The 72,089-nt window shown below is 40.2% G+C and overlaps 1 protein-coding gene across 1 annotated transcript; it reads left to right on the top strand.

Moving 5' to 3' along the window:
• Positions 1 to 15,249: 15,249 nt before the first annotated feature.
• Positions 15,250 to 64,897, top strand: myo3a (myosin IIIA; the record flags this gene model as incomplete). Its single annotated transcript, XM_080050084.1, has 36 exons — positions 15,250 to 15,429; positions 17,460 to 17,594; positions 26,950 to 27,054; positions 27,313 to 27,412; positions 32,037 to 32,113; positions 34,347 to 34,492; positions 37,833 to 37,898; positions 38,179 to 38,334; positions 38,959 to 39,000; positions 40,083 to 40,179; positions 40,991 to 41,107; positions 41,552 to 41,656; positions 41,861 to 41,944; positions 42,637 to 42,839; positions 44,446 to 44,544; positions 44,665 to 44,779; positions 46,058 to 46,184; positions 46,673 to 46,883; positions 47,237 to 47,384; positions 49,477 to 49,630; positions 49,740 to 49,828; positions 49,946 to 50,075; positions 50,813 to 50,895; positions 51,158 to 51,199; positions 52,593 to 52,673; positions 52,791 to 52,996; positions 53,434 to 53,545; positions 53,759 to 53,921; positions 54,030 to 54,116; positions 54,219 to 54,342; positions 54,438 to 55,719; positions 56,271 to 56,415; positions 60,447 to 60,538; positions 61,255 to 61,295; positions 63,623 to 63,868; positions 64,783 to 64,897. The coding sequence occupies exons 1-36, from the start codon at positions 15,262 to 15,264 to the stop codon at positions 64,895 to 64,897; spliced, it is 5,493 nt and encodes a 1,830-aa protein (XP_079906210.1). The 5' UTR covers positions 15,250 to 15,261.
• Between the last annotated feature and the right edge of the window lie 7,192 nt (positions 64,898 to 72,089).

Here is a 72,089-nt window from a genome sequence, read left to right as displayed (position 1 = left end):
TTGCAGGTGTAACTATATGCTCATCGACTGTTAACAAATAATTATGTTGACATAATTCCTGTGATTCATATGCTGTAAGAAGCGAACTGAGTGATTTGAAAACTGCATCTGTTGCAAAGTCTAAATATTTCTTGACTGCCAAAAAAAATGAAAATGAAAAGACTGTTTGTTCATAACGAGAAACGTTGCCTTTGTATTCATCATAAGTGTCCGGTATCAGCGCACCATTCCACAAAGGATATGTAAACCAAGGGGGCCTACCCTAGCTATATAGCAACATGCCATTTTTTCTTTAACAGCGCACACAGTACGAACAAGGATATATTCACTTATTTTGACAACAAGCTTTCTCCAGAATCACTTACTCCACCTTTAATCTGTAACCTTCCAGACAGGACTTTAAAATCACTTGATCAAAGGCATATTCTACCCTGTGTCTTGACCAGAGGAATTGGAGGCAGCAGTTGTGTTGACAGATTGGAAAGCTTGCTAAGGCATCCTTTGGGCGATGGTAAGTGTCAGAGCAAAGTGTTGCCATTGCCTTTCCTGCTGTTTGCTTTTCACATGGAGTGACAAATTACTCGTGCAAAGCCATTACAGAGGGCTGCACCGGGGCTGTTTATCTCTGCATGGGACTCTGTCACTGTCACTCCCATTCACACACACAGACTATCTGCTCTGGTCTGTCCCCCTTCCCCCTAACGCCCCCCCCCCCCCTTCTGTTATGAACTCATTCAGTCATTTCTTGTTACCTATCACTCCTCAAGCTCTTCTTCATCCTTTCTTTTTTTCTTTCTTGTAGTCCATCTCATCTTTTTACCCCCCAAAAAAACCCTGTAAAAGATGGCTGACGTTTCAAATAGCAAAGGAACATTTCGTGACACGAGTGACCTACAGTTCTTCTCGGCCTGTGCACAGCCAGAGGGGACAGGTGCATGCTGGGATGCTCAGACTGCATGAAGATCAGTCTATCTGCCAGGCCTCATCTCTTCCCACCTCCTGAGGCATGCAAATGTCACTTCTGCTCTCCTGGTCACCAGCACAAGACTTGAAGGCAGGTTTTTATTTTTTGCTTATCCTAGAATAAAAAGGGCACAAAAGATGTTCTTGATGTATATGACTATTTAAAGCTATAGTGTATAAGTTCTGTTGATCCCATATGGAATTCTTCTTCAGCCCCCTGTGCCAGTGTCAGGGGGTGACTCTAGTTTGTAAACACTGCCCGACTGAAAAATACAGAGAGAGTTTTGTGGAGCTGATAAACTTTGTGTGAACTCATTTGGCAATGGCTTGAATGTAACCGACATTCATTTCTTTGAAAAAGTTACGCACTGTGGCTTTAATTTTTTCTCAACCCCCTTGTCCCGATCCAATTTCAAAAATAGGCAGGGTCTAACTATGCAGAGTGGCAGCTGTGAGTTTGGTGTTAATGACTCGGGGTGATGGTGCTCAGAGCTGGAGACGGAGATGGGACGCAGGCCTAATGGAGCCTGAAGTAGCCTCTCCTCCTCCTCCCCCGGCCCTTTGACTCACTCTGGTCTGGGGCCAGCTGGGACTCCATCTTGTGCCTTTTTCTGGATGCAGGTGCCGTGTCATTACAGAGGCTCCAAGTGCCTGATGGGTACAAAAATCACCCCCTTTTCTCCACACACAGACACGCACGCACGCACACATGCACACACACACACACACACACACACACACACTCCTCCATGTCCAGCTTTGATCCTGACCTTGACAAAAAGAGCACCTGGATGGAGAGTGGCTTGTAATAACCACCAATCACCCTCTTAATGGTGCAAGTAAAATGGGTTTGAATTGGCGAGTATGAATGGGCTGTGGTTACGTGTTGTTGTTATACTGGCGGTGTGTCCCAGACGTATTATATAAAGGATTACAATGATTGTAACAGCGCAAGAGAGCTTGAGGCTTGAGCAATTGATTTTATGCTCTAAGGGGAAAACAGTTCTTGGCTTCGAAAAACACTGAGTGTGATTTCACTTATTCACAATTACTGAGTTTATTGCAACCTATTGGCTAGTTGTGTTGGCATCTCATTGGGATGACTATATGTCCATGAGATTTATATTGGTGTGCAACGACGATTGGAGTTCAATGGTAGTCTTAGCCTACATGGAAATAGCAGTTTGCTGTGTTTGCCTGTTGTGCTTAGCACAAAGAGTAAAAAAAAGTTATTACAGTAGAAAGATAAACATTTATTTAAGTGTTGAACCATTTATTTCAACCTTATTTTCCATTTTAGACAATTTTCTTCTAATTTCCTGATTTTAGAACACATTGTGTAGTCTGATTAATTCAGCAGAGATAAGAGTCAGCCTTTTGTTATTTAAAGTGCTTCATACTGTGTATTGGTGTGTCTGCAGTGTGTGTCTGGTGTGTTTGAGCAGTCGTAGTGACAAGATCATGCTTTCAACTCTATAATATACCTCCCCCCCACCCCCCCTCCTCCCCCAGGGGCAAAATGATAGTCATCAGAGTTGCTCATATTTTGCTCCGGATTTGGAAACATACCCTTTTTTTGAATTCCATTTATTTTTGAACGGACAGCTGGTTTGGAGTGACTCTGAGCAGCTTCCCCTTTCCTTTGCCCTTGGTCCTTTCCCGCTAATGGAAATCTTAAAAATAACCTGCTCGCTCGCATGCTGAAAAAAGTGGGTCACAGCAACAGCACCCACCAATGTGAAGCCAATTCAATACAAAAGCATCAAGTACTAGTGCATCATGGGTATTTTCCCCCTGTGGTAGAATTGAGGCGGGGGCCAGGAGTCTGCGTAGTGGAAGATGCCTATTCTGGTCCTCTTTCCCTGCAGTGGCATCAGATGAGCAGTCAACAGCAATTGTCTCTTCCTCTGCCATTTACTGGAAGTCAAAACAAAAATGGGCGTTGTTTTCTCTCCAAAATAGTGCCTAATCCCTGTGGTTATTTACTGCATAAGTTTAGCACCACACTAAACTGCTAGCTGTGGTCGTCACTAGAGGACAGTGTTGTATCCCAATTCACTGTGTCATATGCTTTTGTTTGTGGCCAGACATGTCATTCAGACACCCCTCCATGCAAAGTGTTCCCTAGATAGATTAGATTCAGTCTGATGGGTTAACAGTAATAAGCTTTCACTACAGTCTAGGGTGATTCCTGTTGTATTTTATAAATATGCATATAAAGCCAAAGACATAGCCCTAACACACATGCTTAAACAAACCTTGTCAGACACAAAGCCATGTTTGCCATGTCAGTATTTCTTCCTTGCCATCTCTTTAAACCCTTCAAGCTGTCCACACACACACACACAGACAAATACATCCAGCCAATGATGTAACAGTCATTAATGAGACTTCTCTTGGCAATTATAAAATCAAGAAGGAAAAAAAAATCAAAGATGCTTATCTGAAACCACAGCACCCTCTCTACAATGACAGCTTTTCTGCCAACGCTGCTCCATCAACAAGTCCTGAGGTATCGCCGGTGTGCTCTCCATCTGGTTGCCACTGATAAGAACTCGCAAGCTTAAAAAGAAGGAGAGGGTGTGGGGGGGGGGGGGGGGGGGGAGTGGGGTGTAATGTATTCCAGTGGGGAGTCCAGCAAACGGGACCCTATAAACCAAACCTCATCTCCCCCCTCTGAGCACGTTCAGGCCAAAGACAGCCCCCTTGGATACAGCCAGTGTGTGTGTGCGCGTGCGTGTGACATCATGTTGTCAGTCATGATATGTCATGAGTGTGATTTTATTCCTTGAGAAACAAAATGGCTGCACTCAGACACAAAAAATTAGGTACCATTTAAATATGTTTACAGGACAACAATCTACCAAAGAGATGTGGCGGAGCTCTTACACTAAAGTGGATCTATTTATGTGCAGAAAGCTCTAGGCCTTGCCTCTCTGCACTGAGCTAATATATGTAAAGATGGTATGACCTCTATTTTCCGGGTCAGAGGAACTGACTGTTTTTTGAATGTGTACCCCCCAGGTGTCCTCCTCTCACGGGAGATGAAAAGAGCAAAACATGATAAATGGTTGTTTGCTGCATACCTCGAAAAAGGTTATTTTTGTAATATCATAACAACTCTACTGTGAATATATTTTGTGGAGGTATGATTTAGAAATCACATTATGAAACTGCAAAGACATCCAACTTTTTTATCTCCTCCCCAGAAACTAGCAAACAAAGGCGGGCTCATGTGACAGCTGTACGTCCTCGAAAGCATCACTCGGACACGGAGGAGATGATGGCATGTGACGAAAAAGGATACGCAAGATGACAAGCATGGAATGAACCTCAACTCCACCCTCAAATCCAGTTGGTTAGTCGTTACGATGACGCACGACAAAACCAGACATCTTTGGCACACAAAAAAGGAAAAATCATTTGTAGGGGGACTGGTCGCAGGCAGACTCACACGTCCCCTTAGGACTTAAAAGCCTCACAAAATGTTCCAGAATATTTGCTGATAACTTGAGATGACTTTGATTTTTTTTTATGAGTGGCCAAACACCCAAGTATTTATGTGGTGGATATATTTCCTAATGTGTTTCAGCCATGATAAGGTTGTTTGACTCGGACGATTCTGTCACAGTTCTGTGGGTCCTCTCTAGCAGGGTTAATGACAGGAGAAAAGGAGAAAGTAAAAGTAGAGGAGGGAAATGACTATAACGCCCCTGGCCATTAACGGCCGATCAGCGCTGTCATATTATCTAGAAACACAGATAGATGGGAGGATTGGCCTTAGGGAGGGGAAATGCTTTGACAGTCTGGCGTGATAATAGCCTTGTATTTCCCACTGGACGTCGGAGCTTGGTGAGAAATATCTGCATTGGAATATGATGGTGATTGCAAGCCACACACTGTCTCTGCCAATTATTCGAATGCCCAGGTCTAGTCTGGTTGTGGTATTTTCTTTCTCAATTTTTGGGAAATGAATTGTGTCGGATTAGGGGAAGCTGGGCTTTTTTCTGTGTATTCTCTCCTACTTGACCTCTATTATGATAACAGATGTTAATTACACAGTGCTGGGTTTCCCAATTAATTTGTCAATGGTTTTCCCACAATGCAGTAGACCCCCCCCCCCCCCATCTTACAGCATGAGACACTGACCTTTTTTTAAATTTTTACATCAAAACATTAATAATGTCTAACTGTGTTCTGTGGGATGCTGCATGAGAGGTGTGTGTATTGGCTTGTGACTGTGAATTTTAGTTAGACGTCACAGTCATGACGTCATGTTTTTAACCATATGGAGTGAAAGCTAGTTCAGTTGAATAATTGTGTTCAATATGTTTGCTCAGGGAATTCCAGCACATAGGAAGGGAACCATTTAAATTCAGATTTAAGAAGATACAATACACTTTGAACTGGAATTATATGTTTGCTGTTATCTGTCACTAGCAGCAACAAAAACAGTGGAAAACTGTGACAGCCACTATAGTTGGAAACAAAAACAAGAAAAAGTATAAACTAAAAATTCAGTGAAAACATAATCTGTTGGACACATGGAGCCAAAACACCACAACAACATTGACATAATCTGTTGGATGAGATTTGCTAGTTCACAAAACAGAGTTAAATAAAATAAGTCGAACTCTGTGGACCTTAACATTGCAATATGTGGTCTGTCTTCAATCATGACAAGTGAAAAATTACAATGTAGTTCATGGTGTTGGACGTGGCTCTACAAATAGTTTGACACATGTTATTGATCCAGATGCACAAACTGACATTGGGATTCTTTCTGGCTGTAAACCTGACTATTGTAAACCAACCCACCAATGAGTCTCCTATAGTTAGTCAAGTAAACGTTTACCAGGACTTCCGTGGATGCAAAGATGGAAATACAAGAAAGACACATATGTTAAACCTGGGGACAGAAATGAATCCTGAGTGTTTGAATCAGCGAGTTATACAACTCTGGACACACTCGATTTGTTTGACGATGAGTCACTGTTGGGGCTACTCAGCATCGTGTCATGAACCCTGCTGATTGTACTCATGTGGGAGTGGGAAGGAAATGTCAAAAGCAGTGTTTGATGTCGCACTTAGCTAGTCACATACTGAATTACATGTGAAATGGGATTTTATTTAACACAATAGCGGCGTGGCACCATGGATGGCAATATTGGTCATTCTGTCTGTCATTTGGTCCAACACTTTGGTCCAGACGGAAATACTTTGCAAATGCTAGCATGCTAACACACTAAACAAAGAGGTTGAGGATGGTTAAGATACAATACAAATGATAGACAGACACACATCAATTAGAATAAAAGTAAGACATTAGTTACTAATCTTAGACATTTATTGAACACAATAGTTAGCCACCATTTTCAATGTCTCTTCAATGTCACACCAGGTCAAAAAATCAGCAGAGCGGCTATGAACAAATGTCTCTAAGAAGTTTGTTTGTATATTAATGGCTGCTATAAATACACCTCCATTCACCCGACTCACTCCCATCACACAGCCCGTAAAATATTAATTAACCTCGCATGTAAGCCAAGGCTCATAAGCTATTGTAATGTTTTCAACGTACCTACGTGTCAAGCGTGTGTTCTTCGCTATTGCATTCAATTCAAATATTCAAATATTTTTTACATTTTCACTGTAAGGCATTTTTTCCTTCACACAGCTTAAATACTCAGCAAACAAGGTGGAATGCTTCAGACTGCATTGTCCTCAGCACAAATGAAAGAAAATAGTAAAACATTTACTAGAATGAAAATAATGGGCTTTCATCTCATTTGTCGATGAAAGCAGCAGTAAGGTGTCCTTAAACATAAAGTAGCCTATTGCAAATGCTCATACAAACATTCTAATGAACTAAGTTGTCCGGTCACCGTTAAAGGTAGTTGGCCAAACAAAAATGTAGGCCTTATGCATGTATATGGTTGTACCAATGACATAAAAACACTGCTTTATTAACTGCGGAATCCCAATACTCTTTTAAGTGGCTCATGATATGCTATGCACCACAGCTGGGGTGGTCACGGCCCACTGGTTTGCCACAATGGCTGCCAGTCATTGACGACAGCCACAGGGCCTGTCAGGCATTCACACCACGTAGCTACGGCCACAATAGCCTCATCAGTAGCCTTATTCAATCAGTCTTCACACACGCAGTCGACTCAGCCAACCGTCCAATGAGGAATCAACAATCAGAGCACCCCTCCTTAAATCTCCTTGAAGTGATCTCTGATTTCCCCCGATTGGGTGCGACACTGTGCCAATATTCCACTCTGCGCGTTACTGTATAACCATGTGATTAGTGAAGGGGAGGTATAGTAGGGACAATGCTATTATACTGTTTGTATGAGTTGTTTTAGCAGCAATGTCATAGAATAGGTGGTCAAGGAAAGGCGTTAAAGTCAAGGGGTTCTGAGTTACACAACATTGAGCCCATGTAGGTCAGACTGAATACATAAGAGATACAAGATATGTACATGTTTGTTTGGCTTTCTGGGACTTCAAAATTGAAGACTGCAGTCCTTCGGACTAAAATTAACCTTGTAATGGCGATGCAGGACACAGCAGGGTCCAGTCTGTGGGGTGTTGATAGACTCAGAAGCTATATAGATTCCCATATGTGCATGCACACACACACACACACACACACACACACACACACACACACACACACACACACACACACACACACACACACACACAAAGGGTGAGACTTTGTTAATCAATAACGTTATCAATCAATCAATCAACCTTCATGAACCTCTGCTTGTCCTTCATACCAGTGTGTCACTACTGCAGCAGAACTGCTCTGTGCTAGTCATACAGAATAATTCTCCTGTTTCTCAAACGACCTGCTTTGGCCTGAAGTGCTGCGCTGCTAATCAATTCAGAAAAGTTTTTATTCCAAGAACAATTATCGCTCTGTGCATTTTGAATGTAAATTCAAACTGGGTTTCAGAGTGAAAATCCATTCTTGAATTTATCTTTCTTGCATTGTATACAGATATTGGTGAAATATGAAATGGCTCATCGCTGTCGAACGCAATTACATAACCCACATTTAAAGGTGACAAAATGCATTCTCGAGAATCACTGACTGGATCTTGTGCTTTCCAATAGATTTTTTATTTTTTTTGTCCAAAGCCGAGAAAATCTTTTTAGTGTCTGACACAATGCAGAGATATTCATAATAAAAGCCCAGTCAAGAGTTCAGCGCGTGGGCTGGCAAGAGACAACGCTGAGTGACTTGTTTGACGTTCCAGTGCCACTTAGTTCTCAACAACATAATTGTTGTAAGCCCTTTACACTGTTCTGAACACATTTCACAAATGATCTGTCGGCAGAGTCAGTCTGAAAAACATGTCTGAATACAGCTACTTTAATTTCAGGTAAGACACTTTGTTTGTTCATTATCGAATGCTAATTGTATATTGAAGTGTCTGGCTTTGTTATTGTGTTTACTGTCTTCAGGTAGCTTTTGGATGTGCATCTAAGCAATTACTTGGACTTTAATGTGATTCGCCAACGCAGAAAATACAAAAGGTGTTATACAGCAGCTTTGAAAAACAGTGGAAATCAGCCTCTGTGCTTTCTGTTTGTCTGTTTCAGGTTTAAAACAATCTTTATTATCGTGTATAACTAGATCTATTAACCTTATTAACCTGGATACTATTCATTCTATAATCTTTTATGATTTTTCTGCCATAACATGTATGAAATGAGAATCTCAAGCCACATACTACACACAAACTACATACAGTTCTGTACAGTATGTGAGGAGGATTAACTGTTCATGCAGCCATCTTATGTGTTTCATACGAAGAGATATATCTCATCCGTACAATGTCAGTCAGAGAGCGGATCATTCTTCACGGTGTAGGGACTTGGGGCTGAACGGTGGGTGAGAAGCTCGTAGGGCAGCAAAGCAGTATGTAGGTTACCTGTCAGGAAATTAAGCCTATTAACTGATTATGAAACACGTCACACATTTGGATGTGTTTCACTGTGTGGGTGCACGTCCAATATTTAATATGTGGCATTGAGCAAAGAAAGGAATTTCATTTGGAAGTTCTTGCACAACCCTTATATTTAAGCCCAGTTTTGTAACAGTTTTACTGTTTCCATTTTGTAAAGAATGGTTTTAGTATTGCGTATTATGATAAATATACATATATTTATATATATATTTCTACTCCAAAGGTGATGTAATCTATACTAGCAGTTCATAAAAGCTTGATGTTTGCTGTTACTAACAAAACTATCTCAGTCATATTAGTTAGCATAAAAAAGCAAAATGTAGTCATTTGAGATGGCTCAAAAATGTAAACCAATGGACGCTTACCATTTCAAATGTCAACAACAACAAAAGTACTGAAAGTGAAAGTGATACTTTTTAAATGAATAATTTTGCTTCACAGACATCTACCAGTATTTGTATTTTATTCAAATAGTGAGTAAGAGGGCATGGAGGTGTGTCCAGTCTGCACACTGAGCTGGACGTTTGCCCACTCTAATCTATTATGGCCCATCAATGTGTCTCCATCCCTCGGTCTGGGTTCAGCTTCCAGGAGTCATTTGTAAAGCAGCGGAGCAGGAAATGAGGTTGGTTTGCCCAAGCCTGGAGGATGTGTTCCAGGGGGCCACACTCACACAGGGAACCTCCCATACAGAGAACCAGGGGAGGGGCTAGAGGGTGGTCTGGTCTGGCCATCATTAGGATGGAGGTGGTGAAGAAAGAGCTGAGATTTACAGTCAGTTTGTAATGGACAGAGACATCACTTGCTCCCTCATACTACTTGTAGTTTGGTCTGGCTTTACGAGACTACTTGCTCCCAGATGTATTATTATAAAGCTGACTCATTGATAAGGCTTTATTTATAGCACAGTCATGGATTCTGACCTCACTCCTTAGCCATTTCAGGGGACTTTTGTTAGGTGTCTTCTTGTTCTCCTTCTTTTTCTGGCTATGAAAGTTCAACCTGCTATTACATATTTTTTTTGCCTAACTGGGTCAAGTTTAATTGTACTGTACACAAAAGAACATAGACCAGAAAGGTGGTTTTAATAGACAAACCCAGACTGGAGTTAAATGCTTTCCTAAATCCCCAAAAAGGATTATCCAGTCCAATACACAAGATAATCCTACCATATCTGAGAATGTTTTTTATCGATATTATCAGCATAACTTTGTTATTATTACATAGCGTTATGACTAGATTTCAAATTCAAAATGGGCATTGAGTTGGTGCAACAACAATTAGGTAGGCTAATGTTTTACCGTTTTGACTGTTTCACCGTGAGTTTTCCTCTCTCTGATGGATACATGCCTCTCAGTGTTTTGGGGAAAACAATCACTGTGCCATCTGTTAGTCTGAATGATAAATTAACAGCTTCACTACTTGAGCAATTAATTCCTGACAGTTTCAGCAGAATCAATAATTTGAAGAGGGTAAGTCAAAGCTCCATGAAATCTCACTTCCTCACTACATGAACAGGCTGTCTTTTTAAAGTGTATTTTGCGTTGTTTAAAAGGTAAGATTAATGCAAACAAATCAAAAGATTTGAAGTCACAGAATAACCTACTTTGTAAATCATTAGCAAAGCAAGCGGCTATAGGCCTTACTCAATATTAAAGCCATGTTTCCTCTACAAATAAAGAAGAGGCCAAACATGTTGTCAAAACAATTATTGTCATTGACCTTATTATTTATTACAGGCCTATTATGTTTTATTGATTAATGATGTATTGATGAAAACACGACAAACTAAACTCACTTGAACCAAGTTATAGCCTATATAAAACATCACTGTCTGGACCAAACTCTCAGTCGGGCTCTGTCCCGGCCCCGCGGTGGTGCCTCTGTAATGGGACACTGCTAAACGACGCTGAAGGCGCCCCAGTGCAGTCATGGCCCGTTACACCAGACGCTCGCCTTTCTGCCGTGCAATGCTCTCGCCTGTTGTTAGCTTGTCTTCTCCAAGGCTAATTTATGACACTATCAGACTCATCCGTGGCTAGCTGCTGGATACCCTCGTGCTAAAACTAATTACTTAAACTAATGAATAGAGCCTGATAACTGTAGTATGCTCTTTAATATTGTGTTCCTTATCCCTGATGTATAATACATAGCAGAGGAGGTTAGGGCACAGGCACACTGGAACTGAACTGCACCCTGCTCTTGCTTAATGCTCCACAACTGATACTCAGGCATGTAAATGCACTTGAAAAAGAGTAAGTATAAAGATGATTTTTGGCTTTTCATGTCTCTTAATAGGCTTTTAATGCTAAAAACCTGCTTGGCTGACTTAAACATGTGCATCTTTTTACTTGCCTCTTTAGTTAAACAGAATGTAGACATAGCACCTTCATTTGGATTTCCTATTTGCAAGTGTTGGGAGTGGCTCAGCACACTATGGCTGTGTGTGTGTGTGTGTGTGTGTGTGTGTGTTGGTTTTTTACACACACAGAGAATGTTTTTGTATGTGTCCAAATCTATGCTTTATCCTTGTCATACATGTATCTCTGTGGTTTTCGTTTGATCCATCTCACCATAAGCCATCAAAAGGTCAGTAGCCTCTACATTACTATTTATATGATTTGCTAAAAGTTGTATGTTCAGTGTTTGACAAGTTAATATAATATATTTTTTCAGGTAGTAGTAGACTCTTTACCAGACTCTATTTGTGAGACTTGTTGTTGTCTTTTCCCATAGTGTTTACTTTCTACTGTTTCTAGACTTGAATTATAAAACAACTGACCTCTAATGATGTAACAAAAAAATGCTGCAGTCAAACCTTTAATTACATGTTGAATGTTGGCAAACATCTTGCTTAATATTCTTCTTGCACTCTCAGTGAAAGTATTGCGGTTTTAACTCTGTGGCAGATTATCTTGTCTTGTGGACCAGCAGTCTTGTGCCGAAGGTTAAGCTGAAACATTAACCCACTCATCACTCATCAGTGTCACAGATTTGTCCACAACGGTTCCCCATTTTGCTAAATGAACCATCTGTTTCCTATATCTTCAAGTGGCCAAACTTCTCACATTGAAATGTATATTTCCACTTATTTGATAGTATTTATCTTTAAAGCTGTATTGCATAACTTTTTTTATATAAATTAATTTCAGTTACATTCAAGCCATTGGCAAATGAGTTGAGGCAAAGCTGCTGAAGCCTATCAGCTCCACACAACTTTCTCTGTATTTCTCAGAATGGCAGCATTTACAAAATGGTGCCAACCCCAAGGCATTTGTTGTTGATTCTTCTGCTAAGACAAAACCTGGACGTACGGCAGAAGGAATCCATATGTGATCACTGAAGGCTTACGTCATGTAGATCCGCAGATCCATGTTGTTGTTTTTCTCCGAATTTCTCACGGTGTTGACAGAAGTTACACACTATAGCTTTAAATTGTTTGACATTCATGAATTTTAATTTTTTTTTTTTTTAAAACCAAAGTTCTGCATTTGTTCTAACACAAAATGTATAGTCAGTTATACACGCGCAGTTCATTATTTGTATTCACGACCACAGACTGCGGGTAATGCCACATGGCTAAACGACTAACTAACAGTGACAGCGGCTGGCTAGCTCCAGGGCGGACAAGGTCAGATAACCCCATCCAAACAGACATGCACTAAACAACACAGAGTCTCCTCCGAGGGGTTATTCCCTTGCAGCCTGCGCTCCTGGTGGAGGTGTCCAGTGTGAGTCCTTTGGTTTCGCCCTCCTGGCTCATGTGTCACAGCATGTTGTCACATATAGAGGCAGCAATGTATTATTGAAGATGTCTGCAGGTTACAAAGACATTTTACATTTAGACTAACACAGGTGTAAACACCTACACGTGAATGCATGTGTAGGACTCTAATTGCTCTACAAAGGCAATGACTGATAATATCTCTTCAAATAATGGCCTGTGTGCTCAAAGGGGGAGTCAGTGATTCTGGAGAACGCTTGTTTTCAAATGTACTTCTTGTCCAAATCAGTGGATATCTCCAAACAATCCGCTACCTATCCTTACTGTGTATGTGTGTGTGCTCAAAATACACAGCTATAGGCTTAGTAAACTGGCTTGGAAACGAAGGGTATGGGAGCCCAATATGCCCGTTTACAAAGCCTAGGAACTCTTTTAATACTATTTTTATCCCCAGCACACACACCTAGACACACAGTAAAACCGGTAGCGTATTGTGAGGAGATAGTCACTGAATTTGAAAAAAAGTGATTTTGACAACAAGCATTCTCCAGAATTGCTGACTGCTCCTTTAATTTAATCTTGCTCTGGATGGAATGTACTGAGACTTACTCACACTGATTAAAATCATCATATGGGTCATAACTAGTTTAGTTTAAATAACAGCTGGGTAGTGAAATCTAAGATAGTCCCCTTGGCAGCAATCTTTCTTAGAAAGACCACTGTGGTAATAAACACAGGAGTAGCCGTCTGAAGCACAATGCTCTTCCGACCTCTAACCAGCTTTCCCTTGTGTATGAATGGGCGTCTATATGGGGAAAGGCTCATGCTGCAGCAGTGGCTAATACCTGCTAATCCCAATGTACCTCCTACCATTTAGCGATGCTTTCCATTGGCAGCCCAGGAGCTGGTGAATTGCCGATGAGATTAGCTGGAGTTAGCTCCTCCCCTCTGTGGTTTTTACACTCCCAACCAGGCCAGACTGCAGGCCTGCCACTGCCTCCATCTTAACTTTTTGCACAGAAATGGATTAATTCATTTTTCAAAAATGTTTCAAGGCTTATTTAGAGAGCGATGTAAGTTTGTTTGAATTTATTCTGCTCTTTGGTGTGGTTTTGGTATTGTGTGGATAGTGTTTCTGAACGCAGAACTGTGAAGGCAACATCACAGCAGTCTTAGAGGGGTTTATGGAAGGAGTGTGTGTGGGATTAAGCAGTGTTTACTTTTACTTGAAACTTTGCTTGACTCTGTCCTCCTTTGTACAATCCCATGCATAGATGCAATGCTGTTGTATTATGTTATTGTTATTTACTTGCCTAGTGTTTATAGTATTGTGAGTTGGACATAACAATGGTCCAAATGATACATCAGCAGTCTGGGAGTGTATTCTGTTTTGAGTGAATGACTCTGAGAGTAGGACACACACCCCTTTAATAGTTTATAGACAAGGCACAAATAATATACATCTGGATAGCAGTACTTTCAATTCCTGACATTAGATTAGATATTGTTATAATGAATGTTAATGTGATGTTCAATCCCAATTTGGCATTCAATGTTTTGCACAACACCATAACAACCCAGTTTTCACAACTTCTCATGCTTTGAGTTACAAACTGTTAACTATAACATTAAAAGCTTCTTATTTCTGAATGCCATGAGCATTAAGATACTTTTTCTAACCGCTACTGCATAAATACTTCTACTATCATCCATATCCACAAGCATATACATGTATCAGTTATTTATGAATTGTAATTCCCCCAATAATCACAACTCTTGATCTCATCATCATGATGTCATTCAACACTGCAACAGTGTAATCCTATATACTATCCCTTATCTCCATCCAGCACCTAGCTACAGTGAGTTAAAGGTGCGGAACATCAGTCACTCACAGAAATAACTCTCTGGAGATACGCATGAGTCCTTTCAGATAAAGACAGTGCTGAGAATTTTTATTTTATTTATTTTGCTCAAAAATACAGCACAACATAACACTCTGTCATATACTATCACATTTTTAGCTCAAAAAAGCCTTTGAAATTGACTGAAATGGATTCTCGTGAACACATGTTTACCGCCTGTATTTACATGCATCTGATGGAGGTAAAAGTATTTGACAAGCGGTTGATTATTAACACTATTGTCGTTATTTATTTATTATTTTACTATATACAATCATGCAGTGCTACTATCTTGTTACTTTAGAGTTAAAGGCCAAACCCCCCAGATTAACCTCCAACTATCAAACCCCCCAGTGGATTACCCTCATGGTTAAACTCTTGATGTGATTCCAGTTTAATTCCCAAACAAACCAGCAGGTCACCATTTTGAATCCTTGACAAGCTTCTCATCTGGTCACACTTTTGCTTCCTGATAACATTAGAACTGTAAGTCGTAAAGAGGATAGCCGTTCCTTTGTCTGCAACAACACAGCTGTCTGTGCTCCTGTACGTCTACTGGCCTTTTAGACTTATTCAGCTTAGCTCTTCACTAACATATTTATAAAGTTCTCACATGGATTGATATCAGTTTCAGCACATCGTAACTCGTGTGTTTTTCTCTCCAAGGAGATCTCTCCTGAAGATGTATCCACAATCAGGGAAATCGATCGTCTTTGACAACTTTCCAGATCCCACCGACACCTGGGATATCATCGAGACGATCGGGAAAGGGACCTACGGAAAAGTCTACAAGGTGCTCAACACAATCGATGGAAGTAAGGCAGCTGTCAAGATACTGGATCCCATCCATGTAAGTTGACTTTCACATCCAGGATATCCAACATGAGTGTATTTCAGTTCAAAAAGACTTGAAAAGGCCCAAATCTTATACTTTTCTATTACCAAATTCTAAAATGCAAACGTTTTTATACAGTTTTGGTTATTTTCCTCACCCCATGCCACAGGCGTATTGTAATCAGTGCTTAAGCTTGTGATGTGTTTAAACCTTCTGGAGAGTCAAAGTGCAGACACCTTATTGTCTTGAGGCTCCTAAATCTGTTGCGTTTATAGCATCTGTATTTTAGAGATTTAGACAGTAACGCAGATTAGATCGGGCCAAACATTTGTTCTCTTTGTATCTGTCTCGCTCTTTGTTAACTTTACGATTTGCTTTCAATCCTCGTGTCAGTATATTTATGCCAATTGTCCCCCCAGTCATAATATATGATTCCTTAAAACTTCCCTCCAGTATAACTCTACAAAATAGATATGTCTATTTTGTTATTTTTAGTGATGTTGACCTGCTTTTTCCGGAACGTATGATTTATGTGTTCTTAGGTTTAGCTTAGAGATGGGTGTACTTTGTTTAGTTCTCATTTTCCATTTCGGTGGCTGCAACATCCATCCATCCAACAACACATGACAATAATATGTGCTGACTGTCTTTTCCTTTAACAAGAGCGTGTCTTACATTACACTGTAGGATTTTATTTCATACCGTTCGCTTGTGTTCCATTCAATGGGTATCAAATCAAAATGACAGGAGAAACGTAAACCCAGCCATTAAAAGTGAAAGGGCCCAGCCTATAAGGTCCAACTTTCCTGCAACCGTAGAGTAGAACGACCTATACCTCCTTGTAAACAGTTCTGGAAAGTGAAGTAACAGATCTCTAGTGGATCCGTTACACCATCAGCATAGTGACTGACTCATTAACTCGGCCTTTGGCAAGGTAAACATCATGTGTGAGTGGCATGTGTGCAGGATGCCAAGGAGATGAGTTTTCTTCCATCTACAACCATCAGCAAATTCCTGCTGTTGAATCTTCAGTTGGACATATTATGGCGGTAGTGCTCTGATCATTTTGGGCTCCTTTGCTAGTGCATGATTTTAAGCATTGAGCCAAAACACATTTGGCAGGTCGTACAGAAGTGTGCAGAGCAAATTTTGCCCGAAGCAGAATGGCATTTTGACATATTGAGCCGAGATACATGATCTTATTTTTGACAGCTTGGGACTGATCCATCCTTTTAAGCAGAGATGTATTTCTACAGTGACATGATTTTCCAATTACAGCACGATACTGGGTAGGAGGGACTACATTTATGAGCAGTAACCAATTCATGTATAAACAGCAAAAGTCACCACATTCAAATAAAAGTGCAAATATGGAGGCCTTCTAAAGAACAGTTGAAAGTAGTCATCATTTTCCTCGGGTAGTGGTTTCATTGTGTCCTGCATTGACTAATAATACGTCCTCTCCAATCTATTTTGAAGGCACATTTGACTGTATGGCTTATTTAGCAGCTCTAATGATCAGCCATTTCCATCTATAAAAGTCTCATTAGTGTTCTGTTAAGTTGTTACTGTTTCTCGTTATTGAGAAATGATTGTCTACAGACCACTAGTCTGTGAGGACCATCATTACCATTATTTTAATCACAGGGTTTCAAGTGTAGAGCCGTTGCAAAGAATGCAATTAATGTATATAAATATACATAGGCTACAGTATCTTAATGCCTTCGTCATGGGTACACTCACCCCAGAACTACAGCTAGCGTAGTAAAAACCCTTCAGCAAGGGGGTGCAAGAATTAACACAAACGGAAAGTTTCTCGGAGCACCTTCAAACTTCTCATCAGTCTATCGCCAAGACCTGTACTAAAACTATTTCTGTGATCTAGAAAAATTATATCAACACAGTTACATATTACATATCTCACTCTTTTCATGTCTTTTGGCAAATTGGAAGCATGGTTGGTAGGGTACACATGAGCAAAACATTCATTTGTAGATGTATTTCCTGTGATATTAACCTATTTTTCTCCATTTTCATTTCTCCAGGATATTGATGAGGAGATCGAAGCGGAATACAACATCCTCAAAGCTCTTTCTGACCACACCAATGTGGTCAAATTCTACGGGATGTACTACAAGAAGGATGTGAAAGTTGGAGATCAGTTGTGGCTAGTACTAGAGGTAGGAACGAACACTTATTACATTTGAATAGAAAAGCCACCGTGTGTAAATTGCGATAACCAACATATATATATATACTATGCCAGTGTGTAGGAGGCTATAGGTGCAGATTAAAGGTGTAATTGTTCTTCACAGAGCAAGTCTCACCAGGTATATGCAGCGTTGACCAAATATGGTAAAGGATTACCCAACACTTTAAGCCACCACAGGGAGTCTTGGACTTTACTTCTAGGCCACCTGGGGGATTTGGTTGCAGGCCAGAAAGCTGGATGTGTTGGTGCTTGAAGTTAGCTTGAGTGTCTTGGGCACCCTGCTGAGAGCAGCAGAGCAGGGATTTCTGTTCACAGGGGCCGTCTCATTGTATTAGTTTATACACCTAGCAGGTTGTGGCACAGGGCCAAAATGTCTAGTGTTGTTTGGATTGTGGGTAGAATATATGCTAATATGTTGGAACGGATGGAAAAGTTTTACGAAGTTGTTGGTGCACTTGGATTTTTTTCATATGAATGAATTTCGGTTACATTCAAGTCATCGACCAAACGAGTAGACAGAAAGTTGATTAAGATTAACAGCTCTGCAAAATTCTCTCTGTATTTCTCAGTATGGCAGCGTTTACAAACTGGTGTTGCACCCGACAAGGCACAGGAGCTCAGGAAAATCTCAAGAAGCACCAACGAAATGTAGTGTTGATTCTACTGCTAAGAGGAAACCTTGACATACAGCATGAGGTATAAAAACCGATGCGCGTTCCCCAAAGGCTTACCTTGTGTAGATTTGCCCACAGTGATGTTATAATTACTCAGAACTCCTGATGGGGTCAACACAATTTACGCAGTACAGCTTTAAAACAAACACTATTTAACTTGCTTTCTTGTACCTGCTGACATACAGGAATGGCTAGTTGCAGGTATGAATTTGTGATATTTCATGTGAGCGTTCAAGGAGACCTTCCTTTCTGTACATTTAAAAAAATCCTTTGCCTCAGGCTCCCCAGTTCACCATCTTTCATATTTCATTTCCTGCTGTAGCCCTTTTTCAAATGTCAAGCTCAAGAACAACATGTAATGGAGGTCAACCTCTGAGGAGGAATAGTGTTTGTGGGGTCCAGTGAGGTGATAGACGTCGGTTCTCTAAAGCCTTTTGACTTTCTGACCATGCACTTTCTCACCATGTAATTTGTGTTCCTGCTTTGTTACAGAGCAGCACAGACCTGCAGCCACCTGATAGACAAGGTGTGCAAACGTGGGGAAGGGTGATAAGAAAGGATGCTGGCAAAGGGTCACAGCTATAGTCGCAAAGATCTTCAAAGCTGTGGTTTTGAAGAATGTAACATAGTATTTTTTAGTCATGCTATCGTTGTGGCTCTAGGGAAGGGAAGGCAATGCTGGTCAGTTGATAGGTCGACCACTGGGGTGCATGCATTTTCATTGGTCTCAACAGACACTTTTAAATGTACCCTAAAAGGAAATGCTCATCTCCTCCAGCTGTACCTTATTGTGTACTGTTATCCTTGTTTCGATTATAAGGTAGCAGCACAAAAACCGAGAGTCCATATATTTCTGTAATCCAAGCTCAGTGGGCTTTTGCATCAACAGCAGCAGTGTTACGCTAACCCAGTAGATAGTTTTCACCTCTCCAGCTTGTGTTTCTTTCCCTTTTCATCACCATCCTTCCTACTGACCTCTGGAGAGGACCCTGCAATCACTTTGCTGGGATATCGAGTACAATCTAAGATGATGAATAATCAGACCACACTGCTTAATAGGAAAACAAGTACCTTTAAGTGTTGCATAATGTTATTTTTATTTATTTTTTATGTCAGGTTTATTTTTTTGAGTAAAAATACAAATGTGGCTTCAGGATGGTTCACCCAGATGTGCTGCTTTGTTAACTCCATGTTCCATCTGTGTTTTGCATATACTTTCTTTTTTCTTCTCCTTCTTACATTTGCCTTGCAAAAAACTGCAGCCAGTAGACAAAATCTGATGGCTAATCCTGAGGCTGTAATCATTGCCTGATAGTTTAGGAAGTGGCTCTGTGTGTGTGTGTGTGTGTGTGTGTGTGTGTGTGTGTGTGTGTGTGTGTGTGTGTGTGTGTGTGTGTGTGTGTGTGTGTGTGTGTGTGTGTTTGGGTGTTTGGGTGTGTGTGCGTGTGCATAAGAGAGAGAGAGGGAGAAAGAGAGAGAGAGTAAGTAAGTGTGTGTGTGTTTATGAGAGAGATAGTGTTTGTGTGTGTGTGTGTGTGCGTTTGGGTGCGTGTGCATAAGAGAGAGAGAGAGATTAAGTGTGTGTGTGTTTATGAGAGAGAGAAAAAGAGAGAAAGTGTGTGTGTGTGCGTGTGCGTGTGAGTGAGTGTGTGCTTGTCTGTATGCCACTCTGAAGTAGATGTACAAGGGTTTTGAGCAGTGAAGAGACAGGAAATCAGGCAGTGAGGTGGTCATTCACCATGGTTACTGTCCCTCCTTTCTAAACGGTAATTGTCCATCCTTTTGCTCTGCCGAGTGGAGCCTTTCTCTGCCCTGTGCGCTGACTGACGGCAGACCGCTCATTATGAGGCGAATTCATTGAAATTGCATCCTCCACTTTGTTAGCCCGTCATTGGGGTCTGCGGACTTTTGGCTTGGCCTCTGTAGTGTGCTCCTTTTATGATAGCGGATGTGGGCAAAGCTTTCATGTATGTCGGCCTAATTCCGCTCCCATAGAGTTTAGAAATATACTTCAAAAGATAGCGATGATGGAGCGACATTTATTCTCTAATTAGAAATGAAAAAAACAAATTGGATGTGCATTTCATTTGTGAGCTGCTGATGTTTCATCCATAGACCTGGTTAAATGAAGGCCAATGATTGGTTCAACCTTTAAAAGCTCCTCTTAAAGATGTACCTCATCTTCCATCACGCAGGAATGGAAAGTCACTTAGTCGAAATGCTTAATTGAAAGTGCATTACTCTGTGCCTAGATTGCATCTGTTGTTACTATTAAATTGATTGTCAATTGGTAGTAGCAGTAATTGGAGATAGAGCTGGTGTTTATATTTGGCTAAAAGCTGCGGATCTCTGCAGTGAAATATTGTTTTTGTGAATTTACTTTATTGACTTTGTGGAGCACCTATCACATATTTTTAATATGTAATTATTATCTCATATCAAACTGTCACCATTATTAACAAATCTGTTGTAAAAACTAAAGACAAAAACATCTAATCATTCATTGTTTGAAGTGCAAAACTGCAAGGCATTCTTTATCACAGTGTGGATGAAAACTATGAACGCAATTACTTTGAGTATTTGCATTTGGTAATGAATGCACAACCAGACTTGATCATGTGTAACACATCAATGTAATGTTGGGTCGGTGCTACACCAATGAACAATCTATGCTAGAGAAGTTACCTGTAGAAAATTAAATGGATTGGAAGTACTGTCAATACAAGGTGTGATAATTACATACAGGCAAGCATTTAAAAATGAATGGGCTCTATCATTAGGAAATGGAAGAAGTAACTGGGCATGAAGGGTGTCTATATTCCCAAATTGCATTGCTGTCTTTAAAGGTGCAGTGTGTAGAATGTATTTTCATTTTTCAGAACAGACTTGGTAGAAATGGAATATACTGTATTCATATGTATGTTTTAGTTAGTGTATGATTGCTTGAAAATAAAAGTAGATTTTTCCTTTATTTCCTAAGCATGAGCCTTTGGAAGATTCCTTTGGCCCTTGGAATCTGCTTGTCCCTGCTTAAAGTCCCTATTATTTGAAAGGGAGGAGTTACCCAGGGAGCGTTGCATTCTAGAACTTTCGCCACTAGATGCCACTAAATATTCAGATATGACATACTGCACCTTAAAGAGGACCTATTATACTTTTCAACTTTTATGACCTATAAACTTTGTTATAATGATTTATAGTCATGTTTAACCATACTAGCGTATCAAATAATTACGTACATGCATTTAGACGTATTCCCTGCTGACCGTCTGGGGGGGGGCGGAGAAGCACAAAGCCCAGTGTGGACAGAGACTGTTGAATCGCCCAGATGAGAGGAAGCGTTTCCCGAAAATCTACATCGTTTTTTGTGATGTGACTCATGTCAGGTTGCTCTATAGCAGTTTTTAACAAGAAATTAAGACCAGAAAAGTAGTATAATAGGAGATATTTAAGAGTTTCAGTTTCTCTGCGGGATGGAAGAACTTTCTTACGCTCTTGTTTGTCCTCTGTCTCTGTACCACCTTTGTTTTGTTGTGTTTGTCGGACGCCTTCTGAAAGTCAAAAATAAACTGCCGCGACCTGCGCTCACCCCCATTAGTCTGTGTCCTGACTCGTCCTGCCCTGGTAGCCCAACCTCCGCAGTCATTAATTGACAATGAGGTTTAAAATGGTATTCCTTGTTTGGGGCTTTTCAATAAATGGTGGTAGAAAGCAGACACCTCAGCTTCTATGTCCATGTAAATGATAAGGTCACTGTAACAATAGGATGGTGTGTGAGGGACGATCCAGCGTGTCACACACAAACCGGACACACACACAAGGTTTATACAGTGTTGGAGACATGACGCAACTCCATATGTAAAAAAAAAAATTAAAATATAAAAATACCATATATATGTGTTTACAGAGAACCGTACATCAAAGATAGTTGACTCAAAGTCAGCACCTGTGTGTTTACATGGCCTGAGTCAGAGGACAGCTGTTTTTTTCATCTCTATTTGTTTCATCCACTTCTTGTGAACATCTTTGATCGACAGCTTTCATTTACATGACTAAACAAGCACCTGACCTCATTGTAATGGAGAACATCCCAATCAGTATGCAATGTATTCCGATTTTTTTTCTTTGAAAATTGATAGTCGTGTAGAAACTCACATTCAAGATAGAGATGTAAGACATGGAGCCTAACGATGCCTTTTTTTCATTTGAATAGTTTATCCTCTGGCAATTATAAGCAAATGTGTGGTGAAAAATGCAAATTAGGAAGACCTATTAATTGAGTAGCTATGACTATTATTGCATTTAGGAGTTCTATATTTTGCAACTTGTGTATGGGATATATCCGAATAATAAGGTATGACACCTTTTTGAAAATAACTTGTTTGCAGCTTGTAGTAAAAACAAATCTGGAAGGAAATCAGTATGCGCTTGATAATTAGTTTATTCATTGACATTAAAGGCACCATTATTGAGAAGGTATTTTAACCTTAGATGGGTAGTTAGTTCTAATGTGACCAAATTGCCCTTTCCCCCAGACTTAATGGATGAAGCTGCTATCAGTTTTTGGTTTTATGATCCTCATTTGCTTTTACAATCACTAGTTTAACTGTGTGAAGTAATTTAGTGGGAATCAGTAGTTTCTTCTGTCTAGAAACTAATCCTCAAACTACTTGTTTAATTTATTCTACTCAAGCACTTTAAAAAGTCAGGAAATCTGGTTTAAAGCTATAGTGTGTACACTACACTCTTTCTGTATTTTCTTCAGCATGGCAGCATTTACAAACCGGTGTGGCCCCCCTGACACTGGCACAGGAGCTCATGATGCGCCTACAAAATCTTTCAGTTGTTGATTCTACTGCTTAGAAAAAACCTGGACGTACAGCAGAAGGCATAACATCCATGCATGATCACCAAAGGCTTATTTCATGTAGATGCGCCGACAGTGTTTTTGTAATTCCTCAGAATTCCTCATGGGGTCGTCAGAAGTTACGCACTATAGCTTTACAGTTTTTTTCGATTGCTAAACCACAGTGGGCACAACTGGAACGACAAGTGCAAAACTCTAACAACACTATGCACAGCAGCAGTTCATGTGGACCAAACTCTGGATCGTTTTTCATTGCTTAAACACCATTTTCAAAACTTTACACACTTATCTCATGGCTTAACCACAGCCTGCACAACATTGTGGATTTCTAGCACTTTGTTCAAATGCTAACACACTACTGCCACAACTGTAGACCGCACATTCAAAACAGAATGGATATCAGCATAGTGCATTTCAATCACTGCTGATTGCAATTTCAACTGCAACACTAAGAAGGTGTCTTGTTTTAGACTTGTTAGTGAACATACTGTATATACAGTATAGGGAAAGCTCAAAAATAGGAAGATAGGTTGTTGGAGGGAGAAGAGAAGCAGTGAGACTGGATGTGTGGAGGAAGACCTAGAAGACATTGAGCTGTAATTTCTGATGAAATATAGTAAGGGCTACACTGATAGACCCTGTTGTGAATCATGGTCCATCATTGAGAGAGGCAGGGTTGAGGGTGCAACGCAATCTGCAAAGATCTAAAATTACATCTGTAATACAAATTTTAAAGCAAACAAAAATGTAAGAGTTGCACCCTTACAGTAAATGACAACATTACAGGAAGGGATTTCTGTATTACAATTATAGAATATTTACAAAGATAAAGGCTACATTTGGAAACGTTATCAATAAAATATAAAATAAAAAGATGTATCTATTGAAGCAAACTTCTGATCGTCATTTATTTTTGTTTACCTACACATAACTGGTATGTTATAAAATAAACAATTTCATGTGAATTACACTCTTTCCTCAAAGAAAATATTACTTTATTTGTGTGAAGTAACTCAAATTATTCAAAACTGTAAAAATTTAAAGTTTGTAATTTGTGTATTGGGGTTTGATGCTAGTGTTTATACTCTGAGTGTGTTCTGAGTGACAGTATGTGTTATCTCAATGAGGCTAGTGTTTTCTGCACTGAGCCTATTTTGCAGGTGAAGTGAACTGTTCAGCTCCAGTGAATGTTGGTAGTGCAGACTGTAGTTAGAGTTTTGCACATTGAGCTACAGTTGTGCCCACTGTGGGTTAGCGATCGAAAAAAACTGTAACGTGTACACGATTGAATTCAAACCAGGTCTGAAGTTTCACATGTCCTTTCCTCTCTGCAGACGTTTAAAGTCTTCACCACATCTCAAATAATTAATGTTCGTCTTGAGCATCACTTTCTGGAAGTGGGCACCTTAGCCACTAAGGTGAGCGCGCTAACATTTAGCTCTGCTTAAATCTAGGGCACCGGGCCTCTCATTAATATGGATTTGTCTGTCTGCCTGGTGTAATTTAATGGTGACAGGTGATATGGCAGCAGTCATGTGGGCTGACGTCAGGCTGCGGCTCATTGTACTGTCTGTGAAAGCCTCAGTGGTATTCTCTGTTTAACTGCAGTTTGTCTGATTGCAGAGGGAGGGAGTGATTAAGCCCCCCATGTGGCAGCTTAGATACATGCCATCCATCCTGCCACAGCTCTCTGGGCTATTGATGGACAGCTAGATTGATAGGCAAATAGAAAACAGACACGAGGCACGTCGTTAAAAACTTATGCCATCGCTTTGAGTCAAGGTCAAAAACTTGCTTCAGTGTCAGCATCCAGTGAATGAAAGGATTAAATAATCCCAGAGTGGTCACGGGGCCTCGGGGCCAGAGGTTCTGTTCAAAGTCACTGCTATCATTTCTTATTGCAAAGTCAATGGAACGGCTACAAAAAGGCCCGGTACAACTAGAAAGAGTTTTAAGGAACTACTGAGAAGAGAGAAAAAATGACCTCAAAGTGATGCAAACAATTACGAAAGATGCAAAAGACACATAGATGATTTGAAAAATAATCAATCAAGGCAATTATGATTTTCTCTCATTTAGAAAAAAGGTTTTCGCTGTAGGCTGTAAATGGAAGAAGCAATTTGTAGCTTCCTGTCGTTAGCTCAATTAGCTGCAGTAAGAGGCAGAGACACATTGGCAAAACACCAGATGAAAAAATGGGTTCCTATTTGGAGAACAAATATTATACCAGTGTTGAGACGCTAAAATTGTAGCACTCACCACTTTCTTTGTGAGGATTGCATGCAAAGATTGATATTTATATAGTAATACTACCAAATGCTACCATCATTTTTCTATGCAGTGCTATTATGCAGCACACTTAGCCTACTCTAGCATAAGCCCCATGCGGTTCTGCTGTGTACAGTACCCTGTCATTTTGAATATGAAATCAACAGTTGTGTTAATGCTATGTTAGAAAAGTGATGTATTAGTAGCCTTTTATCTGTGCTGCACAATCTCTTTGGTGCGATCGCCGCAGGGGATGGATTCTTATCTGAAATAACCACACACCACTGCACGTCTCTTGCCTAATTAAGCTTTCAGCGTACCAGAGCGGGAAATAAGTGTAATTATGCAAGAACAAGTGTTCAATACATAAAAAGATATGATGGAAATTTCCTGTCAAACACAACATGTTTTTGTATGCGGTTAGCGCTAAAGATGTGTGTTGAAATCCCACATATTCACAAGTCGTAACAAAAAATATAATGTGTTTGTGTATGATATCTTCAACGGCATAGAGCGACAAATATCTATGTCTACAAACAGAGTTCACATGTAGAATCTAGTCTTCAATTTCTCTTCACGATCTGAATGACATCTTAGGGCTTCTTATTTTGCACACACCTCTGGCATCTCCCGAAGAAAAGGCAGAAATTAGGGGGTTATTATTGTTGCCAAGGCAACCGGGTAATTTTCTGTAATTTTCCGCGTGAGATTGCTTTTGTTGCTGCAGTCCATCTAGATACGGTGTAACTATAAGAAAAACACCTACAGTACACATAACATCCAAGTTGATTTTTACTGTGTGTCATTTCTAACATAAACCTCCGCATTGTCTGAAAACACAAGGAGGATTTGTTTCATTTGAATATGATTTGTGCATGTGTAATATTTACCCTGCTTAGTCATCACAGAGTAGATTAAAACCTGCCCGCTTTAAATGTACATTCTCCCTCACAGGCAGGATTTTCACCTCTCTCTGAGCTGCTTCCCAAAGATAAGCCGCTAAAGATTGACAGAATTACCTTCAGCATCTCTCTTTTTTTCTCATCGTGAAATCTTACGATCAAAACGTTTTTCTCCACGTGACAATTCTGCATATCTCAGATGCCCCAGATTTCAAGCATATTGTATAAGATAAAAAGCTGGAGTCAGTGATTCTGGAGAACTGTATAGTTGTCAAATTCACTTTTTGTCAAAATGACTGAATATCACCTCACAATCTGCTACCTGTCTGTACTGTGTGTTTGAGGGAAAAAAATCCAGTGTAATTAAACAACTTAGGCTCTGTAAATAGGCCTGCTGCCAGCTATACAGAGGGCCCCCTTTGTTTACATACCCTTTTTGTTTACATACCAGTTTACAGAGCCTCGGCTGTGTATTAACATCAGATTTAGAAATAATACAGAAAGGTAGCTGCTTGATAACAAGCGTCCTCCAGAATCGCTGACTCTACCTTTAAGCTATGACTGCTGACTCACGTAAAATTTTTTATTTTTTTGGTGGTTTTTCTGTTGCAGCTCTGTAATGGTGGCTCCGTCACAGATCTGGCTAAAGGCATGTTGAAGAGAGGAGACAGAATGGACGAAGCTATTATCGCCTTCATCTTGCATGAGGCCCTCATGGTAAGTCATGGCTGGCCTTTTAGAACGCAGACAATGCTCTCGAACAACCCACCCACTGAATACACACACACACACACACACACACACACACACACACACACACACACACACACACACACACACACACACACACACACACACACACACACACACACACACACACAGCTCCACTGAAAAGAGTGTAAGTGGGCTAATTTTAAAGGCAGGTGCTTGTTGAAAAAAGCTCTTAACCTTTTTTTTTCTCCTTTTTTTTCGCAGGGCCTCCAGCACCTGCACATCAACAAGACCATCCACCGCGACGTCAAAGGCAATAACATCCTGCTGACGACCCACGGAGGGATCAAACTGGTGGATTTTGGTACGCCATGTGTCCCTTTATATGTACAAGAAACGCTTTAACAGTGAAAATGGTGTTATGACTGTATTCAACAGAAGAGGGTCAAATCCATTACCTTCAGCCCCCCTTGCCAAGTAAATCGCAGCCACTAATTAGTTTCCTTAAGAGGGTTGGGAGACATTTAACACAACCCGACAAGCTGGCAGACAATGATACTTTTCCATTAAGGTCCTATCTTGTACATTCTCCCGCACACCGCAGAGGCCATTGTTGCTTTTCACCCCTGTGTTTGCACTGCTTTGTTTTAAGGTTTTCTTAACCAAATGAGGCGCTCAGAGAAGCACGACCATAGTTCATTATAGGCAAAGTGATTCGGACAATTTCCTGGGTTATGACTCAACCCCTGTTCTCTTCTTCTTGGGCTCGGAAAAAAAACAGCTGCCTGTTTTCATTACAAATAAAATCCCTCTCTCGCAGTGTGTGTGTTTGTGTGTGTGTGTGTGTGTGTGTGTGTGTGTGTGTGTGTGTGTGTGTGTGTGTGTGTGTGTGTGTGTGTGTGTGTGTGTGTGTGTTTGTGTGTCTGTAGGTAGGTTTGCATTTAGTCGGCTAATTGTGGGCTTCTCTTAAAAGCCTTTTCTTTAACCAAGAAGCGCAAAGTGCCCGGCTCTTATATACGGAGGAGGGGATGAGGTGGGTGTTAATGGAATCACTTGATATGTGAATTTGAAGTAGCTCTCATCCGTTCAGCCTTCGGAGCAGCTCTTTCTACCTTATAGGGTTGCTAAGAGTCTCAACGCCGGTGTACTGCACTGGAAAGCCTTTCGAGGTTTATCAGAAATTACAGAACATTTATAGTTACATACTGTACATCGAGTTATATGTAAGATTTCACCATTCCTATGTTCCCAAGTTGAATACAGTTTAAAAGCTAAGAGAGTATCTTGCTCTTAAGGTCAAGTTAAGACATAATACAATTCTGTTTTTGTGTAACGTGATTGTGCACAAACACATCATACAAATCTTAATAATGGGACATATTATGTAAGTAATGGTCAGTGAACGTCTGTAAAGCCAACACACCAGTGATGTGGAGAAAAGGGGCTCAACCCACGCAAGTCCACTCTAGCGCAAACGTTAGCTTGTTAGCTTGCCAGCGCTAATAGTTTGACTTAAAAATGTAGTTTTGCAAATAATTATGAGTATACTTGAATCTGTAAGTAATTCATACTCTGTATAAACCTGAATCTTCTTAAAAAATATCCTAGCTTCCACTTGCTGTTAATGTTTTTTTTTATTACAAATACAACAACATATCTTGTAAAAATGTATCAGTAGTTTAGCAGAATGAATTCAAACTATGACATATTTATTACAACCAAGGCATCAGAAGCAACTTCCAAACCCTAGTTGTTGCTGGTAAAAATATCTTGTTTGCTTTGGAACATCTTATCAGGAGTTTCTCTGGCTAAACGTGTAATGCATCTCAAAAATAGGAAGAGTAGAGTATCTATGGAAGTGTTCCTAGAAGAAATGTATTTCATAAAAGCATTTCCAAGTTTCAACTCACAGAGAGAAACCCCTGAAAAGTAGAAAAGTAGCAACTTCTATCATTATCACCAATAAACTGCATTCATTTCAAGAACAAAGAGTAATTGCTGTAAAGCGATTGGACCACCGACCAATAACGATTTCCATGGTAGTCTATCTTGTCAGCATGTACTGTATATTCTCTTCTATCTGCTCATATACTTCTGCCTACTATTCATAATCATAACAAATAATTGTAGGGGCAGAGAGAACAACCGTGGAGTGTATAATGAAACAGTAACTTAATACTGAAAAGCTACATTTTGGGACATCACACTCTAACTTAAAATGGTGAACAAGTCAGACAGCATTCTGTACCTGTTAAACGTCAGCAGCATGTTAGCAATATCATTGTGCAACTATTATTTAGCTCAAGCTTGATGAGCCCAAGTTCAGCCCCAGAGAGCTCCTGCTGCTGTAGATTCGTAGTCAATTTTGATCTGTATACCATTTGGTTGAATATTGGAACATACGGCATGCGACATGTATGTGACTTGCATATAAATGCAAAAATAGGAATTGCTCAGCTTTCCATAAATGTCAACTCATTCAGCTGAGACAAAGATGGCAGCACCCTGAGCAGATAACTCCTGTGTTATCATGTGTCAATTGTGTCTTTGCTGACCTAAGAATTTGGAAGTATATAAAGAACGGAAATGGAATATGTCCCACCCCCTGTCCAGAGCAGGAGAACTGCAGGCAAAAAAATAACTATAACATATTTTGTTCAAGCTGGTTTGCAAGCCTTTACCTTTGCTGACAGTGGACATTTGTATCAGATATTGTTCTTTGGCTTCATCAGAAGAAAAGAAAAGCAGCTCAGAGAAATAACCCCTGTGTGTGTATAAACTTGCAGAGTGACGAAAATGGCAAAAAAATTGGGTAGGTAGGGGGGGAGACTTGTGCAGCTACGCGTAGGCGCTGCGTCACGCTAGGATTAATGGTTTTTCATGTGGTTGGGGGGCATGCTACACTAAGCAGCTGAAGAGATAAAGCCCCCGCAGTGACTCATCACTAGCACAGAAACTGAATAGCAAAGAGATGGAGCCAAAAAAAGAGCATTGGAAGAAAGAAGGGTAGCTGCTTGGTTTATGGGTCTCTCATGAATATTCTAATTGACAGCGTTATCTCGGTGATGATTATTAAGTGTGGCCCACCAGGCTGCACTCCGGGCTAATGTAGTGGAAAGAGAGGGGGCCGTGAGATCTTTAATAGGGGTCTCTTTGTATTTCTGTATCCTTGCACCCTGATATTCCTTGTGTATATTGTAGCCGACATGTATTAGTGTAACCATAACGATCGCATAATCATGGGGTTCACTGAGGTGGCTTGTTTTCATCCACATGTGTGTGTGTGTGTGTGTGTTCGCCAGCATCTATGTAAAACTATGGGTTTATTTTCACCAATGTGGGTTCATGTGTGATATAGTGTAGTGGTTTTGTGGTTGGGTTTCAGCACGTTTATATGTGTGTGTGTGTGTGTGTGTGTGTGTGTGTGTGTGTGTGTGTGTGTGTGTGTGTGTGTGTTTTTGTGTGTGTGAGAGAGCCTTCTGCATACATCCCCTCCTTCACATCATTGTAATCCCTTTCGCTGTTGTGCCATAGAATCGTTTTCCTCTGCATTGCTCATCTCCACCCCTGGCTTAAATCCCCCAGCACTGACAGAGCAGCAGCGTATTACTCTACTGTACCCACAGTTATGAAGTTGTCATAAGTAAAAAATCACCCACTGCACAGAATAAGCTCTTACAAGAAACAACTGCTGCTGTGGTTAGAAATACAGTCAACTAAACTATGCAGTCCACACTTCAGGCGAATACAACGTTTTAAACATATACTGTATATCATCAGGACACTTGACTGTATAACATTTTATCTTAGAAATGTTTCAATAAAGATGCAAATCTTTTTCTAAAATGTATCTTTTTATGCATAAATGTGCACCTCTTTAAAAGAACTAAAATCTAGATGGTGGATAAAGTAACATACAGAACATTGTGGAGAAAATCCGTTACATTACGCAGAAACTCTGTGATTCAAATTCACATATAAATAATGCAGTCCATGCCGTGCAGGGACATTGCGTTTTGCGGCCGCATTGTCGTGCATCAGTAGATCACCTATTGTTTGTTAGTAGCCACTGTTATCTTGAGGCCCTTCCTTTGTCCTGGCCGGGTGCTGCTTTAGCCCCGGGGATACATCACTGTGTGTGTGTGGCTTTACACTGATTTGTCTGGACTGCACTGAAGTCACGATTGTGGGTCAGCATGTTCCTTGTCAGGCTATTTACCCCCACACTAATGCACACAACAGGACCCACATGCCCCTGAATTCTCCCTACAGTGCACTTCTGCTGCATTTAGCTATCTATGACTATTTAAACATGACTGTGTCCTCTTTTTATATATAGATAAAGCCAACACGAGCTAATAAATCACACAGATACATAATATCCTGTTCTGAGAGGAGGTGGAATGTTGTCTTCCAGCTGCCAAAGCCTGTGTACAGTTGAGTTGTATTCAAATGTTGTTCTTGAAACGCCCAGGCAATATCACCTACAGTCACACAAGCATTTGTAATTCAAAGCAATATATCATTTGAAGGGGGACAGACATTGAGGGTGACAGCTCTGTAAGTGTAAGCGTGGGCATGTGCGTGTTTTAGTTTTTTTTTCTCCATAAAACTGCCACCACAGTGACAACTTTGTCAGTGGGATACAAGAAAACTCTTAGATCCATTCATCAGTTGAGCAGCGCCCCCGCTGTTGGCTGTTGGCTGTTGACTGTTTCCCTTTTCACAGTCAGAGCTTTTTTAGAAATAAAAAAAAAAACTTCAATGAAGTTATTGAGAATCTCTCTAATGAGTGGGCGGAAGTTGACTTATTTATTTATTTTGGTTTTATTTTTTCCATTTAAATGTGGTTAATTTAAAGATGTCCTAGGCCTTTTAAATAAACATATGTGCCATTATCAGAGTAGTAATTTAGTAACACTTAGGCCTCATTACACATGTCCAAGGAGTGAGGTTAAAATGTCTTAAATATATTCTCTCCCCCGCAGGTGTTTCAGCCCAGTTGACAAACACCCGGCTGAGGAGGAACACCTCCGTGGGGACTCCCTTCTGGATGGCTCCAGAGGTACAGTACAGTAAAACAGGCCTATAAATGCCCACACATCCTCAGCCCCTTTCCACTACATTAGCCTGGAGCAGATCCCAGTGGACCACAGTTAATAATCATCAAAGAGATAACACTGTCAAATACAATGTGCTTGGCAATAAGGGAATGGACATCCTCCATCTTTCAATTCTTATCTAATCACTCATAGCTCAGTGCACTAACAGTTCCTTAAGCATCTTAAAGGAAATAGTCACATCAAGAACTGCTTATTTTGTACCAGTAGTTATCTAATGACACAGATCAACTTCTTCTATTTAGACTACAATAGCTGCTGCTAGCATAACAGACCTGCATATTTTTGTCGGTACATAGATCTGGTAAATTTAAACTTTCTTGTGATATATTTTTTCACTTTTTGTCGGTTGTATAAAATAGTGACAGAAGAAGAAGAATTTAGATTAAACTAAAATTCAAAAAGGTTCCACACTTAGAGAAAGTACGAGGACACCCTACAAAACAAAGTAGATTACCCAGATGAAGGAACACACAACCTAACTTTAACTGACACTGTGTCTGTAGCCTACAGTGAAATGATTGGAAGTGAAAAAGATTCAACAACACCTTTCCAACAGCATTTGCCACATGCTGAGAGCCAGACAAAGAAGAGGCATGTTTGGAGTTACCAAACAGGAGACCTTTCATTTATATTTTATTGAACTGAATCCCAAACACCTCAACACACCGTGGCATCCCGTAACGACCTATCCGTAGACTTAACCTCAACACTGGTCACAACTACTTGGATGAACAATTAACAACCTCTTTAGAGATAAGATAGGTACACTTATACTTCTACGTCAATGCAGCTACATTGGTTTTTCAATGTGTGTTTTGAATGCTGCTCCTTGATTTGCTCTTCACAGAGGAACATTCCAATTTCACTTTCCCTTGTCAAATCAAAATGGCCTTTTTTACATGTGCTTTGCATGCCCTGCAAATGGTGCATTAGAATATACACTGCAGTTTTCGAGGATTTTAATCTCATTTGTGTAAGATGTTCGGATCAACAGAGAAGTTAGCTTAGAAGGACTCTCTAGGCTGAAAGGAGTGAGATTTGCGAACAAGAATCTGTAGTTTTATTATTACAAGATAGTTTTGTTGACTTTTATGAAGCTTAGTCATAAACGCTGACATTTTGGATGACACATATGGTCTTACCTACTTTCTAAAAAACATCTGGTTATGTTACCTTGAGTTTTGGGGTGAGTTTTGTCACATTTGAGATCATTTTGACTTATTTGTTTGGTTCTCTTGGGGATGCATGATTATTTAAAGTTCTGTTTTCCAATACAGTTTTCGTGACTAGACTGATTTAACATTGAGCCGTCTGTGTTCCTTTTGTTTGTTTCAAAAAGATGTTACAAAATAGTCAGGGACTGTGTGCATTACATTTTTGATGTCTCATCATTATAAATATGTTAACGATTTCTCTGCTTGTTTTCTCTGTGTACATAATTTTAAAGCTATTAGAAATTGAGAACACAAATTGCATTGATTTCATACATTTGACGTTTGCGTGTGTGTGTGTGTGTGTGTGTGTGTGTGTGTGTGTGTGTGTGTGTGTGTGTGTGTGTGGTTATATTCATGACTTCCACTCAGAGATGATTCATGTTGTAAATTGGGTCCCATGTAGCCCTAAAGACATTGATGATAGACTTTTTTGAGCGCTTGTGTGTGTGTTTGTGTATGTGTATGCACACCACATTGCTCACAGCAGATGAGTCTGTAGGTTTGGATGGGCTTTGTAACATTTTACGTGTGGGTCTTTTGATATTTTGATAGGCATTTTGCCCTGCTACATGTGTGTTGCTTGTTGGTTTGTAGGCCCTAACTCTTGTCCTCATATTGTCCAAGTCCAGGTGTTATATGCTATGTAAAATCAGATCAGACCTTTATATGAAATGTTGTTCTGGAGAAGAAAGTAGTCTATATTTTCTCAATGCTGTTGCTCCTAAACAAAGGCTTAATGAGGTTTTGATACGGTGTTGGAGACGCTGTTAAGGGCAAAGGAATTAGATCCTTGAGTCGTTTCAGCTCAAGTCAGCTCCAACAATGATACACAGATATGTTGGCCTTTTTCAGTTCTGTTGCATGTACTTTCACTTAGTCTAAACTCAAATTTTCACGTACATTTTTTCACATAGATTCTCTCTTTATTTAGTTTTTTTTCATCCCCTTGTGTCTGCTGTAGGTAATAGCGTGTGAACAGCAGTTGGACTCGACATACGATGCTCGTTGTGACGTGTGGTCACTGGGCATCACCGCCATAGAGCTGGGAGATGGAGACCCGCCCCTCTCTGAGCTGCATCCAATGAGAGCCCTCTTCAAAATACCCAGGTGGGCCGCCAACACACCTACGCATCATTATCAGGGGCTGTACTGTATTTCCATCAATGTAGGCTTATTATACTGCTATGTATCAGTACTCTAGCTTTAACAAGATGGCCACTGTGCTGCCCAAAGCCTTTTGTTGTATTCTGCCATCAGAAAACGTTTACATGTTGCACATTAACTAAAATATGTAATAATTATGAATTATCAGGAAATAACTTTTTGCTTTGGCTTGCGGTACGTTTTTACTGAATATCAGTCTTCCTGACACAAATAATTGAATGTTTGGAGACACTAACAACAGCCCAATTAACATTTATCACTCACAATATGAATTTCTTATCTCCCTTGAGATTAATGAAATAATTAACAGCAAAGAAACAACAGCTTCTATATCCTCTTGACATGTTTCTCTGATGCATTTGAACGTGGTGACTTTATGATTACAGCTTAGGAACTGAGAAGTCAGGTCTCCCTTTGAGAAAGGGAAGGCAAGCAAAAGCAAACACTGTGTGGTTAACTGGCAGCAACTGACCAAAGCAAGCATCAGCATTATATGTCGGCATCCAACTGGAATTGAAACAAAGTTGACAGAATGTAATTTGCTTCAATAAAATGACTTTTTCTAAACCTTGTGACAAGAGCGCTCACTGCACCGGGAAAGGCTATAATTTACTTTATCTTAATTTATTCAGTAGCTGCAAATTATATGAAATTATGAAACAAACCCCACCATTTTCATACATCGATAAGTTCATGAGATTGTCCGCCCCCTTGCATAATAGTGCAAATTTGTATTTAAAAAAAAATAAACCATTTTTAACTGTCTTTCACACTCCGCATTCTACACACTTCTGAGGAAGCTGGAACGTCACTTTTGCTTCATAAATCGCCTAATAGATGAATACACTATCATTGTTTTTGCTGCTTCTGTCAATGAGAAAATGTATTAATTGATAAAACCCGTTAGCTGATGCTGCTTTTGTGCACTAATTTACACAACCTTTGTTCAGCATCAGAGCTAAAACAAGTAGACGTGTTGTCATATATAGCACTGATACAGAAGGTCACGCCAGGGTAATGCACTGTAGCTGCACTGCGATCCTGAAAAGCCTTCTGCTGCCTCCCCAATATAGTCGCCTTGCATCCCTTTGTCACCAGACATAGTACAGTCTTTTCATTTCAAATGGCTTTTTCTGCTGCAGGGGGTTTATCCAGAAACCCCTCCCCTCCTTGGCACTGATCCCATTCAGCCTGCAGCGGGAGGCTGAGAGCACGGCCATGTTTTTTCTTCTTATCTGTGTTTTTCCTTTTTTCTTTATGTGGGCTGAAGGTGAAAAGTAATTGTTTATTGTCTCCTGATTCCAGTGTGAGAGCCGCATAAGCACTTACCGTCACTCTCATCTGCACGGCAGGGAGCCTTGTCCATCACTATGTGGCCCTACACACACACACACACGCACACACACACACACACACACACACACACACACACACACACACACACACACACACACACACACACACACACACACACACACACACACACACACACACACACACACACACACACACACACACACACACACACACACACACACACACACACACACACACACACACACAGTATATACACACATCTCAGACATCTACTGTGTCATGGCGGTCCTGTGTGTGTGTGTGTGCTCCGGGGGTCGAGCCATCACGCGGCTTTGTCCCAATCTATGTGACTGGTGCAGCCAGCGCTTCAGGCTGTCTGTTCACACTCCTCACTTCCCTCCTCTCACTACTCCGGGTTATTTTTTATCAAGCTGATCTCTGAAAAGAAGCCACACTGACGAATTGACTTAACCAAACCCTGTTAGGATAGGTTAAATGGTGCCCAGCATAAACACAAGGACAACCCTCATTTTTATACTGTACATTTGTAAATAACAGCAGCTACATGCCTGTTCACAGAGCCTAGGCTGTGTATTAACGTTGGATTTTTGTCTGAGCACACACAGTACGGACAGTCAGCGGATTATGAGGAGATGTTCACTGAAATGTTTTGACAAAAAGCATTCTCCAGAATCACTGACTCCACCTTTAACCTTGTAGTTAAATAAAAGACAGAAGCACAATAGTTCAGGGAGGGATCGGGATGACAGTGTTATGTATAGAAGTCAAATCCCTGCTCAAAGAATCACACTCTGGAGAAAGGTGACAGATCTAAAGTGCTCTCCTAATTATGCACAAGTGGAGAGACTTAAGCTTTTATCCATCATTATGTGCAAATGAGAAGATTTAACTTTCCCTCTTACACTGTACAAAGTTGAGTTATTTCAGGACAAAGTGGATGAAAAGAAAGTTCACTTGAGGAAGAGTGGTAAAAACAATGTGAATAATATTTATATCCTGGGTTTTGAAAACTACAAATGATCATAATTTACTGTAAGTAGCTTATGTGTTGTCTTCAGTATAATAAAACACTTGAATAATCACAGCATTAGCAGAGGAGACTCCAAATAAATGTCTTTTCTCTCTTCATTGTGTTAGCTGTGTGATAAACAGAGGCACCCTCATTGCATTAATTAATCGCTGTCAGCCCCAATGTTAAAAAGGCCTTGGTGCATTAGCAGACAGCATTGACTTCCCCGCCATTTGCCAGGAACCCTCTTGTAAAAAGGTACTTAAAGCAGGACGAGGAATTATCGCCAATTAGCTCAGTTGTTTAGCGGCCGCGAAGCCTTGTTACGCTTGACCCCCTTAACAACAAAACCGTCTGCGTGAATGCTATTTTTACAGGTAGAAAGCTTAAGCGTTTGGAGGTGGAGTCAGTGATTCTGGAGAATGCTTGTTGTCAAAATGACTTTTTGTCAGAATCAGTGAATGTCTCCTCACGTCCCGCTACCTGTCCGTATTGCGTGTACTGAAACATTTTTTTTAAATAGCCTAGACTCTGTGGCCCCCTTAGTTGACATACCAGTTTACAGAGCCTAGGCTGTGTATTAACACCAGATTTCTTTTTCAGCGCATAAACAATACGGACAGGTAGCAGATCATGCAGAGATATTCACAGATTTTGACAAAAAGTTATTCTAACAACAAGCGTTCTACAGAATCACTGACTACACCTTTACATGCTACAATCAGCTTGACAATGCCACCCAGCTGCACAGGTGGAGGGGGGATTTGTTATTTCCTCACACCACATAGAAACACCTCTGGTATAGTCTCCATTGATGAATAGTTAAGATTTCAGTCCATCGTTCCACTCTGTCCCCTTTGTTTTCCCTCCTCCCTGGCCCCAGTGTAAATCCCATCTCATCTTATCTTTCCATTTATCTTTCTTTTCCTTTAACAGAAATCCTCCGCCTACCCTGCACCAGCCGGAGCTCTGGTCAGACCAATTTAATAACTTCATCTGCAAGTGAGTGCAGCGAATGCTAGTGTGTGTGTGTGTGTGTGTCTGTTTGTCTGTCTGTCTGTCTGTCTGTCTGTCTGTGTGTGTGTGTGTGTGTGTGTGTGTGTGTGTGTGTGTGTGTGTCTGTGTGTGTGTCTGTGTGTGTGTGTGTGTGTGTGTGTTTTTTACGCCTCTGCCAATAATAAATATTTGCTCTGATGGTAGTAGATAAGAACACGTACTTTGAATATAAATCCAGGAGAATTCACTACACCTCCTCTACCATCTTTCTTCTCCCTGTCCACAGATGTCTGATTAAGGACTTTGAACTGAGACCAAATGTGCTGGACCTGCTGCAGCATGTGTTCATCAGGCAGATCTTTGGCAGGGAGAAAATACTGCAGAAACAGTTGATTGAACTCATTGATCTCAACCAACAAATAGGAGTCATTGAGAAAACAAGGTACTGTCGGAAACCGATGTTGCACATATGTTTTGCTTTTTCTTCGACGTCCCACATCTTTTCTAAGTGTGTATTTGTGACATGTCAGAAGTGGTAATTCTACTTTTCGTCTCGCAGCATGAGCAGAATACACACATACACACACACACACACACACACACACACACACACACACACACACACACACACACATAAAGCATTGGATTGATTTTGTTATATAAAACCTGGTGAAAAACTTTCTAGACTGCAGGCTTCACTGTCACTGTGGGGGTATCATATGTTAGGCAGCAGATTAACTTTTGCAGACAGAATAATCTAAATTACCCTACTTGCTGGATGTTTTACAAGCCCTGACACTGTGTCACACACACACACACACACACACACACACACACACACACACACACACACACACACACACACACACACACACACACACACACACACACACACACACACACACACACACACACACACACACACACACACACACACAGCTCCATCCATCTCTCTCAGGGTTTCAGGCTGCACAGTTCACAGGAGTCAAAGTCTTGGCCCCGGAAGGAAAGTGTGTTCTTACCCGTATACGGTCATGAAATGTTAATCCTATTTCTGTCGTTTAAGCCATCATGGAAAGACAGACAGAAGCACAGACAGTAAGGACAGGTAACAAATGCCTATGTGTACTTTAAGCCAGTAGGAGTAGATGCTAATTGGCTTGTCTTTAGCTAAGTCAAGGCTATTGTTGTAGCTGTGATCACACATGTATTTGTAATCAACTACATGGACCGATGATTAGATTGTTTACGTGCTGCCATCCCAGAGTAGTTTCTTTCTGTCTTCCTACCTTTTCCCTTATGTATCATACCGTCATGTCATGCTTCTGTGTAACCGTGGTGGTGATTTTTGCTTCAAACCGACTAAAGCAGTTAAAGGTGCAGTGTGTAAAGGGAATTGGCGCTTCTTTATGTACAGTGGGTGTCCGCCGGAGATGCACCAAATAATTTGTACTGTAGAATAAATACCTAAATACATCTTCACCTCCTCACTTGCTATTGTGAAAAGACTTGAGGCAATGGTGGACAATGCCATCTTTAGTAACTAGTGTCTTGTCTTTGAAGATGCCAATATACACCGATACTACACAATGTACCTTTAATGAGCTCCAGATCTCAGCAGCATTCCATCTAGAGATTAAGCAGAGATGAAAGATTACCACCATCTAAATAATGATTTAAAAAAAAATGTTATGGTTGTGCCTTATAACCAGATTTACATGAGGTCTACAGTCTTTTATAACAAGGTAGTGCAGTCATTTATACTGCAGTGCTCATACTGCATTTTTTTTATATAATGACGAAGCCTCCTGGTACAAATTCCCTACTATGTAGAGCAGAAAAGAAATATGCTCGTGGCCTGTAGAGATGGGACTCAAGGTTTTTTTCTAGTCAGGCGGATTTGCACATTTATTAAGATGAGGTTTAAGTTCATTTCAGTCAACGTCTCCTCAGGAGTAAAACTGCATAGTGATAATGCTTTAAAGGATTATAATAACATTACGATCTGTGTCCGGTTGAAACGTTTTATGATATCTACATTTTTGTGTTTCTTTAAGTAAAGGGAGATTTTCCTTGGCAGCACCGTACACTGCTACAGCTACATGTATTAGATGACCTACTGTGTGTTTTCATGTAGAGTAGATCCATTACTCAGTGAGAGACTTGGCCTCTGTGTTCTGTGAGTTCTAGGCATGAACGCATCCACACTAAGAGAGGAGGCCACATGAAGACACAGAGCGACCCCGATGAGGTGGACGACCTCGCCACCCTAGAGGTTCTAGATGAGGTAAGGAAGTAGGTGGTCTGGTATTAACACAAGCAAATGCTTTGAATAGACATCTCGGATACAGCAGAGATGTCAGATATCAATGGCCAATGTCTTTCATGACATATCGCATGACATACTGTATTCCATGACAACATACATTCATTCAATAGAATGGACTTTTCTCATTAGCCTAATCAATTTTCATGCATTTGACATAGATACGTATTTTTTTATGTAAAGTTGCCTTTACCAGTATTGGGAATTTTCTAGGTCATCAATTGTATCCAATGCTAATTGTACTTTCAAATATTAACATACAGTAGTTACAGTCCAAGGCCTTTTGCCTCCTCCGTTACCTAGAGCATTCAGAATAATTTTCCCCCAACCAGCCATGTTTGCTCTGTTGAACAACAACACTGAAAAATGCATGGCAGCATCTTTCTTTTTCTTGCACAAATACCATTTAGAGCAATTCATCAAACGTGAGCGCTGCATTGACGTATTGAGTGATACAATCAGTCTCTGTTGCCAGCGGATATTTCCACCTGCTCGTTCTAGCTGTGGAGCTTCTGCTGGTGTGAGAGGGAGACAGTGCTGTTGTTGATGTACCTGTCGGGGCAGAGTGAAAACAGGAGAATTAATCACTGCATGACATGAAGATAAAACATTGACGTAATGGGCGTCGCAGGCCTTGACTTGAGGCAGGACCCAGGCTGAAGTACTGATTAGTGTCTCTTATAATACGCTTGTGACAATGATCTAGGTGTTATTGTGCTTAGGGAACATTTTAAACCTGTTTTTCATGCTTTTTTCCCCTTTTTTTTCTCAGAACACAGTCACAGAACAGCTTCAAAGTCGCTATGGACGAGATCAGATTTACACGTATGTGGGAGACATCCTCATCGCGGTCAATCCTTTCCATACGATGGAGATGTACACCCCTCAGGTCTGTGGTGGTTATTGGCCCTTGTGTGTGTTTCTTATTTTACGTACGTGCTTGTGCATTGGGTCAATGATGCACTGAATGTAGCCGGGTGTATCTCATTAGCGGTCTGCACTTCTTCAGTCGGCTGCATCCCATTTAGCCTCACATTGACACAAACACATTTGCACACACATTGCACCTGTCTCTGTCTTACCTCACTGACTGCATATTCCTCCCAATCATTATGGTTTTATTTTGCCCCAACTCTGAGCAATTTCCACTCCTCTCTCCCTAGCCTAGGACAATAAATATATTGTATTGTTTGGACATATAATTTGATAATTTGATGATTTCTGTGTAGTGCATTAACAATACCACTGCTTTTTGTTCTAAATAGTATCTGCTTAATGGTATCTATTATAGTCATGTGCATGTTTTAAATAAGTCTCAACCCTCTTCTTGCAGTACTCTAAGATGTACATAGGAGCTAAGCGAACAGCTAACCCACCACATATCTTCGCTGTGGCCGACGTTGCCTACCAGTCCATGGTGTCATACAACGCAGACCAGGTAAAGTGGTGCTCAAGAAGTATTACCTTAAGATTGTATTTAGAAATAGAAAGATGGTTGTCGACTTGCTTTGAAAATGTTAGTGGAAATACCTGTTTTTTGGCTTCTGAGCTGTTTTTAACTAGTGGATTCCTATGGTCATAGTTAAATGTTATTATTAGTAGTAGTATCTTCACAGGGATGTCTGTGCCTTTCTGTATACAGTGTGTCGTGATCAGTGGGGAAAGTGGAGCTGGGAAAACAGAGAGTGCTCATCTGTTGGTGCAGCAGCTGACGGTACTCGGAAAGGTGAGTCATAACTTTCCATAAATGTCACATTTCCTTAACATGTCCTTCTTATTATTATTTCTTCAATACCCACTGAAGATCACATCTGGACCTATACACAATATAATAATCCAATGTATTGTTTAAATAAGGCTATCTAAAATCAAACCAAACCAAATGTAAATACCAGAAAATAAATGAACAGATTCTTCATATAAAAAGGTATACAATTAAATACGTTAACCATCAAAAGTAAACCCAAAATTATGTAGGATATTATACATTGATATAAATCATTAGTATTGAAGCATTTCAGATTAACAGAGCTACATAGTTAAAATGTTGAATAGTGCAACAGCTGCGTCTTCTGGCCAGCAACCTGTGTGCCTTCGGATATTCAGAAAATTAAATCTGTGAAATGCACTGTCTTGGTTATTCCACCGTCCCATTTGATGCTCCAGCTGACACTCGTCTTCATTTGCAACTTGATTGAAAAGAAAGTTCCATTTCAATACAGTTCTTTCTTTCTTTGATAAACGGAAGAGTGAAATTAAAAATGACTGTGTCACTTTTTGATGGGAATAACAGGAACGAAAAGACACCTGACAGGAATTCATGCATCATTTCTTGACAAAAGAGTTATTACTGCACATCCACTATATTAACTTCCCATTCACTTTCACTGGAATTAATGTGTTTTTTTGTTTGTTCAGGCCAACAATCGTACGCTCCAGGAGAAGATCCTGCTTGTCAACAGCCTGGTGGAGGCCTTTGGGAACGCCTGCACCGTCATCAACGATAACTCCAGCCGCTTTGGAAAATACCTGGAGATGAAGTTCACCTGCGGAGGCACGGTGGTGGGAGCGCAGATATCAGAGTATCTGCTCGAGAAATCCAGGGTCATCCATCAAGCTGTGTAAATAGCAATTACATTTATTTTTAACCGTTTTAATGTGTTAGAAAGTTCGACACACAGAAACAATGATCCCCATCCAAAATAGTTTTTCATCTCTGCTGGGTCATATTTGACTATAGAATTTACTAAAATTGTTAACATTTGTTTAGTGTTGCTACTTTAGAGGATATCTTAAAGGCCTACTTCACCGGTTTGAATATGAAGGTGTATTGAATTCTGAGATCCTATGTAGTATAAATGTTTTTTTTAACCCTATATTTCTCTTTCTCGTGACATCACAGAAAGAGAAATATAGGGTTAAAAAAAAACCTACTTTGTAAATATTACTGTGATGTCACAGTAAAAGACATCACAGTAATATTTACAAAGTAAGTTTTTTTTTAACCCTATATTTCTCTTTCTGTGATGTCACGAGAAAGAGAAATATAGGGTTAAAAAAAACACTCTTTCTGCTTTTTCTCAGGCTAGGATGAACCGATTTAAATTTTTCTCGCACATTTATACTACATAGGATCTCAGAATTCAATACACCTTCATATTCAAACCGGTGAAGTAGGCCTTTAAAATCGTTAAAACTAAAATTTTTATTTTATTTTTATTTTTTTACATGTTTTAACTTCAAAACGGGACAAATGCAATCTTTAACACAATACAAGGCTTACATGTTATTTTCAATGTAAGAAACGCTACTGCTGTGACCTTCATTTGACATCCCCTGCAATTTAAATCATGTGTCAAGAAGGCGGGCTGGCTAAGGGATCAGTGCGTAATAGACTGTGTATCTCTTCCTTTCACTTCTTACTCCTCCGTCTGAAACTGGTGGCATTTTATTCCAACCTGCACTTCAGTCAATCCATCTTTTCTTCTTATCCCCTGTGTGTCTGGGGAGCGGGGGCCAGGTCAAGTGGAGGGGGGACTAGCTTATTTCCTGCTTGATCAAAGATTGTGGTCCCTGCCAGAGTCCTTAGTGGAACTTCAAAGGCAGCCTCAAGTATTTCGTTAGAAAGCAGACACACAGGTCACAGGGTTTGATTTGGCTGCAAGCGTCGGTTTGTATGGCTGCACTTTTCCTTTTCTTCCTGTTTATTGGATGCTGAAATAAGGGGGGCTAGCAAACACGTTTCTTCAAGGATTATTCTTCAAAGATGTGTGTGTGTGTATTGTATTACCTCTACCTTTTATTTCAGATTGGTTTGTTTGCGAGGAGGATTTCAGAGACCCTGTTAATTTAAGCCAATTGCTTTTTTCTATATATTCAGCCAAGCCAAAGTGACCGTGTTGACATCATTAGGGGTATTTTATCAGAATGACAGAACTCTATGGTGCCCTGAATTTGTTGTCTTCAAAGGTTCTCAGGGGAACTTTCAGTGTGTTCCTTCTTGCACCCCCTTTGGACAAAAGCGGAAGTGTTTTTACTTCGCCATCTGTTGTTCCTGGTTGAGCGTACCCATGACAAAGGCGTTAAGAAAAACTTATAAGTAAAAATAGCATTCTTTGCACTGATGGTCTGGTTTGCTGTTACATGTCATTTATGATCATCAGAGGAAAAATTAGATTGTTTCAGAAATATTTAAAAGTTCATCTTTGTCTTTTTTTTTTAACACAGAGGAGAGAGAAACTTCCACATCTTCTACTACATATATGCCGGCCTGGCTGACAGGAAGAAATTAGCCCACTACAAGCTCTCCGACAGCAAAACACCAAAGTAGGTTTGACACCCATTTGCCCTTTCTCTTAAACAATGTTATTGCCTACTCTTAAAACTTTCCACCTCCCTGAGACTGCAATCATGATCTTTTTGTGTTCCTTTCTTATTTATCCGCAGGTATCTTTGTAACGAGCACATTAAATTAGGGCCTGACATCGTGAGCAACACTTTCTACAAGGAGCAGTTTGATGCAGTGGAACAGTGTTTCAAAGTCATTGGATTCAGCCTGGAGGTAAAAAAGCTACTGCAGTAATTACTGGGCAAACAGCTAAACTAGTGGCCTCCACACAAGGTTACACAGCGAAATCTTGAATCCAACGTTCATACAGGCATGCTATCACTCCTGTATTATACAGCCTATGCAATGTATGAAAGAATGTGAATGTATGTATCTAAAGTGCAAGTGTAATACTGATCAATGAGCTTTTAACCCATTGATGACGGCTGCTGCGCGATGCCACATTGGCTCTCCTGCCTGATGCTGCGTCGCGCAGCATTATTACTTTATCTAATTTTCATTGCATTCCCAGCATATAATGCACTGTCATTGGTTCAAATACACATGAGGTGGGTTTTGTTGATTTTTTAAGACCACGTGACCACCCAAAAGTTGTGTGGTTTGCCGAAAATCATGTCAATCAAAAAAATAAAAAATAAAAAAATAAAACAAAATAATAAAAAAAATACGCCAGCTATGTCGGCGACAGAACAGTTAGTTGCGTTTGGTGCGCAGAATCAAGGTCTACTATAGACTACTGACGAAAATCACACAACACATTGCATCTATTTATTAACAATATTTAATATTTTTCTAATTCATCTAATTTTGACGATTTTTAGAAATATTTGTTGGTTTGTAAGCGCTAAGGGAGCATGTTTAAATAAAACCTGTGAACCTTAACTTTTAAATGTATTTTATTTCATGTTTCTATGTGCTACACAGGCTTAGATATTAAGGTTTTGGTAGACTTGACAATTCGTACAATTTTTTCAGAAAACCCTCAGGCATTAAGGACATGCATCCTAGATTGCCATAGTCATCAATGGGTTAAACAATACATAGCATAAGCCTTAAAACTATAGTAAAAGCAGTTCCTTAGGCCCACTGTATGGCATGTGATGGAGCATGTAGGCAGTCGGCTGTTAGCATTGTCAAGGCTAATGAGGCCCAAAGCACTGATTGCCTCTGGGATCTGCACGTCAATAGTACTTATGGTGTGATCGCTCAGCGGTAACCTTCTTTTTCACAGTAAAAAAGTCTTTGAACTCCATCTATCTTAATACATAGTGTTTCAGACAGTAACTGTCCATTAAGAGGAATATGTTTGCACGTGTCAATAACCTCAGATCAATTGAGTGAATGAAGGCTACTTTTGTTGACGTTTTCGGTGCTAAGCCAATACACTTTGACAACTCAAAACTATTCATTTTTTAAGTAAAATATAATATGCTGAATGGTTTTTCTTGGGTTTTTTGGTCAGTCAATTGCTGTCCATCTTTTTTTCTGCAGGAGCTGGGCAGTGTTTACAGCACTCTGGCTGCCATTCTCAACTCAGGAGATATTGAGTTTTGTGCGGTGGCATCGGAGCACCAAACAGACAAGAGCAACATCTCCAACATATCGGTCCTGGAAAACGGTAAGAGGAGAGAGACACTGTTTTATTCTGGCATTCTATTTTCTCTGATTGGCAATTTACAAAGCTGTTTAGATGACATGTGTGAGTGTTCTTGGTCCTTTCAAGGGAAATTGTTGTGAGAATCTTTTTACATTTTTTTTAATGGGGCTTTAAAAGAAAATGTACCACTAAAAAAGATATTTCGTAATCTGTATAAAAAAAAATATATTTTTTTAGATTGGCCAAATACATTTTCATGTTTTTCACAATGATAGTTTTCTCTGAAACTTCAAACTTAACATTATTATTATTATTATTATTATTATTATTATTATTATTATTATTATTATTATTATTATTATTATTATTATTATTATTATTATTATTATTATTATTATTATTTCTGGTTAGCAAATTTTCACACTTTTAAATTTTTTTCCTTCACACATTCTACTATAGAAATGTCAAATTTCACCCCATACCATGCCTTACCTTATCTTTCCCTTCAGTGGCATCGTTGCTGTGTATCCGCTCAGACGAGCTCCAGGAGGCCCTGACCTCTCACTGTGTGGTGGCCCGGGGAGAGACCATTGTCAGGCCCAACACGGTGGAGAAGGCTGCGGAGGTGAGGGACGCCATGGGCAAGGCTCTGTACGGACGCCTCTTCAGCTGGATCGTCAACCGCATCAACGCACTGCTGAGGCCCGACAGCAACCTAGGGTGAGAGCAGGGGCAGGCAATGTGTCCTGGTGTGTTTGGCTGTCACCCAGTCAGAATGAGGTCATTTTAGGAAAATGTTGTGCATTTGTAAAGATGAAAAACTTTATTTTTAATGGTAATTGTCTGTCAGTTCACCAATTTGGTTCAATCTGAAATATCCTAAAAGCTACTGGTAAGATATTCAAAGTCGGCAGAAGACTATGGTTAATTTTTGAAATTTCTCTAATGCTGCAAGCAGACTGACTTGTTTGTTGGTTTGAGATTTTACCAAATTATAGTGGATATTTGATACAACCAAGTAAACTCAGAATTTGTATGCATTTGAACTGACCTTTCATTCTTCTTATCTCTAGAGAGGATGACAAGGGCTTGAACATTGGCATCCTGGACATCTTTGGCTTTGAGAACTTCAAGAAGAACTCATTCGAGCAGCTGTGCATCAACATCGCCAACGAGCAGATCCAGTTTTACTTCAACCAGCACATATTCGCATGGGAACAGGTAAAGGCTCAAACCAGCATCCACTTTAAACTATATCACTGAAGTCAAAGAATGCTTTCTGAGTGCTTGAATCCCAGCGCTTTATACACATTTTTCACCTTGGTACTACCTCATTTCCATCTAAATTGTGATACCATGTCATCGTTTGTCACTCTGCGCTTTGAGAGAGACAGCAAGGGTAAAATATGCTGCTGTCTTTATTTACGGGAGAATGGGGTTCGCGATACTCCACTCATGCAGTCTCGTGGGTGTGTTTTGCCTTGAGGGGGCAAAAGAATGGTTTGCTAATGTTAAATGATTTGGTCTCACCCATGGAGAGGGGGCCATAAATCATCCCAAACGAGGGTCAATTAGGAACTGAAGACAGTTAACGTTTGACTCAATCTCACTCTTGGGTATTGTTGGCACCCGGCCCAGAAATACGTTTGTCCTATACTGCCACCATATAGACTGTAGTGTATCCAGTGCATAGGGGATTGTTCTAATAAGCTCCACTTGACTTGTCACATCTACACTTAAATACAGCAGATTTAAAGGTGGAGTCAACGATTCTGAATAACGCTTGTTGTCAAAATCACTTTTGTTGATACAATGCCTAGGCTCTGTTAACTGGTATGTAAGCAAAGGGTATGTAAACAATGGGTAGCCCATTGTAGATAGCAACATCCCCGTTTAGAGAGCCTAGGCTGATTTTGCTCTCCAAAATAGCTGACTCAACCTTTACAGTAACATTACTGCATTGTTAACGTTTTATCACTAACTCATTTGCATGTACTCTTTCAGCTGTATGTTTAAACACGCGATTGTACATTGGCCCAATCAGTCTGCTTCCCTGCAGATATCATGTCGTGGTTTGTTTACCACACAGCATGCAGGTCATGCAAGAATTAGCACCTTGATTCGTTGTTGTTTGCTTCCATTTTGTCATTTTCGTCTTGATATAGAAGTCTCCAGTAATATTGCTGAGTCATACTAGAAGCTCTGAGAGTCCAGGATATTGCTAGCTGGGTCTAACATGGAGGTCTAAGCTCCTTGGTTCCTGCAGACCAGATTTATCCCAAGAGGGGGGAAGGGAAGTGAGTCACCAAGTACAATACAGCAAGAGGAAATTAATTCTGGCATTAGTCTTGGCTTGTTATTGATTTCTATCAAATGGCTCTAGTTTTTCACTCTCACTCCCATTCTAACTAAAGAAAGCAGATAATGGCAGGTTTGGATAGGACATTGATTTTTAAGGCAAGACACAGCAGGCAAAAATATTTTTTTTTTCAAGCACTGGTCAATTTTGAGATGTTGGCCATTTTGCTTCAATAACATGTCCTTTTTCAAACAAGTATGAATTAAAGGTCCAAAATGTAAATTAAGATGTGTATTTTTACTTAACCTTGTATGTTTGCGTCTGTATATTTCTCCTATACAACCATCTTTAACAGCCATCTTTAACAGCCATTATCTCAACAAAAGTTTTTTCTCAAAATAAATTGTAAAAAACAAAACAATAATTGCTCTAATGTAAGTATCAACTGTCATTGTTTCATGATCATATCATTAATGTTCACCTGCAGTGTCTTGCCTTAATGCAACACTTGGTATTCCTGCATCTGGCATAAAATAGCACCAAGTCATAACAATTTAGTCAAGAGAACAGCCCAAAAAACTCAGCTGCAAAACAGACAAATAGCTTCTGACTATGCACTGCTGGCCTGTCACTACAGCTTTGCAGCAGAAAACACATCACCAATGCAAACCATCTAAGACTCATTTCCAGGTAGCATCAATCCAAGTCAATTTTTTAAAATTTAAATAGAAACATTTCTCCTTTTCAGCTAAAAAAACAGCTTCTCCTCCTGCCGTATTTCACCTTGTTGGTTGAGCCAAAAAAGGACCATTTATTTGTTCCATAATTGTGGGCAACAACAACAAACAGAGGACTGAATAAGAACTCATATTTCCACAATATTTAGACCTACTGAGACTGTTATAGACAAGAACTAAACAGAACATATTGATATCTTGGAGAGGGGCCATGCAAAAAGAAAGGGATTACACTATCTTATAAAGTCAATGACTATGCTCTGTCTTGTCTGTGCAGGATGAGTACCTGAATGAAGAGGTGGACGCTCGGATGATTGAGTACGAGGACAACCGGCCCCTCCTGGACCTGTTCCTACAGAAGCCCATGGGGATGCTCTCTCTGCTGGATGAGGAGAGCCGCTTCCCACAGGCCACAGACCAGACCCTCGTAGGTCAGTCCCTTTAGCTTAGGACTGGGGGGAAATATGTTTGGAGTGGATTCACTGTTTGTGTTTTATTGTGTGATTAATGCTATGTGTCAATGTATCCTTGGACTTTTAGAGAAATTTGAAGTTAACCTCAAGACCAAAACTTTCTGGAGACCAAAGCGGGTTGACCTTGGCTTTGGTATTCACCACTACGCTGGAAAGGTAATGGATTTATTTTTAATTATGATAATGTGTGCACAAAAGCCTCATGTTAAACTATGTGATGCATGTTGGCCTTCACACACATACGTATTCTCCCGTTCTCTATCAAACTCCAAGGTGATTTACAACGCCGCCGGCTTCTTGGCCAAGAACAGGGACATGCTACCGGCCGACATAGTTCTGCTGCTGAGGTCGTCAGAGAACGAGCTCACTCGCAAACTGGTCACACACCCCCTCACCAAAACAGGTAAAGAACCTCTTTTTGCATAAGCAGCAGTGAATACAACCTCAATCAGGCCCAACAGACTGTTCTTACCGCTGTTCATTCCTGCAGACATATCTATTGCTACCACAGAATTGAATTTGATTCTGCAGTATTTTACATTCTATTCAGTTTATTTTACTTTATATTAATTATTTCTATATTTTACTTGTACTATTAGTCATTGCTAGAGAGAACCTTGCAACAAATAATAGTACTTTCAACAACTGCTCTCGTTTGGTCATGACACATGAAAAGGAACTTTGAACTTTAAGTTCTGAGTTCAAAGACCAACAGACTATTGTTACCCATTCTTTAGCCAGGCTTTCCTCTCTTGTCTGCCAGACTTTTGTTGTAGGAAGCTGGCCTTGGCAGCATGTGTCCCCTGTTGACAGTGCAGGCTGCCAGCTCTGTCAAAATTGAATCACAATAAAGCCAATAATCACATAATCACTCTCCTAAAGTAGTCTTAAAGCTGTCCTATTGAGCGTCACTGTTTAATTCCTGATCAACAGTCTAGCTCATGAAAGAAATCGCTCCTCAACTCCCTTTTCATCTGCTCCATTAAGTTCAACCATTTGAGTTTTAAATTACCAACAGTTTTATGTTTAAGTTGTTTGGTATGACAGGAGTCCATTCACAGACAAGTTTATGAATTAACTGATAAATATATGTACCAGTTTGTGCTAACCGAGCCTAACATCCCTTTGTTTATTCCCCAGGCAACCTTGCCCACACCAAGGGTAAAGTCATAAACACACTACGCAGCCCGCGGACCCCGACACGCACCCTCACCTTCGCCAAGGTACTTACTTCTTCTGCATGTTTTATTATGGCTGTATCATCTTCTACATAAAAAACTTACCATGAAAAAGTATTTGTTCCCTTACTAACTTCAACACCACAGCTTAAAATAACGTGGAATTACAATTCTCTCTTGGTTCTATAGCGTTTTTCATTTAAATTTTTATTTTACAAAACATATTGTACTTTTTTCAATTCTTACCTCTTTCTGTGTCCTTTTTTCCTCATCTGTCTCTCTGTCTCTGCATTTCTACCATATTAAGATGGGAGTGCTAACCTTGTACAGTTCTTTTTCTTTCAGTGAGGTAATCAACATATTTCCATGTTTGTGTGTATGGGTTATTTTACCCGTGTAGCCGTAACCCCAACCTTCACACACTCTGGAAATACATCCGAATGTGGTTTGTATTTCGGTTAGAGTCAGTGACAGCTGAATCCTGTGTAGATGTCACATAATTGTTCACAGTTTATGCAAAAGCAAGCTATTCACTCAACGCGTGTGCATGTCATTGTGCCCACACATGTGTGCAACCCCGCATTGAAGAATGCCAAATGCATAAACACTTCACACATCTTCATTTTGTTTGAATGTAGAAGTATGTGTTTAAACCTGTTGTGTTAAAGCTGTCTGTTCATAGCACCATGCCTCGTGCTGATAACTAATGTGTGGAACATGCCTTGCAAAGGGAATCAAAGTTTTTGAAAAATGTGCCTAGGAAAGTCAAAAATGCATTCAAAGCATCCAATAATCAGCCCGAGTCTGTTGCAGTTGCTGATGGCCAAATGAGAACGTACACGGTACAGGCACTACAAGATTGCAGCGCCTGCTATATGTAAGGCTCGAGGTGAATTTGCTCAGTTAAAAGCAATTGACAGTAGCTACATTTAAATGAACCGTGTTTGATGGCTTCCCTGAATCTATTTCCATTCATCTGCATATGTCAGACAAAAAGCTCATCAAAGGCTTTGCTCTAAGGAGGCACAATGAGCTTCAAACAGTATCAGGCTGATGGCTTCCTATAGATTGGTTTCCCCCTTATAGTAATAGTGCTGAGAATTAGATTTAGGTCTTGTTAAAATGCTCCGAAATATGTGCTGGAAGCATTCAAATAGATTTGTATGTGTATTTTTTTGTAATTGCTATAGTAATCTGTGTTGTCTTTATGAGAGCAAATCCTCTGCGTTTATTTTAAGCACACAGTTTTTTTAGACATATATATTTGTTGTTTGATTTAACAGTTACACTCTTTACAGCGACATCTTCAGATGAGTTATATTTATACATGCGGTAGTCTGGATTTGGCACTTGTTTTCTTAATTTATTTGAATTTGTTTATCCATTTTATGCGTCTCTTTTGCAGCCTTCTCTGGATTTAACGCTCACTCCTAAGAAAACATGCTTGGTTGCTGTGCCTTTTGACGACACAGAACAAATGCAAACGGTGATTGGTCATTTTTCAAAGTAAAATAAAAAGCATTCCAAGTAAACCTCCAGTTGATACGGTTACTAATATGTACATTACCTTGAGGGTCAGTGTCCTCATTTCACTCAATGCTCACGTTGGCCTAATGTTCATTGTACTAAAAGGTTATCTTGCATCTCATAAAGTCTTCTATAAAAGCTTTAGTCTGTGTAGAACTATTTAATACACTATGAAGTTTTGTGATTTTTGAGCAGCTTTTAATTTTTCTATTCAGGCCGGTGACCATGGAGACATGCCGTACCACCCCAGAGAAACCACCAACATGAGAACGCAGACAGTGGCCTCCTATTTCAGAGTAAGATTGCTCTTTTCTTTCAATTCAAAAAGGTATTGTTGTTGACCGCTTTTTTTTCCATTCGTCTCATCAATATTATGACACAAGCTTTAACCATGCTTACCACTGTGTTTGTAGTACTCTCTGATGGACCTGCTGTCCAAGATGGTGGCAGGGCAGCCCCACTTTGTCCGCTGCATCAAACCAAACAACGATCGCCACGCCAACAAGTTTGACCGAGAGAAGGTGCTGGTTCAGCTGCGATACACCGGTGTGCTGGAGACGGCCAAGATCAGACGGCAGGGCTACTCCCACCGCATCCTGTTTGCTAACTTCATAAAGAGGTCAGCAGGCTCTTGGGATTATTGAAAAGGTGGTCAGCAATTCCAGAAAACGCTTGTTGTGGAAAAAAAGTGAATATCTCCTCACAATCCGCTTCCGGTACATTCAGTGTGTGTGTGCTAAAAATAAATCCAGTGTTAATACACAGCCTAGACTTTGTAACTGGTATGTTGCTAGCTACGGCGGGCCCCATTTGTTTGCATATCCTTTATTTACATACCAGTTTACAGAGCCTAGTCTTTTTTTTCAGCGCATACACACTACTGACAGATTGTGAGGAGAAATTCACTGATTTTGAAACATTTGAATAAATAATTTCGACAACAAGCATTCACCAGAATCACTGACTCCACCTTTAAGTGATGTTGTATCAAGTGGAAATCAATGTATGATGTGTGTTGGGCCCCTTGTTTCCAGCTGATTACTCTGACTGTTACAGGTATTACATCTTGGCTTTCCATGCTCACGAAGAGCCGGCTGTGACTCCAGAAACATGTTCTGCCATTCTGGAGAAGGCAAAGCTGGAGAACTGGGCCATGGGGAAGACTAAGGTAAGGACAGACACTTCATTTATTAACTCAATGTAGTGTAAAGGCCCTCATACCTCCATGCATCATTTACGTTGGAATGGACGTTAAAAAAACAACCTTGTAGTAGTCGTAGTTGCTCAGAGTTCCAATGCAATATAAGAAAATACTGGCTCAATCTTGTGAAATAGATCTGCAATGGTGATCAGATGTGTTTTATGTGTCCCTTACTCTCAGGTATTCCTGAAGTACTACCACGTTGAACATCTAAACCTGATGGTGCAGCAGGCCACACAGCGGATCGTTCTGCTCCAGGCGTACGTCCGAGGCTGGCTGGGAGCCAAGAGATACCGGCGGATATTAAAGGAGCGGGAACAGAGTGCTCTGGTGCTGCAGTCAGGTTGGGGAATTGTTATCACTCTGTTATCTGCTAGGATATGAACAAAGTCTTCAAGCGGTTATTATAAAGTTTTCCATACTTTGATTTTTTTTTATCCACAATCTCCAGCTTACAGAGGGCATAAAGCACGGAAGAGGGTGGCCGATGACAAAGGCAAAGCAAAGTTTGAGGCCTTCATCATCCAGTTCCAGGCTGGTAAGAGCAGTCGGAGATGGAATTTATTTATTCAACACAATAAAAGCTTAGTACTCTATATATTCGAATGTTTAACTTTTTCCTTGTTGTTGTTTTTTTCAGTTTGCAGGGGCTATCTCGCCAAAAAGGTTTACAAGCAGTTGATAGATGAGAAGAACAAAGCGGCAACCAAGATCCAGGCGCGCTACAGAGGGCACAAGGACAGGAAGAGCCTCAAAAGAAAGCGGTACTAGAGTGCGATCGAAAAATGTACATAATAAAGCACTGAAAAAAATATATATTCTACCCAGTTTGACGAATATGTGATTGTTTGGTTTGTAGGGAAGCCAAAGAAAAAGAGCATGCAGAGAAGGCCCTTAGAGAGAAGGAGGAAGAAGACGCTCGCAAACTAGAGATCGCAAATCAGGAAAATTCGAACGAGGACGAGGAAGCGAAGGCCGCCGTGGTTCTCCAGAGCAACTTCAGGGGCTACAAGGAGAGGAAAAAGTTCAAGGAGAGAAAAAAGACAATGGCTGGAGCTGAACTGGAGATACCTGCAGTGTTGGAACAAGATCCTACCAGCAAAGACAATGAAGGAGAAAGAAGAGCTTCTCCACAAACAGACAACGACGATGATGAAGAAAGCACATACGAAGCCGAGGAGAACTATGACAGCGATCACACACAGGTGGCGGAGGACGAGGAAAATACAGTATTGGCGGATGAGGCGGTGATTGAAGACCCACCGGCAGCAGAAAACGGACCAGAGGAGGCTCCAGTGGAAGAGGTTGTTAACGTGGAGGAAGAAACTAAGGCTGCCACAGTGCTCCAGAGCAACTTCAGAGGCCACAAAGAGAGGAAGAGGCTTCAGGAAGAAGGCAAGATCCCAGCCAAGAAAACAGCGAAAAGTGGAGTGGAAAACAGTGGAGTGGAAGTTCCCGAAATTCAAAGCCCACAAGCAGAAATCTGCATGGAGGAGACAATGGTAGGAGAATCGTCCAAAGCTCAAGATGCGGTAGATGTTTCTTCAATCGAGGTCAACTTAGAAGAACAAGACGAGGCCAAAGCAGCCGTGGTGCTCCAGAGCAACTTCCGAGGACACAAGGAACGCAAACGTCTCGAGGACGAAGGAAAGATTCCCAAGAGGAAGAGGAAGAAGAGCAAAAAGGCTAAACAAGAACCTCCAAAAGAAGTAGAAGTAGACATTGTAATGCAGGCTGAAGAGATAGCGCCCGAACCCCAGTCGAATTCTTGTGTGGAGAACTCGGAGGGAGCGGACGAGGAGAAAGCTGCCACCGTCCTTCAGAGTAACTTCAGAGGCCATCGGGACCGGAAGAAGTTTAAAGCGGACAGAGAAGCAAAGAAGAAAGCGATGGAAAACAATGCAAATGATGCAGAAATGGAAACCAAAGCGGAGGTAGAACAGGAGGACATTGTGGATGTTAGTGACGTGCTGATAGAACAAAGAGATGAGACGGATGCTGAGAAGGAGAGGCAGGAGGAAGAGCATGCTGCGGTGAAGATCCAGAGTCAATTCAGAGGCTACAAGGACCGGAAGAACCTGAAGGCCAACAGGCAGACAGCGCAGAACGAAGCCGCGCAACTAGAAAGCTTCACCAGAGAGGTATTATCATTGGACACACTTTGTTTTGGGACCAATCACCCTGTGTTTCGTTTGTTTACTACAACTATGATGTCAAATGTTGGCGAGCTAATAATAGCTGGTTGATAATGAAAACTATGACGAAATGTATGTTTTTTTGTTGATGATACGATACTTATATGTTAATGGTCGACTATGGGACATTCAAAATGCATGATATTTGTCCTCAATTGAGTGTTGACCATCTGTAAATGTAATACACGCTGATGTTGTCATAACTTGCTGATATTCACCAATAATGTAATAAGTTATTGCATTTTTGGCTAGTTGAAATTATGGGCAAAAATGTATTACTTTATGGGCTGCTACAAATATGTTGACTAAAAGGTGTCTAAGATGTTGTCAACTAATACTATGAAGGATGCAAATGACTCAAATGTGACTAAAAAACAATTTTCATCTTAACACTATGACTAACACTAAAAATGCTGCCATAATTAAGACTGCTATCACCTCTCCAACTCCCCTCTCTCTCACTCACTTTTTTTTTCTCCATTAAATCTGTCTGGCAGGTGGCTCAGACTTCTCAGGATTTCATGGCCCTGCAGCACAAGTTGAACGAGATCATCCAGGCTCATCAATCAAACCCCGAGAACAATGGCATGTTCGTGAGAGGGAACGTAAGCAATGGCTTTGCTGCCCAGAATCACCAATCAGGTCAGATATGAGTACGATTTCTGCCCGTGTGGAAAACAGATTATAAAGCAATAGATATGATGCATAATGTTGTCACGGATTGACCCGAGGTTAATATTCATTTCTGGGTCCGGTTTTTTGAAGCGTTGAACAATCAGATAGTTAAGACAGGTTGTCTGTTTAAAGTGGATGTTAATATATTCTCTTGTTTTATCTATCCGCTAATAGTCTGGTGCACATTTCCTGCAATGCTAAAAAGCCATGAAAGTATAGTGTGCATACTTGATTGTAAACACCCATGATTTGATGCAGGAATCGCTCTTTGTTCAGTATTTATTATTTCTCAAATTTCAAAGTGTGGGTGCCTGTGTCAAGCTATTTCCACAAATTCTTGTTTTCTTTATGTACAAATGTGATGGTATCGACGTACGCTGTTATTGTCTGGCTCTCGTGAGGCTTTGATTAAATCAAGAAAACCTGGGAAAGTCAAGTGCCAAAACAGGAAGCGCCTCTCAGCCCGATGTGTCATCAAAAATAGAATCTGATTGGCCCAGGTGATAGGTGTAATTGCTTTCAGGGTGCTGAGCGGGTGGAGATGGTAAATTGAAAGTTCAGCGTCTTAGCAAAACAGAGCCGGCAGCTGAAAATGTCACCACGTCATGGGTTCAGGTGTCCAGATATAATATTGTGATAATCATGTAATAATGCCAATGATTGTCTTTCAGTGGCTGGCATCATGATTATCCTGACATTCATTTGATCTGTTGAGGTTTTGTCATGACCAAGGGTTTTAGTTGCCTTATTCTAACTACCGGTATACCTTATCCTTAGTTTTCTTCCTAAACATGGTCTGTCCTTAACCCTCACGTTTTATCAGAATTGTTCACTATCTGGTCTGTAAATGGTGTTAAAATAGTAGGTGAAATGGTAATTAGGGACCTTTTCTTGTGTTGATGGGCTCATTTTGTTAGCTTTGAACAGAGCCAGGCTAGCTGTTCCCCCCTGTTTCAAGTCTTAATGCCAAGCTAAGCTCAGCTAAGTGGCAGCTGGCTTTAGCTTTATATTTAGGCTACTGTACAGGTATGAGGCTTGTATCAATCTTATCTGAAATTTGCTTTTAGATCAGCTTGAATCCGATTTTATGTTGATGATATATAAAGAAACTTGTATTAATAGTTTCCAGTAGAACACTGTATTCCTTTTAATCTGGGCATGTTTGCCCTTTACAGGCATTTATTTAGCACAGCATGTTGCCTGAGGTAAAGCAGAATGAAATTATTTGTGTTGTTTCCTTGGGGCTACTGCTGCAACTCCTTACAAAACTATGCTTTCTCAGCCACACTTGGTCTTTCCTCTATCGACATTCGTCCTAAGCGATGTCCTAATAAATGGCAGACTTCATCAGAATCATTTGTGACACACACAATGAAGGCAGCGGACTTGTGCAACTCACACTGTTCTTCATGGGAAAGGTCATCGAATGCTAATCACGTTTTGTGAAAAAGCGTTTCCAACAATTATGGCAAGAATTAATAAGAGGCTGTGTGAAATTGGCTTTACTTGTTTGAGCAATACTGAATGACCTTCAGATGGAGTTGTTTAATAAAATTACAAACTTTTCAGCTCCTTTACCTGAGAGCTTCTGCGCGTGATGGATTGTTTTATTTTTGCCACGTGTTTTCCCCCGACATGAACAGTGATTAATAATGAGCTTAAAGCAAAGGTCATTGTAATATGGTAATGATTGCAATATCACATGCGCAACAATATTGTTACCGTAAATCAATCATGACAAATATTGTAGATTGCAACACATTGCCCAGGCCCCAGCTGGTCACAAACACACCACTCTCTTTATGTTCAATACAGTGCAGGGAATCGAACACATATTATAGGCAGGGAGCGATTTGCCAGAGGGGATAGGGGGTCTAGTCTTCATATGCATGGGCCTCTGCTAAATAATTTGTATCCCCAGAGGGGGACAAGCAAAGCAATGTGACATGAGAACAGTCTATAGTACAAACAACGATACAATCAGAAATGTTCTCTCTCCCTGTCAGCGACTCCACAGCTCGTGAGGATCCTGTTTCCATTAGCTTTGAATGACAGAAAGCTGTGCTATTTGAGATTATATAACATTTAATATTGACGGTTATAAATAGTGTTTTGGCACCCCTGGCAGAGTGGCGCTTTCTACGACATTAAAGCCATTTGGTTCCTTGACTAAAAAACAAAATTCCACGCCTTCAATCTCAAAAATGTAAAGGGACCCCATTGTCAAACTTTCCATGGTACTGAAAGGAGGGTTTAATTTGTGGGTGTTTTATTTTGGTGTGTATGATACCAGCCACTGTGTATCCACATGGGTCAAGGAAAAGTGACAAGTAGAAAATATCGCCTATGCTACATGATGAGTTAAAAAACAAATGTGTGATTCATTCTATCAATATAAAAGTTTCTGAAACACCCAAACCTTTTTTTCACAAATCACACCCTGGTTGTTGGTGTCAAAGGTTGTTTCACATCCTATCTGGTGGAAAATTCCCACCCTCCAAAGGCCTTAGGGTTAAACTGCAGTGTTTATGTAGGGCAGCTCAATAATCACAACAGAGTCAAAGGCCCCCATCATGGCAGATTTAACCCAGCCAAACGTGTCAACTGATGAGGAAAATGATGATTCCACTGGCTGCTAAGCTGTTTGACTGTGATGGTCAGCCGCAAAAGTGACCGCAATGACAAAATATACTGCACTTTCGATAGACAGAGTTCAAACGCCACCATTACTTTTTATAGAGGTGTAGTCCCTGAAGTAGATGAAAGTTTTATGCTCTCTTTTTCACACCAACTCCCGTTTAAATCTCATCACAGCGAGATTTAAACCCCTCCAGATAACTTCGCATCATGCTGTTAAGGTCACAGGTTTCTGCAGACGTTATCACCGCATTCACTTGGATTTAAAGTAGGACAGACAGACAGAGGTGGGACTGACAAGAGCACTGAAAATAATTTAAGATTACATTTTTTAAATGAAGGTACATCAATGTATCGCGTTATCCCTGTTTTGAATCCAGTCTCTGACTTTTGTTATATGTTATTCCACACCTTTCCTGCTATTTCTAACAAAATACATGCCATTCCCGAAAGATTATTTCCAAAAAGACTTTTAACCAATAAATGTAACAAATTCATTCCTTTTTTCAAAATAGCCACTCCAAATGTACTTCATTTCTGTTATTATACATGTAAGAGCAGACTGCATGTAGAGCTGACTTTTCTTGTACAGACCTAGATGAGTTTGCATAGAAGAAATGACTTTAGTTCTGCAAGAAATGTGTCATAGATTTATCATTTGTCCTCCAGTAACTGTTCAATGTGGATACATAGAGGTCAATCATAAACTCTCCAAAGAACACACCAAATATATCCAAAAACACACTTTTTTAATGAACAGCTACACTTCGTTTGAATGCATTCTGGGAAATGTAGGAAACAAGAATACGTAGGTCGGAAATACTTGTCATTTAAAATCAACTGCTGTATTGAACAAAATATCGTAGATGGATGTGTGAAAGTGTTTTTTGTGGGACAATTTTCACTTCAAGTGTCCGTTCATGTGCACAGTTCTAACTCCGCTCCACCAACAGCCACAGACTTCTCCCCCCAAGGACTAAGAGCCGCACACTGGGAGACCGAGCCTTCTGCTCCTCTGCTCCTCGACTGTGGAACACCCTCCCAGAACACCTGAGGGTTCCACAGTCGATTGATTGTTTTAAAAAGGGCCTTAAAACGTACCTTTTTAAGAAATCTTTTAATCTGTAATTTTTTGCTCATGTTACTTTGATAACTGCTTTTAACTCTTGTTTTAACTTATTTTTTTATTTTTTTTTGGTTGTTGTAGCACTTTGAGATTTTTTGCTAAATATAAAGTGCGTTATAAATAAAATTCATTATTATTATTATTATTATTAACAGGAAGGAGAAGCACATTGTTACACAGTGTCTTTTATCCCTGAACACATAAACTAGTTCTAATACTCTTTGTTACTTTTCAGCCGACAAGAGACTGTCGAGGACCCCCCGCAGAACTCAACAGCCCAAGACCCTCAACACACCAGAGGACTCCACCTATTACAACTTGATTCATGTGAGTCACAGAAAGAGTTGGGGAACAATTTCAGATACAACAAAAGCTTTTTGCTGTCCGCTGCCATGCAACGCTGTAACTACTACCCCAGCTATTGGCTTCCACTGTGCACTATTGATTAGCAGTTGTTCTCTGTCTGTAGTTACTCTTGACTACGTCTGTTCCCCAAAGGCAAGAAATATCAAACTGTTACAAAGTTGGCTGGAAAAGTATGTTTCTTTCATGCATTTGACAAAGGAAGATTTCCTTGAGCAGTACCCTTGAATTCATTCTTCTCCTGAATTAATTCTTTGTCATGTTTTATAATTTCAGCAAACAATAGCTCAACTTCAGGTTTGTTAACAACGATGTCTCTAGTGTAGTTAACCTAGTCATACTGTAGATTAAGCATAATGCGTCTAATGAATAAAAACATAAATCAAATACTTATAACAACCCAATATTCAAAATTTGATAATGAGGAAGAACCGTGGCTATACAATTATTGACCAAATGACCTTTACTATTCTGATCTCATGTATTGGAGAGTAATTCACTGAAAATGTTTATTGATATTTTAGAAACGCCTCTGATGATTGAAAAGTGATTAAGTGTAAAATGTTGGTATACCCGCTGTTCAAAAACCACTTTCCTTTGCTTCCCCTGAACACAAAAGATTGTGAGTGTTTTGACATTTGACATTTAGCAATCTGTCTTCTGTCTCTCTCTCTGCTCAGAGGTCTGTGCAGGATGATAAACGAAAGCCCAGGAAAGAAGAGTAAGTGTTGGCTTCTTACTTCAACCTTAATTTTAACAACCTATCACCTGCTGTTTTAAGAGGTTGGGCCCGCTGCCTGCTTGCTGGTCCAGAGTGATGGCTGTGGGGCCCGGTGCCAACATAAGGACAGTGTCTGGTTCCAAACTTAACGATCTGAAGCTTTACACGCTCACACATCCTCAGTGAAATGAATTACCCTTAGTCTATATCCCACCGTGGTTACATGAGCTAAATATACACAGTGGAATTTAAGGCCAGACACTGCAGGTGAATAGGGTAACATGTTCAACTTATAGATATCATCATGAAACTTTGTCTTTTTACAGCATATTTTGGATACAGCCTTTTAACATTTCATAAATCAAAATATACTAGTATTGGAAAGAAATTAAATGTTGAGATGTTGTGATTGCTGTTAAAATGTTAGGCTGCTGAAATATTCCCCATAGTGGTTTTAGACAGTGTTTCTATGTGACCTGCGACTAGAAAGTGTGTGTGTGGCTGTGAGGATTTTGTGCGTATCATGCATATGTATGTGTCGTATAGGCCACAAGGTGAGCGCACCGCCCAGAGTGGGGAGGTGACGATAGACTGATAAGGGCTGGCTGTACAAGAGGGGGGCCAGGGTACTTTATCACAGCAGTCTGAAGAAACACACACTAATACACACACACAAACACACACACACACACACACACACACACACACACACACACACACACACACACACACACACACACACACACACACACACACACACACACACACACACACATTGCAACACAAAGCACTAAACATCAAGGGTAATAATTTGTTAGCAGATAAATAAAGCCAGCAATGGACAGGAGCAGTTTACATGCATCATTAGGGATGAGAAGGTCAGTGCGAAAGATAGCATCTCTGGCTGAATCTGACAGCAGAGGAGGATGGGAGGTGGGAGAGCGTGGGAGGTGAGAGGAGTGGAAACAGAGGAGTGAACAATGGATGGTGGTAGTAAATGGGAGTAGAAACATACAAAGGGAGTAATATGGCTGGCAGAGTTCATCAGAAACAGTTATAGTGAACCACAATGATCTGTATTTTGTTGACATTTTTAGAGCAATGCTCAATTGTGTGTCTGTTTTGTGACACTATGATGTGACTCGTAAAATATATGTGTTGTATCCATGTGCAAAATCCTTCCGTATCAATGAAAGCAATTTGGTATGTATCCAATAGCAGCAAAACGAGGGAGTTAGCGTGAGCAGTGAACCAGGGATGAACCAGCCTTTGGTTCAGCTAACAGGGCTGAACTGGTTCCCCGGTGGCCTAACCAGGGTTAAGCAGAAAATAAAGAGCAGCAACAGATGACAACACTACAAAAGAGCCAATTGAATCTACTGAAAGTAGAGAAAAAAGAGAAAAAAAGACTGAAGCCATGCTAGCAGCTCTGTGAGGAAACTTTTTTAATTTTTATTCAAGGTAATTACCAAAGCTACTACAGTTCATCCGGATATGAAAGTCTGAACCAAATTTTATGGCAATTAATCCAATAGTTTTTTCATTCCGTCAAATATCTAAATCTCATATTTCACTGGAGGATTGTACACTTTCAGAGACGCCATAAAGCATAAAAAAGAAGTTCAGCTTTTGTTCAACACAAAGACAACTTCATCCTACCTACTTCACCCCCACTGTGTCAATCACATAGTTCAGCTTCACAAAGGCACATTTCATTATGATTCATCAGCAGCATGATTGCGTGTCTGGGCTCCGGTTCCTGCCTCAAACTCATCACGGTGTTCCAATCAGATCAGAGTTGACTGGACAGGGTTGACCCCTTTGATGCTGCAGCGCTGCAGTCACAAACTACACTGATTTCCAATAGAGGTCGAAATGTATGTTGATAACGTGTGAGACTCATCGATCGCCATATGGAAACTATCTTAAACTCGCTTCGGTTCATGTGGAGGTCAGAGCTCAATATGAACAGTTCCACATTTAGCTTCATAACAGCATCTGTGCATCTGACGGGGAGGCTCTGTGGTGCTCATGGTCAAATTACAAAGTGGTGGGCAGATACTGGCAGACTGTGTGGGCTCGGCAATTATCCTCTACACACAAGTGATGTAGGCCTTAAGTTGGTCTTAAGGCCTACATCTGGAGGCACTAGAATAATCAAAATCTGAAAGTTTGTTGTAGCTACTTTAACTGGAAGACATATTGGACCACACTAGTTAACAAGTACAGTCCAGAAACAGTCCATGTAGTGAACTAATTCAAGCTCAAACTACTCAAACAGCTTGAGCAGCTAACAAGGAACCCAATCCCTTCTGCTCCCCCCCCAGTCCAGGGAAGCTGCTGGACGTAGAGGACCAGTACTACCGGGAGCTGTCCAGCAGCCGGTCTGAACCCTCCATGTCCAGACAGAACTCTTCCTCCTGCAGCACGCCAGAGAGAAGGCGCTCTATGGAGAAGAGACGCTCCTCAGTCAAGATGTCGCCCACAGACCAGGGACTAGAAGAGGCTAGTAGAACCACCAGACAGAGGGCCATCACTGAACCACAGCCACAGAGACCTGCCGATGACAACAGGTATGTCCATCTCCCATATGAGCTTGATCTCTGCAAAAGACAAGATGATCTCACCATAAAGGTCCTCTTACTAGCGTTATAGGACCCTGTCATTATCTAACAAAGATCAAGGGTTGTGAATGGCTTCCTTGATCTTTCTCCAGCTGTCCAATGATTAAATGTCTCTTTATGATGCAATGTCCTTCACTATATCATTAGGGAGACATGTCAATAAAGTTATGAGGAAATATCCAATTTTTTTGGTTTGCTAAATCAATAAGGTTTCACTTATAGCCATAGCTGGGTGTGTTAACATGCACACACTAATGCAACTATTGCATGAACTGTTAAAAACGATGATTTCAAAGTATATCGATGAAACTGAGATAGATCCCCGTAATAATCCACTTAACACCGCGGAAGATTAATCAGTCTTTTTAAGGGGAAAATTATAATTATAATAAATTATAATATTAATATAAAATTCCTTACGATGCCTAAATATTACCGCAGATGTATTACACAACCATGCTTAATTAATGATTGATAAAGAGTTTTCAGAGTCAACTGAGAAGGAAAAAAACTAATACATTCTACAAACAGAGTAATTTTAGCTGGTTGGCAATTGTATCTACCATATTGTGTGGTTCTTGTACTTTGCATTTTGCACTGCAGTTGTTTTTATTAAAGGACAGATGGTGACAAATCCACTAACATATTTCATCTGTTTCTGTACCTTGTTTAAGTCCGCAGACAGCCCATGCCCATGATAAATAGCCGAAGATGACGAACAATATGAAATCTTTCTCCTCGACATGAATCTTAATATTTTTTTCTTCTTGACTTTGTGCTCCATCACTGCTCTCTCTCTCTCTCTCTCTCTCTCTCTCTCTCTCTCTCTCTCTCTCTCTCTCTCTCTCTCCTTGTGTTGACAGGCGCTCTGTCCCCAGAATGCCCTCCACGGAGAGCAGGACAGACGACAATCCTTATGACTTCAGGCATCTACTGAGGAAGACCTCGCAGAGACGAAGGCTCATCAAACAGTACTGAACACGAGACTGATCTTTGGCACATAATCTGTCTTACAACTTATTATCACGTATCATGCTATTGTGGGTATTTGAAAAACAACTTTTGGATCTGTGACAGTTACGGATATGAAACTATACTGACTCCATTATAAGTAAGGTTAAATAATCGAAACACAGCATAGAAAAGGCTGACGCTGAATGTAAATAATAAAATGCTTTTAGGTTGTATTTATGTCATTTGTAAACTAGATGTTGCTCATTTTTCCGCATCAATGTTTTCTTTTCAAAACTGCTGTTTGAAGTTTTGTCTGTACTATCTATTTAAACATGAAATATAATGTAATAAAAAAGAAAAATGCACTCGTTCTGTAAATACAAACGCCATGCTCTTACACTTGAATACTTTGCATTTCAATTCATTTTTTTGTCGAATGTATATTTGGAAAAAAAACAGCTTTGGTGTTTCCTCTCTGCTGCAATCTCTTTGCTTTTGTTCATTTGAAACATAAAATGTATCAAAGTGCTTGTGGTGTTTCATGAATCACACATTGAGCTAATTCAGAAGGGTTTATATGCTCCATTTAGCTCTGTTTCTATTAAAATTCTCTTAGAGATTTGGTCCAAGATCATCATATGTGTCGTGTTGGTATCAACTCACCCAACTGTAAATTCCTTTTTGTGAGATCATCTTCTCCATATTGGCTAGAGGATCTCTTTGGGAATAAATGTCTGTCTGACCTTTCATGTGACATTTTAGAGGAGGAGAGCGCCACAGGGAGAGTTAGTGAATCTCACACATGGCACCGAAACCTACAGATAAAACTGACAAAACACAGACAGCAAGAAAGGAACAACTGGAAAAGACTCCAACTCCCAACAGCCCTGCACACAAGAAGCAGGTATAACACATGTTTGGATGTGTTTTCTTTCTTTCTTTTTTCTTTTTGTATGTATTGAAAGTTATCAATGGAGCAAATCTCAGACTAAAATCAACACTTTAAAATCACTTTAAGGTCTCTATGTAGAACCACACACTTACTGTAACTCGCACACACACTCAATTACAGTCTTGTCATGGGTTTGCCAAAGGGGTTCCATTTAATTTAATCTTTTTTTCTTTTTCTTTTTTGTCATTGGGGCATTACATGGTTGTTGGCAATTGCATTCATACATCATAATAGATGTGGCCCAGGCTAGTTCTGATGCCCTGCAGGCTCACTTTGCTCTCATTCATGGATAAATGCTAAGAAAACAGAGCAGAACATGGCATTTCTGGATTGTAACATAGTATTTGGATAAGGCATGGAATTAAACTATGATACTATAAAGGGAAAGAAAAGGTTCAAATGTATTTTGCCGTGATAACACTTTGGATATCAATCGGAAAAATAAATATGTTTATGTCAAAAAATAAATAAACAAAAAAGACTCAAATGCAAAATGGCGAAACAAAAATGAGTTTGGGAACTATCCTGAAACAAGTAACGCATAGTAAATATTTTTGGAGTAAAAAGCCCCATCACTGAGGGGAGAGGAGGTACCCTTGCGCACTTTGTGTCTCCTCGCCGCCCTGCTGTTTCTCCCCCAACCAGAGCAAGGCAATTACAGCCGCTGAAAGAAATAGATCTGCTCTGAACGAGTTGGCATTCACTGTGTGTGCAGTGCATGGAGGCTAGGCGTGCAGCTAGGGGGGAGAAAATGTTGGGGATGTATATAGAGTCACGACGCACGACGCAACACGGCTCATCGTCATGACTTGGAAGTGAATCACGATGGGATTTCTGTGGTGACGTGAAATTTAGGTTAGATGCAATTAGGCATGGCTTATGCGCTGCATATTTACCCGCAGCTGTAGCATATAGAGCTGCTCATCGAATCCACTTTTAGTTTTTCCACGTCATTATTTTTGCTTCAGTTTGCTTTAATTTTACCTGGAAATTTAGCCATTTAAAAAAAAAATCCAAAGCAGAAAACCCACTGCTCTTGAACTTGCACTATATATTTTCTCTAAAGTGAGGAGTGTCACTTCGTTTTGCCGGTGAAGTCAAGTCAGTGTTGGAGGATTTATCTGGGAAAAGACGCAGATTTTGCGCTTCGTGGACCTGTTGTGGACACCTGCACAACAATCACCGTGGACGCTTGTTTTGCTATTTATTTTCCTCCATAGGCTACGTTTTATTTTTTAGGGACTAATTCCCTGCAGCATCACGCGCGTGTGTTGTAAGCACGGCTACATTTCCAGCAGTCGGAGAGAGCGCTGGTCAGCATCAGCACCACATCAGCTGTGAACAGCTCCGTTTGGATGGACTGTGTCGGTCTGCGCAACCCTTTCTCATCAAAATTACGTTCCCAGAGGACTATTCGGCATTCTCAATTACGTTTGACCATTTACGTATTTTGTCCGTAATTACGTTTTTATGAACATATTTTGCATTCTCAATTACGTTTGACTGAAAAACGTATTTTGTCCGAAATTACGTTTTTATGAACATATCGCAAACAAGTTCGTTCTCAGCCTAGAGCTGTTCAGGATGCTCAATTACGTTTGGCTACAAAACGTATTGATTACGTTTTAATAAACATATCGCATACATTCGTTCTCAGCCTATTTTTTGCCATTTATTTACCTCTAGGATTATGTTTGGTTGAAGTGTGCATTGTCTGGGCGGCTGCCTGAACTACAGCGCTGCAGGAAATTAATATGTTCCATAGATATGTTCACATGTTTCTTCATTCATTCATTCATTCATTCATTCATTCAAACAAACTGGTGAAGGCAATCGACGTTCCGACATGGCCACGCCCCCTTTGGGTGGAAAACAAAGCGATTTTGACTATAATGCAAAATTGCGGTCCAAAACAGCACAAAAAGAAAACGATCAGAGATAAATAAGTTACAATTTGACCGACAGACACAATGTTAAGATCCTTTATAACAACTCTGCCAGCTAGATAACGTTAAAGACACTTATAAATGATTAATTTGATCAATCTAAAACCATGTGTGTAGTCTCTCAGCATCAAGCTGGCGAAATGATCCGACCCATTGGCCAGAGATATCATGCCCTGATGTATATATTCACCTCACTGAGTCTCTGCTGATTACACGTGAACTAATTGTTTGTTACGATAGCAAACTCCCACTGAATGCAGAGCGCAGCCGGGAGCTTCCTGCTGTCATACAGCCCTTCTTTAGGGGAATTTTTGGGGGCATGGCAAAGGAATAAAACCATGATGTTTGTTTTTTACTTTGTAAACCACAAAACAGCTCAGGACATTGCAGATTTGAGCTATAACGCTTATTTAGAATGATCGCGCTGTCTTTGAGTAGCCTACTGCCACGAGAGTTCCGTCTAGATGACGTATTGCCGACCTGAGGAAGGGTGACGTCAGACGCACGCCCCTCTACAAACCAATCAATGGCGAGGAATGTCACGTGACGCGAAACGAGCCTATAGCGGCAGCCCTGAGCTACGAAGAGCATAAATCGTTGTGAGATGATCATTGTTGTTTGTGAGAAATGCAACACAATCGTCACTCAGTAAATGTGCACGATGTAGTTTGATGGTTATCACGAATAAGGAGTTGTAGGCGGCCTTTACAGTTAAATAAGCAGGACAACTACAACCATATACCCACTTTGCTTGTCTTTTTACCTCTGCATAACCTTGTGGATTAAATTACTTCTATTTTCTTCAGTATTTTACATTAAATGATCTTAGAAGTAAGATATCATTCACAACTTTTATATATATATGCATATATATATATATACATATATATATATATATATACATATATATATATATATACATATATATATATATATATATATATATATATATATATATATATATATATATATATATATATATATATACATATATATATATATATATATATATATATATATATATATATATATATATATATATATATATATCTCACCTGCAAAATATGTTGCCTTTAAAAAAATGTTTTATATTTTATATTTCTGTGGCCAATGTTCTTTGTTGTTTTTATTGTGCAAATAAATTAAATCTAATCAAAAGCATGGTGGTGAATTGTAGGTGTGTTTAAAGGTAAAATTGTACAATCTTCACACTCTCAACATTAGCACCTTTCCAGCAATGTATTCAGTTGGTGTTCTTTACCGCAAGGTTGATTTTCTGATAAATTTGAAGGCCCAATATGGAAAATTAAGCTTTTTGTTTGCTCATTTGTTTTCTTGTGGAAATAGTAAACCAAAAGGTGTGTCCTTCAGAGATTATAATACAGAACCCATATGCATAGGCGTTGTTTAAATATACCTGCATGGATGGATGGACTTATAGATGGATAATGTACTTTATTTATTGCCATAGGGAAAGTGTGGCATTGTAGCAGCAGTTATTGTGGATTGTATCAGGAATGACTTTCTGTAGTGGTCAAATAGCTGAAGGTGATGCTGTCCATCATCTTCAGCAGCTTGTGCATTATCATTCTCTCCACAACCAACTGGGCTTAAACAGGTTAACAAGGATTTGCTCATGAAGTAGAGTCTGCTCTGTCCCTCCATGCAGTTTGTTGTTTAATTAAATGCCCAGGTTTCTGTAGCCCTCCATCAACTCAACCTCTTCTCCCAGAATGGAGATTTAGCCTATCCTCCTGGTCCTCCCAAAATCCATATCAATCTCTCAACCTTGGTTACATTTAAGAGGTGTGTAGCTCCTACCATGCCCGAACACTACTGTCCACCTGTTCCCTGTCCCTGTAAACTGTCCTGTGAACTGCACACAGAACTGACACACCTTGCATCTGCTGAATCATCTGAATATTTAATTAAAATAGGCCCATGTGAAAGTGACAGGTGCTAATTGAGGGATGTGAAATACAAAGGCAGTTTGAACAAAATAGGCTAGAGTCATTGGAAAAACTGTTATAGAGAGATCTTAACCTTGCAGATTAAATCAGGGCGCTGTCAAGGCTTCCTCGCCCAATGCTACACCACAGGTCCAGCGCGATACACACGTGGAATGTCGCTGCCCGTATGAAAAGAACAAGAATAAATCTCTTATCAATACAGGTGAAACTCGAAAAATTAGAATATCGTGCAAAAGTTCATTTATTTCAGTAATTCAACCTAAATGGTGAAACTAATATATTATATAGACTCATTACATACAAAGTGAGATATTTCAAGTCTTTATTTGTTATAATTGTGATTATTATGGCTTACAGCTTATGAAAACCCCAAATTCAAAATCTCAGAACATTTGAATATTACATAAAATCAATAAAAAAAGGATTTTAAATACAAAAATGTCGGCCCTCTATAAAGTATAATCATGCATATGTACTAAGTACTTGGTTTGGGCCCCCTTTGCACACATTATTGCCTAAATGCGGTGTGGCATGGATGTAAGTAAGTAAGTAAGTAAGCTTTTATTTATATAGCGCCCTTCACAGACCAGGGTCACAAGGCGCTTCACAATGCGCTTCCAAAGGATGCTATCTGTCTGTGGCACTGCTGAGGTGTTATGGAAGCCCAGGTTGCTTTGATAGTGGCCTTCAGCTCCTCTGTATTGTTGGGTCTGGTGTGTATCATCTTCCTCTTGACAATAGTCCATAGTTTCTCTATTGGGTTCAGGTCAGGAGAGTTGTCTGGCCAATCAACACAGTAATACCATGGTCAGTCAACCAGTTACGTGTGGTTTTGGCACTGTGGACAGGTGTCAAGTCTTGCTGGAAAAAGTAATTCAGCATCTCCATAAAGCTTGTCAACAGACAGAAGCATGAAGTGCTCTAAAATCTCCTGGTAGACAGCTGTGGTGACTTTGGACTTGATAACACAGTGGACCAACACCATCAGATGACATGGTGCCTCAAATCATCACTGACTGTTGAAACTTGACAGTGGTCTTCAAGCCCCTTGGATTTTGTGCCCCTCCACTCTTCCTCTAGACTGTGGAACCTTGATTTCCAAATGAAACGCAACATTTAATTTGGATCAGTGATGATTTGAGGTATCATGTCATCTGCTGCTGTTGGTCCACTGTGTTATCAAGTCCAAAGTCACCACTGCCGTCTACCGGAAGATTTTGGAGCACTTCATGCTTCTGTCTGTTGACAAGCTTTATGGAGATGACAATTTCCATTTCCAGCTAGACTTGGCACCTGCCCATGGTACCATAAACCACTGGTAACTGGTTGACTGACCATGCTACTCTGCATGAATGGCCAGACAACTCTCCTGACCTGAACTCAGAAACTATGGACTATTGTCAAGAGGAAGATGATACACACCAGACCCAACAATACAGACGAGCTGAAGGCCACATCAAAGCAACCTGGGCTTCCATAACACCTCAGCAGTGCCACAGGCTGATAGCATCCATGCCACGCCGCATTTAGGCAATAATTCATGCAAAAGGGGCCCAAACCAAGTACTTAGTACATATGCATGATTATACTTTCTAGAGGGCCGACATTGCTGTATTTAAAATCCTTTTTTTATTGATTTTATGTAATATTCTAATTTTCTGAGATTTTGAATTTGGGGTTTTTATAAACTGTAAGCCATAATAATCACAATTATAAAAAATAAAGGCTTCACATATCTCACTTTGTATGTAATGAGTCTGTATAAGATATTATTTTCACCTATAAAGTTGAATTACTGAAATAAATGAACTTTTGCACGATATTCAAATTTCACCTGTATATCATGCCAAGTGTGTGGTGGACAAACCGCCGTCAAGACCACTTACCATTAAGACAGGGGACAATATACTGAGTCAACTGCATATGCAGAAAATAATAAACACTGCCACACCACACCGCAAACACTGATTAAGCACTGTTCATAAGACTGCCTAAAATTCTACCTTTTTAAGGTCAAAATCATGAATAAAGCAATCTTTAAACTACTCCCATTTGAGTAACTGGCCTACTCCTTCCAAATACTTTCAGTTGCAGGATTCACATTCAATATGCACCTAGTTTTATATTATGTGTAGGCTATGCACAATTTATAGCAACATTTGATATCATTAACTAAAAGAAAACAACCAAATCCCTGTCAGGGTAGGCTACAAGATGTGACACACGCACGCACGCACGCACGCACACACACACACACACACACACACACACACACACACGCATTGTAGAGTACTGCTTTAGTAAGTTCAAGAAGCCTATTCAATGACATTTTAAACTGTACATTTAAT

The sequence above is a fragment of the Ammodytes marinus genome (assembly GCF_949987685.1).
Source record: "Ammodytes marinus genome assembly, chromosome: 21".
Lineage (NCBI taxonomy): Eukaryota > Metazoa > Chordata > Actinopteri > Uranoscopiformes > Ammodytidae > Ammodytes > Ammodytes marinus.
The sequence above is the reverse complement of the archived record's forward strand: the minus strand, read 5'-3'. Positions and strand labels throughout refer to the sequence as shown.